A 72,089-nucleotide genomic window follows, 5' to 3' on the forward strand; every position below is an offset into this window, starting at 1 on the left:
TGTTCTTTATCTTCAAACTGCCATTTTACCTAATTAAATCTGCCCCACAATGTTCAAGATGCTGTGACCATTTTATAAAGTAAAGCCACAGTCCATTACCATAACAATAGCTCATAGTAGTAATGCTTGTTGTGAACTTGAACTAGCAGGGATTTTTCACTTTACTCTGAATTTGAGACTACTCCTAAAGGGCCGCCTTCTTTAAGCACTCTGTAGGTGCCAAATGTGACCAGTTCTTTACAGCTCTTGCCAGCTCACACTGTTTTCCCTCTTCTTACCACCCCCACCCTGATCTGAAACATTGTTTCTGCATTTGTTTTCTTCCACGTGTTTTGCTGACAACTTGTTTGGTTACAGGGTCTTGTAGTTGCTGACTGACGTGTTTTTTTTCTGGCTCAGCCAGCATTTATTGCCCATTCCTAATTGCCCAAAGGGCAGTTAAGTGCCGAGCACATTGCTATGGGTCTGGAGTCACATGTAGACCAGATCAGGTAATGATAGCGTACTTCCTTCCCTGAAGACCACTTTTTTAGAACAATTGACTGGGGTTACACGGTCACCATTAGACTGACCTTCTAATGCAGAATTTTATTCAAATTTAGCCAACTGCCATGGCGGGATTCAAATTTACATCCCCAAAACATTAGTCTTGTAATTCTGGATTACTAGACCAGTGACTCATATGCAGAAGGGATCTTACAGACAACTGAACCTTTTTTTTTAAACCATCACCCACGACGACCAGTGAGTCTTACCCCTCTGCCATCACCTGCTGCAGCTGAGCATTCTTCAAGATGGAATTTTTAATAAAATCATGAATTCACTTGTCTCCTGAATTTTTTTTCTTGGTCCACTCGATTTTTTCCACCATTGTTATCTTTTTGTGCTTAATGTATGTGTTGCAGAACCCACCAGCTAATGATGGTAGTGCTGCACTATACTGAATATAGCATCTGTTTGAATAACAGTGTTAAAGGGTGAACCAGTCATGAATCTTAACGACAGGACAAACAAATCATATTTTATTGCATGATAAAAAAGAAGTACAAGTTACATTGGCTGGTTAGATAAGATAAGTGAGATTATCACGAGGCACTGATGATACATCTATCTCCATGGAGAACTCAAGCTGGATTAATTATCTTCCCCCACTTAATACTGTATGATATCATCACATTGGGTGGATCTTAATGTAGTCTCCATCATTAATCCTTTCATAACTATTAGTTTATACAGTACCCACTGTGAACATATTATAATGGAGTAGAGTGAAAATTAGTTGGTCCCAAAGTCTCAAGATCTTTGTTGATTGAATTGATATACACCAACTGAAATATTCCAGCTGGTCACAAGCCCTGGGCTGGCGATGAAATTCAAACAATGTTATTGTGATGAATCAGTAGCCTGCAATCTTTCTAGTTCTGCATCATTTTTAATGTTCCTTCCATTAAAGGCACCACATTAATTGAGTTTGTTTTTTTTGCACACTATCTGCCTTCATTGTTAATGTGCTTCCGCCAAGTACATTCTTCCTTTTTAAGGTTCCACTATTTGAAGCACACTATGACAGTTAAGAATTGTACTAATTTGTCATATAAAACAAAAATTAATCATATAGCTATTGTTGATGCCTAAAGAATGCAGCAGTGTTTGGCAAGGTGCATCAGATGAGAAGGTTACGGCACTAAGAAGCAGGATTGTTCATCTATAGATGGGACAGATGCCTACCAGAGACATGATGCAGATACTGGTGGAGCTGATAGCCTAATGGTATTATCGCTGTGCTGTTAATCCAGAGAGCAGGGTAAGGTTCCAGAGACCTGGATTCAAATCTCAATATAGTAGAATTTGAATTCAATAGGGGGAGAAAAACCTAGATTTAAGAGTTGAAAGATGAATCCATTATCAATTGTTGGAAAAACCCATCTGGTTCACTACTGCCCTTTAGGGAAGGAAGCTACCATCCTTACCTGGTCTGGCCTACATGTGGCTGCAGACCACAGCAATGTGGTTGACTCTTAACTGCCCTTTGGGCAATAAATGCTAGCCTAGCCAGCGATGCCCTTATCCTGTAAATGAAGATAAAAAAAGTCTGCAACAGACTGAAACAATAGGTTCAGGTAGACAGTTGTTGGCAGAAATGGGGCAAACAGTATTGATTAGGTGAATAAGATAGCATTTTTTGCTATCCACATGAAAACAGCTAACTTAATTGGTATTGCATTGACTTCCTTAAAACATTTACTCCAACCAGAAGTGCCAACATGGTACACTGCAGTACCTTGCCCAAGCTTCTTTAGTAGCACTTGGCAAATCTACAACCTCCACAAAATCAAGGGCAACAGACACATAGAAATACTACTAGCTGCAAGTACTCATCAAATTTACACATCATCCTTCCTTCATCATGGCTGGATCAAACTCTTGCAACTCCTTGTCTAAGGGTTCTGTGTGTTTCTTTGCCAAATAGACTGCAATGGTTCAAGAAGGCAACTCATGATCACCTTTTCTAGAACAACTGGTACTGGGTAATAATTACTGGGTAATAATTGCTGACCTTGCCAGCAATGCCACATCCCAGGAACAAATAAAAGGATTGATTGATCCCATTGTATAGAGCCAATATCTGGATTGAATGTTAGTAGATTTTGCAATGCTTTGTGTTAATGAAGTTTGTTGTGACTTGATGGCTAATCAAAGTCAGGCAGACAGAGCCAAATCTCACCCTGGGTGTATACGTCAACATCTTGTCATGGAAACCTGGCTCCACGCCAGAGTTTTACTTGTTTACTCCCTCGAGGTTGTTATTGTCTTAGAGTTTGAATAAAACAACTTATAAGCAGTGAACATGCCAAATTTATAAATGTGCATATATGCTATACGTGGGTTTTCAATCATACTGTGTAAGACTAAGAGTCACTGGTATGGTGTCTTTTTATGTGTAAGTGTTCAATTTTTTCTTCCTACACCAGAGCTTCACAAACTTTTTCCCCACTGTGAACTCATGTCAAGGTTTGAGTATTGTTGCAAGTGCGTTGTGAGAGTGGAGCAGAGGGGCTGTGATAGGAAGGGCCTGGCAGAGTGAAAACACAGCTGTTCTTTCTTGGTCACAGCTCAGGCCCCAAAGATTCAGCTTGCAAGCCCAGTTAGGATCCAGACCCCTATTATGAAAAGCTTGATTTAATACCAGGAATTATTACAGTGCAATGACTGTTTTTCCATTATAAAACATGCACAAAGAAGTTGAACAATTCATCAACTTCATCTACACATTCCACCCTAACCTCAAGTTCACCTGGACTATCTCAGATTCCTCCCTGGACTCTCTCCATTTCCAGTGACTGACTCAACACGGAAATCCACTACAAACCCACCAACTCCCACAGCTATCCAGATTACACCTCCTCCCACCCTACCTGCTGTAAAAATGCTATCCCTTATTCCCAATTCCTCTGCCTCTGCCGCATCTGCTCCCAGGAGGATCAGTTCCACCATAGAATATCCCAGATGGCCTCCTCCTTCAAAGACCGCAGTTTCCCCTCCCACGTAGTCGACGATGCCCTTCAGCACATCTCCTCCACTTCCCACACCTCTGCTCTTGAACCCCACCCCTCCAATTGCAACAAGGACAGAACCCTCCAGGTCCTCACCTTCAACCCTTAGTCTACCACTGCAAGGAGTGCAAAACCTGTGCCCACACCTCCCCCTTCACCTCTCTTCAAGGCTGCAAAAGGATCCTTCCACATCCGGCAGATTTACCTGTACTTCCACAAACGTCATTTACTTGCATCTGTTGCACCCAATGTAGTCTCCTCTCCATCGGGGAGACAGGACGCCAACTTAGATCATTTCAGAGAACATTTCAGACACCCGCACAGTCTAACCCCATGACTCAGTGGCTGAACACTTCAACTCCCCCTCCCACTCGACCAAGGATGTGTGTGTGTGTACATGTGTGCGTGTGTGTGTACGTGCACATGTGTACATACATATGGTCATTATTGTTAGTGGATATATATACACTTATCAGAAACAATTATATTTATGTTTTTTCCCGATAATTTAAGAACTCAACAATCACATACTCTTGTGAAGTAATAAATAATATTTATTCAACAATGACTGGATGGTGCCACAAAAACTTGGAGAACATGTGGAATAACTATAAGCTTTTTTTTTAATAGATTTTACACTTTAAATAAAAAGAAACAAAAAACTTTGTATACTGGAAATAAAAAAAATACAGAAAAGGCTAAAAATATAGAACAACACTGTCACCTGTAAAAAGCCAGTCAGATTAGTCTTTTGGGTACCAACTTTCCAGCATGACATTTAGGAATCTGATAAAGACCCAAAAATCTGAACCAACCTTTTCCATTTACAGATACTGATGGAAATCTGCATCGGCAGTTTGTATTCTATTACTTTACAAATTTATTCTTTTAAAGAAACCTTCATTAATCACCAGTTATGAAAAAAAGTATTGACCACCTTGAGCTCCATGCAGCCTGTCATGGAGCTGGTAGATTTTGTATTACAGTGTGGAAAATAAACAATTTTATATCTGTTCATGTCTTGACAACCACCTCCTCTTGATTTTTTTTGTTTGTCTCCAGAATCTTGCAATATTGACATCTTGTCCTTTGCCTTTCTATGTATTAGTTGATTTTTTAAAATCAACTTTGTTTTTCAAACTAATTCTGCATCCAGTAGTCTACATCCCTGGCTTCAGGCTTTTTCTTGATCAATACATGAAATTCAGTGGCATTTTCAAGAGAAGAGTTTTGGAGTTTGCCTTGTCCCTGGAGATTTGATACACTCTGTAGAATAATTTCCTGGCCTATCAGCCACTCGGTTTGATGAAGATTGTAGGGAGGAAAGGAGTCGGAGGCAACCACTGCTCACCTCTTAAACAATGAGAGAAAGCCTTTTCCTTCGGGAATTTGATTTCTATGGAGAAAGGAGTAGCGACGTTTGGAATCCCTGTACTGGCTGTCATTTTGGGAGGAAGCATTCAAGGCCTGTTCGGTCTTCTGCTGGGTTTTGAGTTGTTGACTTATCACAAATTGCATGTCATCCTTTCAATAATACAACAGAAATTGAAACAGTAAATTATTTTGCTGATTAACTGTTCGAACATAAGAATTAGGAGCAGGAGTAGGCCATCTGGTCCTTCGAGCCCACTCCGCCATTCAATAAGATCATGCCTGATCTCTTCATGGCCTCAGCTCCACTTACACACACTCTGACCATAATCCTTAGTTACTTCATTGCTCGTTATCAGAGCTTTAAAAATATTGACTGAACTAGAGGCAACTATTTCACTGGGCAGGGAATTCCATCGGTTTACAACCCTCTGGGTGAAGAAGTTCCTTCAATTCAGTCTAAAATCTACCCCCCCCCCCTCTAATTCTGAGGCTGTGCCCTCTTGTCCTAGCTTCACCTGCCAGTGGAAACATCCTCTCGACATCTATCTCATCTATTTCCTTCATCATTTTACATGTTTCTATAAGATCTCCCCTCATTTTTCCAAATTCCAATGAATATAACCCTAGTCTCCTCAGTGTCTCCTCATAAACCAACCCCCTCAACTCTAGAATCAACCGAGTGAACCTCCTCTGCACCCCCTCTAGTGCCAGTACATCCTTTCTCAAGTAAGGAGACCAAAACTGCACATAGTGCTCCGGGTGCGGCCTCACCAGCACCCTATACATCTGCAACATAACCTCTCCACTTTTAAACACAATCCCTTTAGCAATGAAGGACAAAATTCTATTTGCCGTCCTAATTACCTGTTGCACCTGCAGATCAACCTTCCGTGATTCATGCACAAAAATACCCAGGTCCCTCTGTATAGCAGCATGCTGCAACATTTTAACCATTCAAGTAATAGTCCTTTTTACTGTTACTCCCACTAAAATGGATGACATCATATTTATTAACATTGTATTCCATCTGCCAGACCTTTGCCCAAAGTATCCCTGTTCCTCAGCAAAGTTTCACAGTCCTCTACACACTCTGCTCTGCCACTCATCTTAGTGACATCTGCAAACTTTGACACACTACAACTGGTCCCCAACTCCAAATATTTATATAAATTGTGAATAATTGTGGTCCCAACACTGATCCCTGAGACATACCACTGGCACTCACTTATCTCCACTCATTGCTTCCTGTTAGTCAACCGATCCTCTATCCATGCTAATACTTTACCCGTAGCATCATGCATCTTTATCTTATGCAGCATCCTTTCGTGCTCAGTTCAAAAGATCAGTGAAGCTATTATTAATCACCCCCATCTACCTACTTATTTCTCAATTCATCTGTCAATTGTTGCTTGATCAACTCATTCATTTAGTCACCAAATTATTTATTCAATCTATTAAAAATCGATCTTCCCATCAAGTTCCAATCCCATTTAACATTACACATTTCATTCTGCTGTTCATATATTTAATCGCAGTCCACTCAGCTCTTTAGTCATCTCCCCATTTAAGTAACACAATCAAAAATAGAGTCATCCATATACAACTACAGAAAACCTTCCTAACAATAATTAGAGCTACACTGACAGTCAACATATCTTTCCTTTTGAGTAGTAGTTTTGGAACAGGAGTGACAAAACTACATCTGTACATTGAGGTGGAGGTTGTAGCCTGATGATTTATGGAAGCTATGTAGTACAATTGGTACTGGTTACATCAAAATAGTGCCAGTTATATAACCAGTCACGTCGTTTATGTAACATGTGACTAGAACCAGATATTCTGTTTCTCCACTATCTGAATAGCTATAATTAATGGTAAACCACAAATTCTTGGTGCATTCTCTGCTAACACAATATATATTACAGATAATTGGCTGTTTATTAATTATTTAGTCATACTTTCCTTTTTTTACTGTTCTTAATGCCGAGTAATCGAGACAAAGTCAAGTGATGTTCTTTCTTCAAGGTCTGGATTGTTAGTTTGAAACTAAACCTTGGAGACTGAAATTATGGTGCAGTTACAAAAGAAAATAAAGATACCTGCATTTTACTGGCACTTAGTAGGGATTTGTCCTTGGTTGAACTTTCACTGTTGAAACCTGCTTTCCCTCTCATCTCATTTTGTTTCATTGTCACTGTCCTAAAAAGGTGCTGCCTTTGTTCTCGGTGACTGTCTTGCACGGAGTTACTTTGCTCAGTTTACATGCCTTTCATAACTCTGCCTGCAGTCCTCTCCCAACATCATACGTGTCTAAGTTTTGTTATTCCCCCTCCCATTTTCCTTGTTGCTGGCCTTAATTTACCCATCCTCTCCAACTCAGTGCACTGAAATACAGTCTCACTCTCTTATTTTCAACTCAACTCATCAGTTGCCAAAATATATCTGTTGTTATTCATACAATGTACTGCTCTATATGATTTGTATAATGTCCCCATGACATATTAAATATTTAAGATGGAATCATAACACGTTACAGCAAGAAACAGGCTATTCTTAGATTAGATTACTTACAGTGTGGAAACAGGCCCTTCGGCCCAACAAGTCCACACTGACCCGCCGAAGCGCAACCCACCCACACCCCTACATATACCCCTTACCTAACACTACGGGCAATTTAGCATGGCCAATTCACCTGACCCGCACATCTTTGGACTGTGGGAGGAAACCGGAGCACCCGGAGGAAACCCACGCAGACACGGGGAGAACGTGCAAACTCCACACAGTCAGTCGCCTGAGGCGGGAATTGAACCCAGGTCCCTGGCGCTGTGAGGCAGCAATGCTAACCACTGTGCCACCGTGCTGTCTAACAGTCTGAGTTGACATTTCTCTCCATGAGACATTGACGTCAATCGGTTGTGGGAATGTTCGCTGAGCTGGGAAGTTGATTTGTTGACGTTTCATCCCCTGTCAAGGTGACATCTTCAGTGGTTTGCAGCCTCCTGTGAAGTGCTGCTGTACTGTGTCTTCTGGAAAGTATTTGGTTCCATTCCTGCTGGTTCCAGTTGTTCATTGTAGTGGCCAGTATATTGGGTCGAGGTCAATGCGCTTGCTGATGGAGTCTGTGGCTGAGTGCCATGCTTTTAGAAATTCTCTGGCTGCTCTCTGTTTAGCTTGTCCTATGATCGTTATGTTGTCCCAGTCGTACTAGTGGTCCCTGTCATCTGTGTGTGGGGCTATTAAGGACAGCTGGTTGTGGCGTTTAGTGGCTCGATGGTGTTCATGGATGCAGATTGCTAGTTGTCTGCCTGTTTGCCCTACCACAGCTTTGATAAAGGGTCAGTTAGACTCGAAACATCAGCTCTTTTGTCTTCTTCCAGATGCTGCCAGACCTGCTGAGATTGTCCAGCATTTTCTCTTTTGGATTCAGATTCCATCCTGGGTATTGGGACGTTTGTTCTGGCGAGTTGCTGTGTGAGCGTGGATGCAGGTTTATGGGCTGTCGTGATTCAGAGTGGTTGGAGAAGTCTGGCTGTCACTTGAAACATTTTTATGGAAGGTAGCACAGCTAATGAGTTAGGTCATCGCATGCCCTCATTGTGATATTTGTCTGTTAGGCATCTGTGGATGAAGTTGTGGGGATATTCGTTCTTGGCAAATACACTAAAGGTTTTCTTCTTCTTTCCTTCATAGGTCAGGGGTGCTGCAGTGTGTTGTAGCCCTTTTCAACTGAGTCCCAATGTCAACTTCTCTGGTGTATTTTTATGTGGTTGATGTTGTAATTCAGGACCTGGTTGGCTTTCCTGAACACTTTTGTGGTGCACTCACCGTTCTGTGTTCTTTGTTACATCACATCCAGGAATAGGAGTTGCTGAGTACCATGCTTCTAGAAACACTCTGGCTGTCCTATGTTTAGCTTGTCACATGATTATTGCGTTGTCCCAGCCAAACCCGTGGTCCTTGAAATCTGTGTGTATGGCTACAAGGGATAGCTGGTCATGGCATTTAGGGGCTCATTGGCGTTCGTGGATGCGGAATGCTTGTTATCAGTCCGTTTGCCCTATATTGTGTTTTGTGCAGTCTTTGCATGGAATCCTGTAAATTACATTAATCTTGCACATGATGGGTATAGGGTTTTTGTCCTGGTGAGTTGTCTGCACAAACACATTTAGAACAAACAGGTAGACAACTATCAATCCACATCCATGAACACTAACTAGCCACTAAAAGCCACAACCAGCTGTCCCTAGTAGCCATACACAGATTTCAAGGACCACAGATTCGACTGGGACAACACAATCATCACAGCACAAGCTGACTATAGGGCAGCCAGAGATAATCTAGAAGCATGGCACTCAGCCACAGACTCCATCAACAAGACCCAATATACCGGCCACTACAACAAACATCTGGAACGAGGAACTGGAAGCAGCAGGAACAGAACCAAATAAATTCCAGAAGAGACAGTACAACAGAGCTTCACAAGAGGCTCCAAAGTGCTGAAGATATCACCTAGACAGGGGTCGAAACATCTGCAAATCAACTTCCCAGCTCAGCAAACATTCCCAAAACCACAACAAACAGCACCCAAGATACAAATCTTTACACAAACCTTGAACTTAGATTGCTCTCCTGCTGATTTGTCACAACTTTTAATGTTTTTTCTTTTCAAGCAATTATTTTTAAAAGCATTCATAAACAGTCTTACAAAGTTTGTGACATAGAATGCCACATCAAAACTGTCCTCTGTGTGGGGGGGGGAACAAAAAAGTTTTCTAAATGCCCCTTTGAATTCCCTAATTATCTGACCTTGATTCTACTCCACTAACTCCTGGAAATTAACAATCAGTAGTTGCTTCATCACAATCCTACATGTCCTTGAAGATTTCAATTAAGTCATCCATTCCATTAGCTGCAGACGTACCTGCCAAGCTTCTAATTCCTGTGACAAACCCACTTTCTGTTGAATGGTCTCCAGAAGCTGGGAGTTCAATGATTTCATATCCATTTGACAGTTCAGGAGCTCTGCTTCCACTGCATTTTTTCTGTAAAAGCGTTAGCTATTATTTACCACTTTTTCCAGATTAATTGTTACATGTGCATTCATTCTGGTGTTCAATTAAACAGGCATTTCCATCTTTTCCCTTCCTATGTCAGGTGTGGTCAGAGATCACATAACACCAGGTTATTGTACAACAGGTTGCACTCCAACTTGGTGTCGCGAGATTTTTTTTTATCTTGCCCAACCCAGTCCTACACTGACAACTCCATGTCACGTCAGATGTGGCTCAGTTGGTAGCAGTCTTAACTGACAGCAATAAGGTTTACATATTCAAGTCCCATTGGACTTGAGCAGTTAGGATAAGGTTGACATTTGAATGCATTACTGGATCAGTGCTGCTTTTATTTTAAGCGAAAGATGTTAAACCAAGGTTTCAAACACAGGTGAGTTAGTCCTGATTTCATTCGCTGATATTTATCACTCCATCAAAATGACGAAAACAGATTGAACCATTATCATGGTGCTGTTTCTCATTCCTTGCTGTGTGTAAACTATCTGTTGTGTTTCCTCTGATGTAACAATGAATACACTTCACATTTAGGTAATTAGTGTCAAGTGATCGTGAGAAGGGATATATAGATACAGTACAAGCCTTTCTTTTCATATAGGACTTGGTGCCACACCCAAACTCATTGGGTCAATATCAGCTTAATGACTTAAAAATAGCACTAACAGACAAGGAAAGCCAAATAAAATGTTAGTGCCAGAGCAGGGAAGGGCAAAGGCTGAATTAATCTCAGTTAACAACAGTAACATTTTAGGTTTGTATAGTGCTGGCTGAGCTCACTGAGCTGGAAGATTCAAGCAAATCTACATCCAGAACCGCAACCTGAGCTACATATCTTCTCAAAACTCACTGATTTATATAGTCCCTTGCAAATAGTAAAATATTCAGAGTTATTTTACTTGAGCATTACTAAATACAATTTGACACCAAGCCATATGACGTCAGGTCTCCAAAAGCTTAACTGAAGAAGTTGTAAGTGGTATCCTAGAGGAAGAAAGAGGGGAAGCAAAGTGGAAAGATTTAAAGAGGGGTTGCCAGACCATGGCCTCTTGGTAACTAAAGACATGGGGATAAACAGTAACGTGAACAAATCAGGATTTCACAGCAGGCACAGATAATTCGGACAGTGCTGGACTAGAGAATTTTACAGAGATAAGAAAGTATTTAAAAAAATACAAGAATTTTAAAATTGAGGCATTGCTCGAATATCAGCCAGTAAGTAAGCATAGAAGTGATAAGTGAATGGGAGTTGATGCACTTTAGGACACAAGCAGTCAAGTTTTCAATGATCTCAAGTTAACAGAGGGTGGAAGACCAGCCAGGAGCGTTTGGAATAGTCAAGTCCAGGAGGTTTAAAAAAAAGCATGGAAGAAGCTTTCAGCAACTAATGAGCTGAGGTGAGAAGTATTGTGCATTGGGAAGTAAGCAGTGTTAGTGGTGACACAGACGTGTGGTCAAAAGCACATCGGTGTCAAATACAACACACGTTTAAGAACCATTCCCACTAATGCCAAAGGTCATATAGCAGCTCGAGACTAAACTAGTGGGGATAAGCAAATCAAAACAGGCCAATCACTTACTTCGTTATCGCGATGTCTCTTTCACGGATTGCTTGCAGGAAATGCCGATGACCAGAGTCATTCTCCAGGCTGCTCCGCAAACTATCGTTTTCCTTCTGGAGATTCACCAGATCTGTGTTTAGCACCTCTAGCTAGAGGATTCAATCATACACACTGCTGAGTGAAAGCACAACCTGGAGTCTATCTGCATCAAGTCTCACCACATCCACCCCAAACCAAATCAAATAAGCTATGACCTGAAGTGTACACTGTGCCATCGGTTAATGCAATGTCAACGCCACTCAGCTCAGCAGAAATAGAGATTGCTATTGAATACCAAAAAAGGAACAAGCAGTTAGCTGGATGGATACGTTAAATGGCTTTGTGGATAGGTAGTTCGCCTAATACGTGTTCTAATGAAATCTCACTTAATAGAACAGCACTTAATAGAAGTAATAGAGCCTATGGGAAAAGTGCGGTTGGGCAGACCAGCAAAAAAAAAAATCACTCATGGTCACCCAAAAACCACCCAAGAGTCTAACACAAAGTATAACACTTGCCTGAAAGAAAGTTGAAATCATATTTATTCGTGAAACAAAAGTAAAAATAGGAGGATGTTAGGAGATTACAGGGTGACCTGGATAGGCTGTGTGAGTGGACAGATGCAGTTTAGTGTGGATAAATGTGTGGTTATCCACATTGGTGGCAAGAACAGGAAGGCAGATTACTACCTAAATGGAGTGCTTATGCCCGAAACATCGAATCTCCTGTTCCTTGGATGCTGCCTGACCTGCTGCGCTTTTCCAGCAACACATTTTCAGCTCCTATCTAAATGGAGTCAAGTTAGGTAAAGGGACAGTACAACGAGATCTAGGTGTCCTTGTACACCAGTCAATGAAAGCAAGCATGCAGGTACAGCAGGCAGTGAAGAAAGCTAATAGCATGCTGGCCTTCACAACAAGAGGAATTGAGTATAGAAACAAAGAGGTTCTTCTGCAGCTGTACAGGGCCCTGGTGAGACCGCACCTGGAATATTGTGTGCAGTTTTGGTCTCCAAATTTGAGCAAAGACATTCTGGCTATTGAGGGAGTGCAGCGTAGGTTCACGAGGTCAATTCCCAGAATGGCGGGACTACCTTATGTTGAAAGATTGGAGCGACTGGGCTTATATATCCTTGAGTTTAGAAAGCTGAGAGGGGATCTGATTGAGACGTACAAGATTATTAAAGGATTGGTCCCTCTGGAGGCAGGAAACATGTTTCTGCTGATGGGGGAGTCCCGAACCAGAGGACACAGTTTAAAATTAAGGGGTAGGCCATTTAGAACAGAGTTGAGGAGAAACTTCTTCACCCAGAGAGTGGTGGATGTGTGGAATGTTCTGCCCCAGAAGGCTGTGGAGGCCAAGTCTCTGGATACTTTCAAGAAAGGGTTGGATAGAGCTCTTAAGGATAGTGGAATCAAGGGTTATGGGGATAAGGCAGGAACAGGATACTGATTGAGGATGATCAGCCATGGATCAAAGGGCAGAATGGCCTACTCCTGCACCTATTGTCTATAAATTTAACACAGTGCATTTAACAATGTAAGAAAGCTGCTGTCTGTACAGCACCACTTAGTGAAAGCTGCTGTATTGGCAGCTGACATCGCACATGCACAGAATGGCACAAAGTCCACTGCGGGAACCACGCATGCACAGGACAGGGTAGAGATTTCCATGCAGCTATTGGCACATGCACTGAATGAAGTGTGCGAACCGATCCCAACTGGAATCAGCCTATTGTGAACGGAGGTAAGCGTTCTCAAAAATATCCTTCCCGAATGCTCCAGCGAAGTTATAGCCAAACCATGCTACCAAAACACGCGCTATCCCAGAACTCCCCTGTACTCTCAATCCAGCCCATGTTCAAGGCACAAAACTAACACAATAACAAAGTTAGCAATCGAACGTGGATAGATTGGTGTGGACGATGATAACTAGTGATTACGATACAAAAGTCCTTTTGTTTACCCACTCTCTGGATGTGGGCCTCTGGCTGGACCAGCATTTATTGCCCATCCCAAGTTGCCCAGAGGGCAATTAGCAATCAATCAATCAATCACATTGCTGTGGATCTGATCACATGTAGGCCAAACCAGTCAAACTGACAGATTCCCTTCCCTAAAAGACATTAATGAAGTAGGGGTTTTCCCAACAATCAACAATGGTTTTATGGTCAGCATTAGACACCTAATTCCAGATTCGTTATTGAATTCAAATTTCACCATCTACCATGGCGGGATTTGAACCCAGGTGCCCAGAACATTATTGGGGTTACTGGATTAATATCCTTCTGATGTTAAACCATACTAATGAGCAATGTGATTGGAGGATTCATCTTTGTGTAATTTAGTAAAAAATTTGGGGTTTCGGGTAAAAAAAATCAATTCTTTTACCGCAGAGTTCCAATTTCTTCAGAGGCAACCAGAGATATCCCAAGCAGTATTAGTGGAGTTCAGGTTTTCAACAGAGTAGTAAAATGAAATCAGAAAGCCTGGACGAGTTTGCTCTTCCCTTTCCCATCTAGAAGTAGCTATAAATTCTGTTAGCGTGTTAACCCCCACAATCACCTGAAGGAGTGGTGCTCTGAAAGCTAGTCCTTCCAAATAAACCTGTAGGACTATAACCTGGTGTTGTGTGATTTTCAACTTCATCCACCCCAGTCCGATACCGGCTCCTCCAAGTCATGGCTTTCCCTTCTACACTGTCCAGGCATTGACCCTTGAACTTTGCCAATTTTCAAACTACGTGAGCTGGTTCAGTTATACATTGAACAAGCAGCGAGCGTGTCTGTGATGCATGATGACCTCATGAAGCATTACCTGTCTCTGAAGCTCCTCAATCATCTGTTGCTTCTCTTCATTCATTGCCTGTTCCTGCCGGTTTAGCTGTCGTTCCCTCCTTAGTTCCTCCTCCAATTCTTTCTGACTGCTTTCTGTGAGAACCTTATGCAAAAGATTGAAAATGGTGAAAGATGCTTCTATTAGAAATAGCCCAAGGGCATCTGAGAATATTAGCCAACATGTACCCTGACATTAATTTTATATTCTTCAAGTAAAAAGTGAGGTCTGCAGATGCTGGAGATCAGAGCTGAAATGCGTTGCTGGTTAAAGCGCAGCAGGTCAGGCAGCATCCAAGGAACAGGAAATTCGACGTTTCGGGCCAGAGCCCTTCATCTACATTGCTACATTTAGAACATAGAAAAATACAGCGCAGTACAGACCCTTCGGCCCTCGATGTTGCGCCGACCGAAGCCTACCTAACCTACACTAGCCCAATAACCTCCATATGCTTATCCAATGCCCGCTTGAATGACCATAAAGAGAGAGAGTCCACCACTGCTACTGGCAGGGCATTCCATGAACTCTCAACCCACTGAGTAAAGAAGCTACCCCTAACATCTGTCCTATACCAACCTCCCCTTAATTTAAAGCTGTGTCCCCTAGTAACAACTGACTCCATACGCGGAAAAAGGTTCTCCTTGTCAACCCTATCTAAACCCCTAATCATCTTGTACACCTCTATCAAATCTCCCCAAACCTTTTTTCTCCAATGAGAACAGCCCCAAGTGCCTCAGCCTTTGCTCATACGATCTTCCTACCATATCAGGCAACATCCTGGTAAACCTCCTCTGCACCCGTTCCAGTGCCTCCACATCCTTCCTATAGTATGGCGACCAAAACTGCACACAATACTCCAGATAAAACCGCACCAGAGTCTTATACAACTGCAACATGACCTCAGGACTCCGGAACTCAATTTCTCTACCAATAAAGCCCAGTATGCCATATGCCTTCTTCACAGCACTATTTACCTGGGTTGCAACTTTCAGAGATCTGTGTACATGGACACCAAGATCCCTCTGCTCATCCACACTACCAAGTAGCCTACCATTAGCCCGGTAATCCATCTTGTTACTCCTACCAAAGTGAATGACTTCACACTTAGCTACATTGAACTCCATTTGCCACCTTTCTGCCCAGCTCTGCAACTTATCTATATCCCGCTGTAACCTGCCACATCCTTCTTTGCTGTCCACAACTCCACCGACTTTCGTATTTATGCAAGCATTAGGTTTATAATCTCTGATATGAAAACTGTTGGATTGTCAACTACAATGGCAGCGGGTAAGCAAATCATCCGTACACTAACCAATCCTATTAGATTCATTTCAGCTACTCAACTGAATGACCAGCATTTTGCTTTCTAACTCGCCGTTCTCCACACACTTAATCTTGACCTCAAGGATGCTGCTGGATGTGTGTAATTTTTAATGGTTATTTGACCTCCTTTAGCAAGTTTAGCTGTTGTTGGTTGAGCATATTCGCTGCTATTTTTGTTGCCCACGTGTCCCTAAAGAGGAAGCATGCATGGTCCACCAACATCCTTCAGGCAGGGAAAGGGAGTTGGGCACTGTAGGCCTGCAGGGTGTTATTATCCCCTCCAACTCCAGATCAATTTAGTCACCTCCCTCTTCCCCTAACTTGTTTTATTTTTAAAACCAAGGTAAGAATTGCTTAACTTGTCAAACGGATGATTTGGTGATGGATGTCAATAAAAAGAAGCTTTCCTTGGATAGTGGGGGTAGAACGAGGAATAATCCTGTCTTGAAGAAAGCATAATGTGAGAGAAAGGGGGCAGAGGGCACTTTATGATAATGAAGAGAACTCTAAATCTAAATGTATCACACGTCCCCTATCTTTCTACTAGGACATCACTGAAACCAGTATTTAGCTCTTTCACTGATACAGGCCAGTTATCATTTCACTACCCTGATGTTTCAGAAAGGGGAAAGGTGAAATGAGTGAGCAACTTACAAATCTATCTGGTAGAGCTGTGGCGGAGACAATAGGACTTGCCATTTTTAAATGTAGACACCTCCCTCACAGGCACAACTGCAGGAGGAGGAGGACGACTGGGAGGTTTTTAATGAAATAGTTTCCATTGCAGGCATCTAGTGTCATCATGAAATCCTAGATCCTATCTGGAACAATAAGGTGTGGATGTAAAGCTTACTTTTCCAATTCTCAACAATATGCCTCAAGTCTTCAGAAGAGTGACTGTGGTGTCAGCTATGACTCAGCTGGTACTGAGTCAGAACGTTGCTGTTTCAAGCCCCAGGGCAACACTGAGTAGCTTCTGGTTGAAGGAACTATCATTTTGAATGTAATGCTCAGCTGGAAGCTTGCAGTGCACAGATTGGCTGCTGTATTTCATACATTACAATAGTGACTACATTTCAAAATTACTTCATTAGCTGTAAAGTACTTTGGGACATTGAGGTTTTTAAAAAATGCTCTATTAAAGAGCAAAGAATGATGCAGCACAGGAACAGACTCTTCAGCCTTCCAAGCCTTTGCCAACACATTTTGCCCTTCATACTAAAACTATCTTCACTTACAGGATCGTATCCCTCTATTCTTTTCTCATTCATGCATTGGTCCAGGTGCTTCTTGAATGTTGCTATTGTGTCTGCTTCCACCCCCTCCTCTGGCAGCGAGTTCCAGGCACTCACCACTCTGTGAAAAACTTGCCTCACACATCTCTTAAACTTCCACCCGCCCTGCACCTTGAACCTTTGTTCCCTAGTAATTGATCCTTCCACCCTAGGAAAAAGCTTCAAACTTTCCACTCCATCCATGCCGTTCACAATATTATAAACTTCTATCAGGTTCTAGTGAAAACAAACCCAGTCTATCCAACCTTTCTTCATAGCTAAAGTCTCTCATACCAGGCAACATCCTGGTAAACCTTTTCTGTACCCTTTACAAAGCATCCACATCCTTCTGATAGTGTGATAATCAGAACTGTATGCAATATTCCAAGTGTGGCCTAACTAAAGCTTTATAAAGCTGCAGCATAATTTGTCTATTGTTATACTCATTGCCCCTTCCAAATTAGGCAAGGTAGTTAAAAAGGCCTATGACATGCTTACCTACCTGCACTGCCATCTTTAGTGATCTATGCACCTCCACACCCAGATTCCTCTGCATAGCAATACTCCTAAGGGTTCTATCAAAAATGTTTTTGCTGTAGAGAGACTGTTAATAGTTTCTTCTTCAAAAATCAAGATTTCTAAAAATTCTCTTCCATTCAGTAAACAAAGAAATCTTTCATTCCCTCACTAGCGCTTCAATTTAAAGTCCCATCCCAAAGGAAATACCAGTGCTCACTTAGTGTGAAGCCTGCCCAACTTTTCCATTGTTCCATGCAGCTCTCCAGTGAAACTGACGGCTGTATGAGTGTTAGAGTCTCCTTACCTGTGGAGCTGGGCCTTGTGTTAGGCTGTGGACCTGCTCCTTGAGATGCGAAAGGGCTGCCTGCAGACTATGAAACTGACATCCAGTCAAACTGTCAGAGCACTTCACACCACTCAAGGTGAGTAATTGCTGATGGATATTCACAATATCATTCTTTACCTAGAGCAAGTCACAGAAAAATACACCAGACAATCATTTAGAAACAGCAAGTTCAGCCAATCCCCTCCTGAGAGAAAGGGTCCTGTAAACTACAAAATTTGAAATACTACAATCTGCGAATGCAAATAGCCAATGTAGTAGTTCCCTATACCTGATCTTTCTCAGCCTCCCAAGCCTGAGCCTCAGTCTCCAGATTGTGCTCAATTTCAGAGAGAAGGGAATCGTTGTGGTTGGTGGATTCCTGCATCGTCAGCTGCTCATGCAGCTCCTGCACTTGGTTCTGCAGTTGGTGATTCAAGCCCTGGACTTGTCTGACATTCTCCTGTGCCAGGGTTAACTATTGGATGAAGAGAACAGCCACAATTAGAGAAAACTCACACTCTCAATAGTATCTCTTACTGTTGTGAACGTATCCACATAACCCATAAGATTAAAGAGAAGAGATTGGAACAAGAGGTGGTTATCTGGTTAGTTAAGGTTAAGATAACTCTTCGGCAAAGCAACCAAGATGTTCTTCTCTCCCTCATCGTCTTCCAAACAAACCACTTCCTCCCCAAGTTACTGACTCTCTCTGACATACATTGTATAGATGACATCTTAGCCAAATGGCCATTCCTTATATTGAAGGCTATTAAGTATCACCATCCATTTCACAAAGAAATAGAATATAGGAACACAATTAGGCTTTTGGCCCTTTGAGCCTGTTCTGACATTCACTATGGTAATGGCTGATCATCCAACATTCTGGCCCCGCTTTCCCCCATTCTCCTTTGATCTCTTTAGTCCCAACATCTTTACCTGCATCTTTTTTGAAAACCTTATGTTTTTACTCAACAGTCTCCTGTGGCCGTTATTTTCAGAGTCTCCAGCCCCTGAATAAATTCCTCATCATCTCTGTCCTAAAAGGCTTAGTCATTATCCTTAGACTATGACCCCTTGCTCTGAAATCCTGGGTCATTGAGATCATCTTTCTGCATTTGCCCTGTTTAATCCTGTTTGAATTTTATAGATTTCTATGAGATCCTCGCACCTCCACAATCTTTTAAACTCGAGTGAATACAGTCCTAACTGACTCATTATCTCCCTACATGTCAGTCCTTCCATCTCAGGACTCAGTCTGGCAAAGCTTTGTGGCACTCCCTTAATATCCAGACCACCCTCCCTCAGACAGGGAGACAAAATGCGTACCCAATATTCTAGACGTGGTCTTACCAATGCCCTATAGAGCTGCGGTAAGCCATCCTTTCTCCTGTACTCAAATCCTCTCAGTACAAAGTCCAACATTTGTGTTTTCCAATGTCGGCTGCACCTGTATGCTTACTTCCAGCCACTGGTGTATAATAAGGACACCCAGGTCACATAGCACCTCCCCTGCTCTCAACCTCTCTCTATTCAGATTTAAACATGTGCCTTGCTACCAAAATGGATGGCCCCACATTATAGTCTATCGGCCACGAATTTCCCCATTTACATAAGAATTAGGAACCAGAAGTAAGGCCATCTCGAGCCCACTCCACCATTCAATAGGATCATGGCTGATCTCTTTGTGGCCTCAGCTCCACTTACCCGCCCTCTCACCATAACCCTTAATTCCTTCATTGTTCAAAAAAAAAACAAAATCTATCATAGCTTTAAAAACATTGACTGAACTAGTGTCAACTACTTCACTGGGCAGGGAATTCCATGGATTTCCAACCCTCTAGGCAAAGAAGCTCCTTCTCAACTCAGTTCTAAACCTGCTCCCCTAATTCTGAGGCTATGCCCTCTTGTCCTAGTTTCACCTGCCAGAGGAAACATTCTCTCTACATCTATCTTACCTATTCCCTTCATAACGTTACGTCTTTCTATAAGATCTCCCCTCATTCTTCCAAATTCCAACGAATATAATCCCAGACCACTCAGTGTCAGCTCATAAGCCAACCCCCCCCCCCCCCTCCAATTCTGGAACCAACCTAGTGAACCTCCTCTGCACCCCCTCCAGTGCCAGTACATCCTTCCTCAAGTAAGGAGACCAAAACTGCACACAGTACTCCAGGTGCAACACTCTCTCTGTTTTTAAACTCCGTTTAGCAATGAAGGACAAAATTCCATTTGCCTTCTTAATTATCTGTTGGGAGAGTGCGAGGACTGCAGATGCTGGAGATCAGAGTTGAAAAATATGGTGCTGGAAAAGCACAGCCGGTCAGGTAGCATCCAAGGAGCAGGAGAGTTGTTTATGCTCAAACGTCCATTCATCAGGAATGAGGGGGGATTACTCATTGCACTTGCAGACCAACCTTCGTGATTCATGCACAAGGACACCCAGGTCCCTCTGCATAGCAGCATGCTGCAACTTTTTAACCATTCAAGCAATAGTCCTTTTTACTATTATTCCTACCAAAATGGATGACTTTGCATTTATTAACATTGTATTCCACTTGCCAGACCTTTGCCCACTCACTTAAATTATCTCCATTCTTCTGCAAAGTTTCACAGTCCTCTGTACACTTTGTTCTGCCACTCATCTTAGTCTCATCTGCAAACTTTGACATACTACACATGGTCTCCAACTTCAAATCATCTCTGTAAATTGTGAATAATTGCCATCCCACCAGTGCTCCCTGAGGCACACCACTAGTTAGTGATTGCCAATCACAATAGCACTCATTTATCCCCACTCTTTGCTTCCTGTTAGTCAATAATCCTTGATCCATGTTAATACTTTACCCGTAACGCCATGCATCTTCATCTTATGTAGCAGCCTCTTGTGCAGCACCATTTCAAAGGAAATCTTTTGGAAATCTAGGTATACCACATCTACTTGGTCCCTGTTGTCCACCATGTTCATAATGTCTTCAAAGCATTCCAAAAGATTAATTAAGCATGGCCTATCCTCATGAACTCATGCTGCATCTGCCCAATGGGACAATTTCTATTTAGATATTTTGCTATTTCTTCCTTGATAATAGACTTGAGCATCTTCCCCACTACAGAAGTTAAGCTAACCAGTCTGTAATTCCCCATCTTTTGTGTACCACCCTGTTTAAGCAGTGGCATCACATTTGCTGTTTCCTAATCTGGCGGGAGACATAAGTCTAAGGGTAGAAAAGTCTCCCACCATTTCTGTTACCACCCTGGGATGCATTCCATCAGGGCCAGGAGACTTTTCTAACCTTAGTTCCATTATCTTGCCCAACACGATATCTTCCATGATAATGGTTGTTTTTAGGTCCTTGCTTACCTTTGTCAATTACTGGCATGTTATTCCTGTCCTCCACTGTGAAGACCCACACAAAATTCCTATTCAATGCCTCGGCCCCTTCATCGTATCATATGAATAGATGTACATTCTCATCCTCTAAATGACACTACTTTAGCCACTTTTTTTTTTAAAACTCAACATGTCCAAGTCACACATAACTATAAATGAGATCATGCAAAGCCCAAACATTTACTCAACATCACATTTCAGTAGGCTAGACAATTACTAAGATCAGTCCAAATTAATTCTCTCTTTCTCAAGCCCAGGGGGACAAAAGTAAAGTATGGAGTTCAGTTGTCAGTACAAAGTGACACCAAACTTGGGGTTTGAGTATTACATTAGAATCTTTGCTCACAAATGAGCAAAGGTGAAGTTTATAAGTAACCTTATTGATCATGGACTCTACCCCCCACTTAATCTCTTAAAATGCTGCTCTGTACAGATATTCCCTGATACCCAAGTGACTAAGCATTTTTCAGGACAAGAACTGTTGGGCCTGTGGAGATTTTTAATATCAGTCATTTTAGCCCAATAATTTCCAGTCTAGTACTTCACTAGGAATTTACCCAGCTTTTATTTTGATTGCATTTATCAGCAGACACACACACAGACACAAATGTGCGCACACACTGACACACAAACAGAGGCTGACGTGGGCACGGGCGCACGCACACACTGACACACAGAGACAGAGGCTGACACACACAGACAGAGACAGAGGCTGACACAGTATTGCTGGCTACTACTAAATGAAAGAGAAACCATGAGAGCTGGAAATTTGACATAAACAACAGAAAATAACCATTCACCTGTCAATTAAGCAACAGCTTCATATCATCACAAATAGCTGAACTGTCTGTTTCCTCACCTTTGAGTTCTACATGGCTGACTTGTCCTGCTCACAGAAACACGATGAAAAGCTGCCTAGAATGTGAATGAAAGCACTTAGTACAACAAAACCATCCCAAGAGCGGAAACTCTTGAAAGTTCTATTTCCTCTCTTGAGAATTAGCTGGATCTTACTGACTTTCAGCACCAGTGGAAAGCTGCCTGTGTTTGTTTGTAAAGTTCTATATCTCTGCGTGTGTGTGTGTACGTACATGTGTGAGAGTACGTGTGTGTGTACATGTGTGAGAGTACGTGTGTGTGTGTGAGAGAGAGTACGTGTATGTTTGAGAGAGAGAAAATTGAGGTTTAAGTGCTGCCATGTGGCAGGTTTACACTTGCTTTTGTAAACTTGGCTACGATTGTGTGTACATTGTAAAACAAACACAGTTGATCTTAATTCATTCATTCTGAAAACTGTCTCCCAAAACATGTCTGTCATCACTGCAAACAGTTATTTCTTCATTTTTTTCATTCTTTTGCATTGTAAGACAAATCCTCAGCACAGTTTATCATAGTGTAAGATCCATCTGGGAGATTTCCTGCCACCACCCTCTTCCCCATAAGGCTCTTGTCTTAAACAAAATGTAACTTATACTCAAGGTCATAGTGTTGTACAACATGGAAACAATCCCTTCTGTCCAACTTGTCCAAGAACAATGAATCTGCACTCCAAGGTCTCTTTGTCCAGCAACACTCCCCAGGACCTTACCATTAAGTCCTACCCTGATTTGCCTTCCCAAAATGCATCACCTTACATTTATCTAGATTAAATTCCATCTGCCACTCCTCAGCCTATTGAGGCATCTGATCAAGGTTCCATTGTACTCAGAGATAACCTTTATTGGCCACTACGCCACCAACTTTGGTGTCATCTGCAAACTTAATAGCCAACCTCCTGTCTTCTGACACCTCACCTGTAGCTACTGATGACATATCTCAGTAATGGGCACTTCCTTAGCTACCCACAGAGTTCTGGGATACATATGATCAGGTCCTGAGGATTTATCCATCTATATGCTTTATCATCCAACTGTACAATTAAGGACACTTTTCAAGATATCACTATCTATTTCTCCAAGTTCTCTAGCTTTCATATCCTTCTCCACAGTAAATACTGACATGAAATACTCATTTGGTATCTCACCCACGTCATGCAGTTCCACACAGACAGCCTTGGTCGATCTTTCCCTGCTTACTCTTTTACATTTAATGTATTTGTAGAATCTCTTTGCCAAAGCTATCTCATGTGCCCTTTTTGCCCTCCTGATTTCCCTCTTGATATGCTCCGACTGCTCTTAAACTCCTCTATGGATTCACTTGATCCCAGCTTTCTATACCTGCCATATGCTTTCTACTTTTTTTTTTGGACCAGAGTTTCAATTTTTCTAATTATCCAGAATTCCTTACACCTACCAACCTTGCCCTTTACACTAACACGAACATACTGCCTCTGGACTCTCCTTATCACATTCCTTCAATCTAATTTTATTACATGATAGCAAATAGGTACAAGTTCCATTGGTGTAGCAGGTATTGAGGCACACCTCAGTGTTTGATCTTAATCCTTTGTGATTCAAAGCTGTCCCTCTGCCAGTGTCTGTCTGACATCATCATACTGTGCAATGCTTAGCTTACTCCTCAGGATTAACTCTGGCAGACTCTTACACCTTTATACAATCTTGATCATCTACACTCCAAGTGTGAAGAATTTCCTGCTATCAGATAGAACAAGGAACCTTTATCTTAAACTAACATTTAATTTGAAGAAAGAAACAGAAATTGCTGGTGAAATTCAGCAGGTCTGGCAGCATCTGTGGGAAGAAAGCAGAATTAACGTTTCGAGTCCAGTAACTCTTCATCAGGCCAGTTCAGATGAAGTCTAACATTAGATCTAACCTGCAGGAGCTGTTCAGTGTTCTTCTGTTGTAACTGTGAGAATTCTTCCTGCATGGAGTCAATGATGTTCTTTAGTGCCAAGTTCTCCTTCTGCACTGTGACGATCTGCTGCTCCAAGTTATATTTCTGCTCAGCCAAAAGCTCTAGCTATTACAAGACGAGAAATTCGTTAACACTCCAATGTGTCCATCTTAAAAACATCTCCTTAAGGAGATAAATTCTGGCCAGTATGTGTGGCAGGATCATAAAAATGGTTATGGTAATTTCCTCTGTTCTGCATCTCCAAAGTCAGAAACATCTCTCAAAATGAAAATCAGTAAAAAAAAAACAAACAGTGACCAAGGAATTGACTGCAGCTGGATTTTTGTTATCACCCCAAGTAGCCAACATTTGGAACTAGAGCTGACAGTCAAGCAAACACCAAATATTTGCAAAATCTGTACCTGCTGTTTAAAAAATGCTTTCAGCACTATATGCAAGTACAGTTTCTCAGACAGCACTCTTCAGTCCCCATATTTTAGGCAATAACCATACCCAATTCCCTGGTCCCAAAAAAAAAACCTTAATGTGAAGGGACCCAGTCAATATTACAGTAGAAGACAGTCCAGGCCCCAGTGAATACCAATTATAGGGGACAGCCCGGGCACCAGACCTCTCTCTGTCATATAAGACAGTTAGTACATGAAAGGGTTAACTAGCCCAATAAAACAAAACCACCCATCAGGATATAAAGGACTGTTTCTAGAAGGTGATTTTTTTTTAATTTGAAAAATATACTTTATTCATAAAATATGCATAGAATAATTTGATACACTGTACATTAGGTAATGCCATTCATATTTCCACATTTACATACACAGCTCCGAATTATCATTATTACATACAGATCAGTGCATTTCTCACTCATATATTGAGCTGAGGCGTCAGCAGAGCCCAAATGACTGCATGGGCCCCCTGCTTTTCTTTTGACAGGCAGATGTTAAACGGTGGTCTTTCCCCACTGCGCCTTGGCGGCAGCTGCCCCAAGCTTCAGCGCGTCCCTCAACACGTAGTCCTGGACCTTGGAATGTGCCAGTCTGCAACACTCAGTCGGGGTCAACTCCTTCAGCTGGAAGATCAACAGGTTTCGGACCGCCCAGAGAGCGTCCTTCACCGAGTTGATGATCCTCCAGGCGCAGTTGATGTTCGTCTCGGTGTGCGTCCCGGGGAACAGGCCGTAGAGCAAGGAGTCCCGCGTCACGGCGCTGCTCGGGATGAACCTCGACAAATACCACTGCATTCCTCTCCAGACTTCCTCTGCATAGGCACATTCCAGAAGGAGGTGTGTGACAGTCTCGTCCCCCCCGCAGCCGCTTCGAGGGCAGCGTGCGGTGCGGCTGAGAGTCCGGGCGTGCATAAACGATCTCACAGGTAGAGCCCTTCTCACCACCAGCCAAGCCATGTCTTGGTGCTTGTTGGAAAGTTCTGGCGATGAGGCATTCTGCCAAATTGCTTTGACAGTCTGCTCAGGGAACCACTCAACAGGATCCGCCCTCTCCTTTTCCCGAAGGGTCTCGAGGACGCTACGTGCTGACCACTTCCTGATGGACTTGTGGTCAAAGGTGTTTTTCTTCAGAAATTTCTCCACGAAGGACAGGTGGTACGGAACGGTCCAACTACTCGGAGCGTTCCGCGGCAGCGAGGCCAGGCCCATCCTTCGCAACACCGGGGACAGGTAGAACCTCAGTACGTAGTGACACTTGGTGTTTGCGTACCGGGGATCCACACACAGCTTGATGCAGCCACACACAAAGGTGGCCATCAGGGTGAGGGTGGCATTGGGTGTATTTTTTCCCCCGTTGCCCAGATCTTTGTATAGTGAGTCCCTTCGGACCCGGTCCATCTTTGAACTCCATATGAACTGGAAGATGGCCCGGGCGACTGCAGCGGCGCAGGTTCTGGGAATAGGCCAGACCTGTGCCACGTACAACAGCAATGACAGTGCCTCACACCTGATGACCAGGTTTTTTCCCGTGATGGAGAGCGACCGTAGCCTCCATCTGCCCAGTTTCTGCCTCACTTTACTGATACGCTCCTCCCAAGACTTGGCGCACGCCCCAGCCCCCCCGAACCAAATACCCAGCACCTTCAGGTGGTCGGTCCTGACGGTGAAGGGGATCTGTTTCTAGAAGGTGATAACTGGTTGTTCAGTTATCTTGAAATTGTACCAGAAAATTTCAGTGGCAGTAATGTGTGCTTACTCTGATCACATTTTTTTTTTGTAGTTTTGACTGTGGTCCAAAATGGAAAAGACTACATAGCTATCTCAGGCCTTAACTTCTCATCCATCAGGACTACAGGCCCAGTATTAATCTTTGGCGCAGATTCATATTGAAGTATCTTACCCACCTCAACATGAAGGTTCTGTGTCCTTGTTGCATTCTCATTCGCCAGAAAATCTTTGCCCATAAACCTCTCCCTTAGTGTTTTGATCTCATGGGCGAGGGCCTGCTCCATCTTTGCTGCCTGGAAAAAAGAAAACAGGTAAATCAAATACTTCAGTTTGTACATTTATCACATCCATTCCTCCCTGGCTAATTTTCCAAAAGCAACAAAATTTAATTTGCGCACACAATGTTTTGAAAAGAGACTGAGATATATGACGAATGTTGTTCATTGCCTCGGGTAGATGCTCCCAGCTCACATGTTCCACTATATATTCTTTGCTGTCTGTATTTATCAATTAATACTATTAAAAGGTAAAGGAATAGTGGCAAGGTTGGAGACTGAAGAATTGCAAAAAGCTGGGCAATTTGCTTTTTATGAAGTAGTTAACAAATGTAGTTTCACAGCTGTCAGACTGAGAAATTGCACAGGGGCTCGGAAAATGGGGTTTCACTGAGATAACAAACAAACTGTTTCATAGCTGACTTGGGAGGTCTAATATCAGGTTTCAGTGTAGCTGCAGAGGTATCCAGAGGTAGCAGTGATTGAAACAAAAATCACTGCCTGAAACTCCAGCAGAAGAGGGCAACCTTTGGTTTTACAGCCTGATCAGTTAAATGTTTGATTTTAAGACTTTTATAAATCTTTATCTGGTAACCTTTTTCTGTAAATCTATAACAGTGAATAAGGTTAGGACTTTTTAAAACTCTGTTTATGCTGGGATCTATTTCTTGGTTGACATTTAAGATTAAAGGATTGGTATTAAGTTATCCCAGAGCAGTGTTTTTGAGCTGTAAGGCTGCTAACACTGCATTGTTGAGAAAAGTAATTTCTGGATCTGCAGATTCTTAAAGGGGCAGAAATGGCTTTTAGTAGGGTCATGTGCTCTTCCTGTCAGATGTGGAGATCAGGGAGAATTTGAATGTTCCTGGACACTATGTTTGATTGAGAATCCTACTGCATTGCATGGATTGTTTGGAGTAGCAGTTGGAGGAGTTTACAAAAGCAAGGAGGTGTGATGAATGGCAGTTTCAGGAAGGTGTAGATACTGCATATACAGTTAGGTAAATGGTTGACCAATAGGAATGGTAGGCAGTTCACCAGGTAGTGCAGGACTCTCCTATATGCAGTTTTGGATACTATGGGGGTGGGGGGGGAGAAATCAGCCTCTCAGAGGTATGTAGCACTGAGAGCCAAGTTTCTGGTACTGAGACTGGCTCTAATGTAATGAGGGATATGTCAGACTCCAAGCCATCAACTGTGATAGAGGAGTCTCTAATCTGGGGCCCAGGCAGATGTTTCTGAGGCCGTCAGCGAGGCATCAGGATGATGTGTTGTCTCCCTGGTGCCAGGGTCAAGGAAATCTTGGCGAGGGCAGAGAATATTCTGAAAGAGGAGAGTGACCACCAAGAGATCTTTGTGCATGTTGGTACCAACGACATAAGAGAAAGGGATGAGGTCCTAAAAAGAAATTATAGAAAATTAGGCAAGAGGTTAAAAAGCAAATCTTCGAGGATTGTAATATCTGGATTACTCCCGCTGCCTAGTGTTAGTGAGAGTAGGTATAGGAGGATACAGCAGATGAATGTGTGGCTAAGGGACTAGTCCAAGGGGTTTGGATTCACATTTGTAGACCGTTGGGATTTCTTCAGGGATACAAATGACCTGTACACAAAAGACACCTTCCACTTGAATTGGAAGGGGACATTATCCTGTTAGGGAAATTTGCTCGTGCTACTTGGGAGCCTTTAAACTAGTAGGAGGGTGGAGGGAACCAAAGCGATAGTGAGAAAAGGCCAGGGCTGGTACTATAAATAAGGGGAACAAGTCAAATAGTCAAGGCAGGCAAGAGCTTGGCAGAGAACAAGGTAAGACTGATAAATTAAACTGCATTTACTTCAATGCAAGTGGTCTGACAGGGAAGGCAATTGAAAACATGGGACTGGGATATCATAGCTATGTCACTCAGGGATAGACAGGACTGGTCGCTTAATGTTCCAGGGTATACATGCCATTGGAAGGATAAAAGGGGAGGCAGGAGCGGAGGGGAATGGCAGTTTTGGTTAGGGACTACAGCAGGGTTGTACTTAGGGAGGATATTCCTAGGAGATTGTCCAGTGAAATTATACAGGTGGAATTGAGAAGTACGAAAGGGATGATCACGTTGTTGGGATTGAAATATAGGCCTTTCAATAGACAGTGGGAAATTGAGAAGCAAATATATAAGGAAATCTCAGATATCTTTAAGAATAATAGGGTTGTAATGATAGGGAATTTTAACTTTCAAAACATAGACTGGGTCTGCCAGGGTGTTAAGGGCTTGGATGGGGTGGAATTTGTTAAGGGTGAACAAGAAAACTCCCTGATTCAACATGCAGAGGTACCTGCGAGAGAAGAAGCAAAACTTGACCTTCTGTTGGGAAATAAGGCATGACACGTGTCAGTGAGGGAGCACTATGGGACAATTGATGATAATGCTATTAGTTTTAAAATAGTTATGGAAACACTTAGAAATGATCACAAAGTTAAGTTCTAAATTGGAGTAAGGCAAGTTTTGATTGCATAAGACAGGAACTTTCAACAGTTAATTAGGGGAGGCTATATGCAGGTAAAGGGATGATTGGGAAGTGGGAGGCCTTTAAAGGTAAAATAACGAGAGTTCAAAGACAATAGGTTCCTGTTAAAGTGCAAGGCTGATAGGTGTAGGGAATGCTGAATGACTGGAAAACTTGAGTTTCTGGTCAAGAAAAGGAAGGAGGTATATGTCAGGTATAGACAGCTGGGAACAAGTGAATCCCGAGGGGTATAAAGGCAGGTGGAGCATACTTAAGACGGAAATCAGGAGGGGAAAAACGAGACATGACTAGTTTTGACAAATAGAGTAGTTAAGGATAATCCAAAGTCATTCCAGAAGTACATTAAGGGCAAAAGAGTAACTTGGGAGAGCATAGAGCCCCTTAAAAATCAACATGGCTGTTGATGTATGAAATCACAAAAGATGGGAGAGATACTAAATAATATTTCACGTCAGTATTTACTGTGGAGAAGGACTTGGAAGCTAGAGGACTTGGGGAAATAAATAATGATGTTTTGAAAAAGAGTTTAGATTACAGGAGAGGAGTTGCTGGAAGTCTGAAAATGCATAAGGCTAGATAAATCTCCAGGACCTGATCAGGTATTTCCCAGAACTTTGTGGGTGGCTAGAAATGTGATTACTCGGTCCCTCGCTGAGATATTTATATTATTGACAGTCATGTTTGAGGTTGAAAATGTGTTGCTGGTTAAAGCACAGCAGGTCAGGCAGCACCCAAGGAATAGGAAATTCGACGTTTCGGGCATAAGCCCTTCATCAGGAATGAGGAGAGGGTGCCAGGCAGGCTAAGATAAAAGGTAGGGAGGAGGGACTTGGGGGAGGGGCGATGGAGATGTGATAGGTGAAAGGAGGTCAAGGTGAGGGTGATAGACCGGAGTGGGGTGGGGGCGGAGAGGTTAGGAAGAAGATTGCAGGTTAGGAGGGCGGTGCTGAGTTGAGGGAACTGACTGAGACAAGGTGGGGGGAGGGGAAATGAGGAACCTGGAGAAATCTGAGTTCATTCCTTGTGGTTGGAGGGTTCCCAGGCGGAAGATGAGGCGTTCTTCCTCCAACCGTCGTGTTGTTATGTTTTGCCGGTGGAGGAGTCCAAGGACCTGCATGTCCTCGGTGGAGTGGGAGGGAGAGTTAAAGTGTTGAGCCACGGGGTGGTTGGGTTGGTTGGTCCGGGCGTCCTAGAGGTGTTCTCTGAAGCGTTCCGCAAGTAAGCGGCCCGTCTCCCCAATGTAGAGGAGGCCACATCGGGTGCAGCGGATGCAATAGGTGATGTGTGTGGACGTACAGATGAACTTGTGGTGGATATGGAAGGATCCCTTGGGGCCTTGGAGGGAAGTGAGGGAGGAGGTGTGGGCGCAAGTTTTACATTTCCTGCGGTTGCAGGGGAAGGTGCCGGGAGTGGAGGTTGGGTTGGTGGGGGGTGTGGACCTGACGAGGGAGTCATGAAGGGAGTGGTCTTTGCGGAACGCTGATAGGGGAGGGGAGGGGAGGGAAATATATCCCTGGTGGTGGGGTCCGTTTGGAGGTGGCGGAAATGACGGCGGATGATACGTTGTATACGGAGGTTGGTGGGGTGGTAGGTGAGAACCAGTGGGGTTCTGTCTTGGTGGCGGTTGGAGGAGAGGGGCTCAAGGGCGGAGGAGATGCGGTGGAGGGCATCGTCGATCACGTTTGGGGGGAATCTGCGGTCCTTGAAGGAGGAGGCCATCTGGGCTGTGCGGTGTTAGAACTGGTCCTCCTGGGAGCAGATGTGGCGGAGACGAAGGAATTGGGAATATGGGATGGAGTTTTTACAGGGGGCAGGGTGGGAGGAGGTGTAGTCCAGATAGCCGTGGGAGTCAGTTGGTTTATAGTAGATGTCTGTGTTGAGTCGGTCGCCTGAGATAGAAATGGAAAGGTCTAGGAAGGGGAGGGAGGAGTCTCAGACAGTCCAGGTGAATTTGAGGTCGGGATGGAAGGTGTTAGTAAAGTTGATGAGGGGTTGGAAGACTAGAGGTTGGCCAATGTGATGCCATTATTTAAAAAAACAGCTGTAAGGAAAAGTCAGGGAAATACAGTTCACCTGACATCAGTGGTAGGTAATTTGTTGGAGAGAATCCTGAGGGACAGGATTTCCATGCATTTGGAAAGGGAAGAACTGATTATGGACGTGCAACATTAAATTTGAGTGTGGGAAATCATGTCTCACTAAATTAGAGTCAGATGTACAGCACGGAAACAGACCTCTCAGTCCAACTCATCCTTATCGATCAAATATCCTAAATTAATCTAGTCCCATTTGCCAGCATTTGGCCCATATCCCTCTAAACCTTCCTATTCATATACCCATCCAGATGCCTTTTTAATGTTGTAATTGTACTAGCCTCCACCACTTCCTCTGGCAGCTCATTCCATACACGCACCACTATGTGTGTGAAAAAAGTTGTCCCTTATGGCTCTTTGAAATCTTTACCTTTTCACCCTAAATTTATACTCTCTAGTTCTGGACTCCCCACCCCAGGGAAATTGATTGAATTTTTTGAATAGGGACAAAGAAAACTGATGAAGGCAGAATGGTAGATGTTTTCTATATGGACTTCAGCAAGGCACTCGACATGGATCTGCATGGGAGAGTGGTTAGTAAACTTAGAGCATGGGATTCAGGGGGAGCCAGCCAGTTGGATACAAAATTGGCTCAAAGGTTGGAAACAGAGTGGTGGTAGAGGATTGCTTTTCAGACTGGAGGCCTGTGACCAGTGTGTGTCACAAGGATCAGTGCTGGGTCCACTGTTTTTTGTCATTTGTATAAATGATTTGGATGTGAATATAAGAGGCATGGTTATGAAGTTTGCAGATGACACCAAGGTAGTTAGTGTTGTAGACAGTGAAAAAGATTATCTCAGAGTTCAATGGGACCTTGATCAGATGAGCCAATGGGCCAAGGAGTGGCAGATGTTGTTTAATTTAGATTTTTAAAAATTCATTGGCAGGATGAAGTCGTTGCTGGCTCGGCCAACATTTATTGGTCATCCCTAATTGGCCAAAGGGCAGTTAAGAGACAACCACATTGCTGTGCGTCTGAAGTCTCATGTAGGCCAGACAACGTAAGGATGGCAGTTTCCTTCCCGAGAGGACATTAGTGAACCAGATGGGCTTTTCTGGCAATTGACAATGGTTTCATGGTCATCATTGGATTAGACTTAATTGCAGATTTGTTTTAAAACTGAATTCAAATTCCACCATTTGCTGTAGTGGGATTTGAACTCAGGTCCTCAGAACATTACCTGGGTCTCTGAATTAATAATCCAGCAATAATACCACTAAGTGATTGCCTCTTGCATTTTGGTAAGGCAAACAAGGGCAGGACTAACATAGTTAATGTTAGGGCTCTGGGGAGTGCTGCCAAACAAAGAGACCTCGGGTTGAAAGTGGAGTCACAGGTAGACAGGGCAGTGAAGGCGGTATTTGGCACACTTGGCTCCACTGGTCAGAAATTGAGTATGGGAGATGGGAGGTCATGTTGAGGTTGTACCATTTTTGGAATACTGCATTCAATTCTGGTCACCCTGCTACAGGAAAAGTGTTGTTTAAACTTGAGAGGCTACAGAAAAGATTTACAAGGATATTGCTGGGACTGGAGGGTTTGAGCTATAGGGAGAGGCTGAATAAGCTGGGGCTGTTTTCCCTGGAGCATCAGAGGCTGAGGGATGACCTTATAGATGTTTATAAAATCATGGGGGCATGGATAGGGTAAATAAACAAAGTATTTTCCCTGGGGTGGGAGAGTCCAAAACTAGAGGGCATAGGTTTAGAGTGAGGGGAGAAAGATTTGAAGAGGACCTGAAGGGCAACTTCTTTGTCCACAGTGTCGTGCACATATGGAAAGAACTGCCACAAGTAGTGGTTGGCACAATTACACACTTAAAAGGCATCTGGATGGGGATATGAACAGGAAGGGTTGAGGGGGATTTGGGCCAAATGCTGCAAATGTGACTTGGTCAGATCGGGATGCCTGATTGACAAGGATGAGTTGGACTGAAGGATCTGTTTCCATGCTGTATGACTCTAATAGAGTTGCTTGATGACTGGGTATGTAACAGCATTGCCTTGTGTAACATTGGGACATGAAGATTGTTGATGCCATGGCCAACTTCTAACCTGCACCGAGTTAAATGATTTCAGTTGGAGCAGTAAATGAAGTACCTCAGCTAAGCTCAGTATTCCTGGGGTAGGAAATATTAAAACTCAATCAGCATATTTGCACTGCAGTACCAAGTCAATTTTTTTTTTACTGGGAATAGGGCCTTTGGTTCAGTCAGATATGGACTAGAATGGAGTGTGGTGCTGGAAAAACACAGCGGGCCATGCAGCATCCAAGAAACAACAGAATCTATATTTTGGGTAAAAGCCCTTCATCAGGAAGCCCTTCTTGATGAAGAGCTTTTGCCCAAAACATAGATTCTTCTGCTCCTTGGATGCCGTCTGAACTGCTGTGCTTTTCCAGCATCAGACTCTCGACTCTGATCTCCAGCATGTGCAGTGCTCACTTGGTTTCAGATATGGACTCGGTATACTTCAGCTGTGCATTCTGGCCTGTTGACTCTTGCAATGAAGAAACTCAAATGGATAAGGCCCTGGGGATGCATCAACAGAACCAAATCTCAGCATGAATCAGCACATTCTAGAAGATTAAAAAGACAATTGGAATAAAAAGAAGCAACCAAACAGGCATCATGTACAGTGACCAAACAGGTTATGAATGCAACAATAATTTTGAATTATACAACAATAATTGTTCCCTGGTTCACTACCTATGGCAATAACTTGACCAATCAGAGCCAACATGCCAACCAGTCATCATTTTTCATGTGGTATAAGTTGTCGCTCCCTTAGAAACATGGCATTCTTGTGACTGTCCTGATGAGACCAAGATGAATAGCTTTGACCCCATGTCTCTTTTTTTGTCAGTAGTAAAGGAATTAGACATTGTGCAAGGTGAGCACCTTTGTTTTGCATTAAATATTTGAAGAACTCTCTTACTACCCTCAACCATAACTACAATAACAAATTAACTGGAATTAATCTCATTTTCTAGTTGGAAGGTTGGCGTTGGTGAGGATGCTCACAATTCATTGTTATGCTTGGATAAGTATTTGCATTAATTTTATTGCAAATAGTACCTCTGCGATGTATTAAAACACCTTTAACCGTTTCACTACAAGATGATTCAAATTCCTTACAATAAAATCCCCAGGAAGGCACTGATCAAAAAGACTGACCTCACATTTAGAGTCATCCACCACTCTAACTGATTCAACTATTCAGGCCAGAAGTATTCAACCATGAAAGCTTTGAAAACGGAAAATCAATTCTCAGGAACAACATTGGGAACAGCCTGATGAAGTAACAATTAGCTGGTGCTCCTTCACCATCACTATCACACTCTCGTGTCATTCAGGGGTGTGCAGCTCAGGAAATGTCAGTGACTTCAATAAATATGAGGCCAGGGGTTAGCAAAAATACAGAGGCATTCAAAGGTGTGCCAACATGACTAGCAAAAAAACACTGATCAGCTACGTATAGTAGATGTAACACACTCATTAAATAGTGCACAGCATATACTGTACACACAGCATTAAGTACAGCAAACACAAGATATACTGAGTACAGCAGATATGACACATACTGGAGAGACAGCCCACACTGGGAGCAGCAGGCAAAGCATACACTAGGTATAGTATACAATGGATACAGCAGGATCAGCACACAAGTTGTGTATGGTGGGCATTGAGTATAATACACACTAGATACAGCCCTCACGAGTACAGCAGGAACAGCCCACACTGGGTACAAGGTGTGCAGCACAACAGATCTAGCTTCATCTGTTGCTTTGAATTCAATGTCTGTGTTATGTACAAGATGTATACTTGAAATCATAACACACACACACACACCCACAAATCCAGAAGGGGTTTTGCTGAGGTTTAATTTCAGGCATAAATGAAAAAGTAATTGATGAGATTATAAGGGGAAAAGTGTATGTCCCTCATATTGCAAGTCAGATTAATTTAATGGCTCATGATTAAACAGCAGTTGTGATAATTGGGTAATCTGTTGCAAACATTAATTATCTGTCCTTTAATATTCTAATAGAAGACTTCTTGGAACATGCAAAACTCCCCCAGGAACCACACCTACACTATTTCAAACTTACCATAAAAAAAGGTCAGAAAAATTGCCTGAGGAAAGTTTACATTACACCGTTGGGTGGGGGAAATGTAGTGCTAGCAGCTTTGTGAGATGACGCTCACAGAATTAATCAAGGCCAAAACGTATTCAACACGATGACGTTACTGAAGGTTTTTCCAGTACAATAACATATTGTGCAACCCACGCACAGTGGACTTGACATAATGAAAACTCATGATTAAAGCCAACATAGAAACTTGTGGGAGACTGGTTAGTCAGACAGGGCTGCCAGGAAGATGCCAGCATGAGAGCAAAATTACTCTCTTCAAAGTGTCCATTCCCTAATGGGAGTTAATGATGGAATCTCTACTGGAATGCACTTAATTAAAACTCATTTCCTATGTTTCTGTTACTCCACATGCACGATTGCACCCATTCAGACTGGTTAGGATCAAACTGTACTTTAAAGCAGGAAGAACTGTTACCCTTTTCTGCATGTGTAACCTACATTTCTCCTTTAGCTTACTAGATAAACCCGTCTATCCTTTTACAGGTGAATGAGAATTTCTGGAGCCAGCACTGAGCAACAAATTACACTGTCATCAGAACAAGTACACCTCTTCTTTCTGTGAGCAATAACAACACAATTAAAATCAAACATATTGATTAAGACTACTTTTCCAGACCTGTATACATTTAATGATATGTGGAACTGGCTCGACTGAAGAGTGAAGGGTTATTTTTACTTGCACCAGAGAAAATTGAGATTGTGCAGATATAGAAGGATTATGACATGAAGGAGAGTTAAACACAAAGATGAGAATTTTAAATTTAAATATTTAGGGACCAGGAACTAAATGTAGGCTAAGGCAAATAGCTTGTGTAAGGTAGTGGATAGTCAGCACAGTTTAAAGATAGCTGAAGTTTACAGAAGATGAAGATGGGAAGTCAAGCAGAAAACTTTGGGATAGTGAGTCCATAGGTTACAAAGACCTGAGTAACATTTGATTATTTCAGTTAGGTGGTACAACTGAGAGAAACCGGGGAATAATATTTTAAAACGTCAACTTAAAGAAGCTGCATTGTTGTTATTTAAGCTATTTCAAGTACTTGAAAATCTAAATAATAAATTTTTTAAAAAAGTGATTTGCAACTTTATTAAATGAAAGGTAATAGAAATCTCCAACAAAATGGGGTGAGCATTGGGTCAATTAAAATTTTCAGTGATGAAATGGGTACATGTTTGTTCAATAAGAATATTAGGGGTTATATTTTAAGAGGAGCTAAAGTGCTTTAAAAAGGTACAGATGAGACTTAAACAGCAGAATATCATTAACAGGCTGAATGCTCAAGCTATACCTGTTCATATACGTTAATTACTCTTTTAACTGTTCTTTAAAATAATAGTTCTTGAAAACCTATTTAACCCTGAATATCTGCATGCAGGTCGACTGTAAACTAGCTCCTCCCCTTTGACCTCAGATACAATGAGATTACCCAGTGAGTTTCACTCAGATCTTGGACATAAACATTTAATGAAAATGCAGTTCACAGAAGAATGACTAAAATTTAACTATTTTGTGCATGCCTTGAAACAAAACTAACAGTCTTTCGCTCAGAGGCTAATGGATCTCATTATTAAAAGATTAGATCTGTATTCAGTATCCTCTGTTTAGCCCAGAGGCTTATTCCATGGAATTTGACCATAGATTGCAGTCTTGATACTGCCCTGTAGCTATTTGCTACTTGCTAACATTATAACAGATGTCCACCATTTGTGATGAACTTTCCAGTCCTTCCTGATTTGTGCCCAGCAACTGTGCATGGTTTGACACAGTCATAGACACAAAGTTTATTAGTAAATTACTGCATGCTCAGGGATTGAGCAGAAAGCATGGGGTCTTCCCATGTCTGCCTTAGTACCACAGTACTAAGTAATGGAACCAAGTCATTTTAGGAGGAATTGAAAAAAATAAAGAATAACAAAGACCCCTCCTCAAGAGATTACATATAGCGCAATCAAGCGATTGATGTAATTCACTGAAAGATTGTTTGGTCAAAATTACAATAGTTAACAAGGCTCCTGTTTAATATATCCAAGTCTTACTTTGTTCAGTTGCTCCACCAGCCTCTGGTTTTGTTCACTTAGGTCACATTCCATGTCTATTTTAGCTTTCTCAACCTCTTGTAGATATTGCTGCTGTTTCTGCAGCTCTAGCTGTAACTGTTGTAGATCACTCTCTAGGTCTGCTACTTGAGCCTCCCATTCACTCCTCCTCCCCTCATGTTTCAGATGTGATGAATATTTCTCCTGTTCCAGTTCCTGAAGGGAAAAAAAAATTGAAAAATGTGGAGGTTCAAGCAAATGGCAATGTTAAATTATTATTATCATCATCATGCATATGATGCAAGAATTGATATGCAGAAGAATGGATCGTATTCATGTGTGTTACTGGGAACTACATTCACCAGAACAACTTGTGATCATGCAGCAAACTGCGAACATGAACTTACTGATAATTAATAATTATGAGATAATTAAGGACAAGAGAAGTAATTTGGCCTATCATACCCCATCATCCAGAAAACCTTTTGCTCGCCTATTTCAGCATTTAGTTATTGCATTGTTAATCACTTAAGAACGAACACCTTCATATTATACCTGGGGGTGTCTATTCTGGACGGCAATTGGTCTCTGTGTGAAAAAATTCCTTCTATTGGTCTTTAAAATTCCTTCTTGTCAATTTGAACCTTTTCCTATTCTAATTCTGGATTTACCTTTTCCATTCCTTTAATGATGTCATATTCCAGTAAGATTATCTACCAGGTGCCTCATATCCAAACTCAATGAAACAAATTGGACCACTCTGTCATCATCATACAAACATCTGACATTCCTTGAGCACTACACACACAATTCCAGTTGGTAAGTCATCGATATTTTTAAAACTCTTTGGTTTTTTTTTGCTCTATTCATTTGTGCATTTTAATTGTAAATTAATTCAGCCATTTATTGATTAAAACATCAACACCCAATCCAAACAATATGGCACATGTTAATAATGTAACAATAATTACTAGGAGAAAGTGAGGTCTGCAGATGCTGGAGATCAGAGCTGAAAATGTGTTGCTGGAAAAGCACAGCAGGTCTGGCAGCATCCAAGGAACAGGAAATTCGACGTTTCGGGCATAAGCCCTTCATAAGCCATTCCTGATGAAGGGGTTATGCCTGAAACGTCGAATTTCCTGTTCCTTGGATGCTGCCTGACCTGCTGCGCTTTTCCAGCAACACATTTTCAACAATAATTACTAGCTTAGTACGATTGGACTTATACAATTCTCGATAAATTGGTGGATTAGTCATGAGGGTCAAATTTGAAGATTATTTGTAAAATAATAAATCAGTGGCTTTGGAGAGGCAAGATTACAAATGACAAACCTCAAATTTTTTGATGAAGCTGCAATTCAAATGAACGAAGGGCAACTTATGAAATGACTCAGGAACAAGAATAAACCAAAGAACCTTCAAGTCTTTTCCACCATTCAGTGAAGTCATGGCAATTTGTATCTTAACTTGTTCCACTTACCTTAGCTCCATAACCTTTAATACTCTTGGCCAGTCAAAATGTATCATCACAGAGTTTAAACCACTATTGAGTTAGGATCTATTGCTTTTGGTGAGAGCAAATTTGATACTTTCCACAATTTATGGCAAAGTTTATTTTCTGAATGGTCTCAGTGTTTGAAGCTATTATTTTGTACTAGACTGCCCCACCAGCAGAAAGATTTCCTGCTGTCTACGCTAAACAAATCATCCCAAATTCCAGGCAATGCAATCCTTTTCTTATGTATTCGCCTCACATGATCTGAATTTTGGAACTCAGGTAACAACTCCTTTTTACGCTTCCAAATCAACTTTTATAAAACGTGATTTATTGCAATTAAGGAATTCCAGGAAAAGGTGAAGAAAATTAGCATTTTTTTGGTAAACTGATTTACATTAGTCAGATTATGAAGGGGGCCAATGAATTTAATCTAGAGAAGTGAGAAATTGTTCCTATCTCAGCAGAATAGAACAAGTTAGGAATAAGAAGCTGGAATACATTGAGGGTAAGATTTATGTAAGACATTGGAAGGGGAGTATTACAAAGTTTTTATCTGAGATGTTCTCTTGGGTACAGTATGTGTTGTGGTCTGAGCATCAATAGTGTACTCAAACTCCCCAACATCTGATTACAAAAGAATGTATTCATAGTATCACTTCATTCTATATTTATGTCTTTTGACATAACTTTTTGGAGGTGTGCCAAAGAACTATTTGATAGAAAGACGTCACATACAAAAGGCGAAGGTATTTTTGTTTCATGGTAAATGAACGTAACAGAAGCATAGTTATGATCAGATTCATTTGGCTCATTCAGAACAATTCATCATTGCATAATAATACTAAAAGAATATATGCTGCCCTTCCTGTACCAGTACGTCATCTAACCTCTCTGAACAAAAACAATTTAAAATTGAATTCTCCACTTTCCTTCTCAGCTTAGTCAAAACTTGTCCGTAGTTTTCTGTTTAAAACCTGACTGACATTACCTCATTTACATCTGTGTTCTTTTCCTCTCTCTTCACTATTGGAAAGTACCAAATGAATCTGGGTGATATTCTTATCATTTGTTACTATATTTTCCCAAGAGGGAAATACCAAAGGTTAGCTCATTAGTTACATCGCTGTCACATTTTATAAAACTTATCTGAACAATCTTGCTTTAAAATAAAGTTTCAAAGTAACTGGCTTTCTCCAAATGCTTTCTGAAATAGGAGAGCCAAATCGATGTAAAACTGATTGTTGCCCTTAAAAGAAATGAATAGGGTGATAGGATTGATAGAAATATTGTTTAAAAAAAGGGTGGGCTTTTTGGTCTTAATGCCCTTTAGACTCCAAAACATTTGTTTGTTTCAATATCTGCAGATTAGGCAACTAAAGTGTTATTTTCTCTGTTCTGAAGAAGGGTTATTGGATCTGAAACGTTAATTATTTTCTCTCCACAGATGCTGCCAGACCTGCTGAGCTTTTCTAGCAATTTCTATTTTTGTTTCAGATTTCCAGCAGTCCTTTCCAGTTTTGTCTTTTTATTTCGTGTTATTTTCTTCGATTCTTCTCGTCTGCATTGAGGCTGCTCGCAGACGCCAGTGAATTGGATCGGATTTCATTATGACTCGACATGCCAACCAGCAATAAAAAAAATGTGTGTGGGGGCTGAAGTAGGAGAATGACACCTAGGCATGATGAGCCGATGGCCGCTTTCTGCGCTGTAAGATGTCTGTGATCCTTGGGTATGGTGGCATAATCTGGGCATGTCCATCCCGGGCTATTCCCCATCCCAGGAAGAGAACCACAGTCCAACCTCACTGTACCAATGAGGAACCTGAAACCAGAACTATCGCATGTCAACCTCCTCCTAGCTCTGGCGCAGAGGTGAATAAAGTTAACTGAGCCATATCAGTACCAAAGGTGTTCCATAAAAATATGTTCACTCTAGTAGCGATATGGACATGGGCTTATCATTTATCTACTACCACTGAACATCACTCGCCCTGATTGAAATAAGTGAAGCTGCCAAAGTTTGGAAAGTCGATTGTGGATTTGCAGTATAAGCTGGGGCAGAATACTCTCTCTCAGTAGAATTACTCTTTCCCATATTTCCTGCTTCCAAGAACTGAGCAGCTTTGCTTAGTTACACCGAGACTCGCGTTTGCTATGTCTCTTTTCATTGTTGAAACATTTTGTTTTGAAAACTACAAAACATTTGTTGCAAGAGCCCGCGGAAAACTAGCCGCCAAGAGACAGACAGCGACTGGAATATTGCCTGGAATTAATTCACAGCTGCTCGTTTTTCTCCACAGATCAATACAACGAATATTGCAATCTGCACCCCCAAATTGTGTTGATAAATTACTTGCGGTATTTTTGTTGATAGCTGTGGGACATCTGGTCATTAATATAACGCAACAGGAAATTTCCAGTAGGGCTCGAGCTGACAGGGCTAACCAAGGCAAATAAGGAACATAGGTGAGTTCTGAACCATCTGCACGTCGGGCACAGTCTCACACAATGTCAGTTTTAAGTGTTTGAACCTGCACTTTTTTTAAAAAAGCGAAAGTTTAGAACTGCCTAAAAAAATTGGATTTTAAAATTACCAATATTCCGAACTCATCTATTTTTTTTGAAGTGCAGATAACTTGCTAATGCCTTTCGTCAAATCAAAACAGTGCCCAGAGCTCCCAGATCCCGTTAGAAATCCGGAACCCTCCATATAGGATAGAAAACAAGTTTTTTTTTCCCTCTATTTTCTAACCAATTTAAGTCTCAGATGGTAAAAAAAAACTGAAGATTTGAAATTAAAATGGCAAATACTGAGATCCTGACCAGGTTGATCAACTTCAGGGAGTTAATTCCTGTCTGGATGAATTGGGAATGCCTGGAGCGGTGGAATGGTTAAGTGCAGACCCAGGAATCAGGCGAGTGACGGGATGCACTCAGACAAATCCGTACACTCCAAGCAAGATCCCGACCACACTCACCGTCCCATTAGTCAGACATTGGAATGTTCACTCGCTTCAACCCTTGGTGTTAAAACGAATCAACAGAGCAGATGTTAATTTGGTTAATGAACGTTCCCCAAAAAAACTTCTAGTCAGTAGCAGGACGTTTATCTAATACTGTACAATCATTCCAAAATAACCTGAAACAATCATTGCTGGAAACAGAGGGCGGCTGGTGTAGCTCAATTCGAACATAGTTAAAAATCACACAACACCAGGTTATAGTCCGTCTGATGAAGGAGCAGCGCTCCAAAAGCTAGTGCTTCCAAATAAACCTGTTGCACTATAACCTGTGATTTTTAACTCTGTACACTCCAGTCCAACACCGGCATCTCCAAATCAATTCGGATATCTCCTTCGATTTACTTTCGCCTGCCCCAAGACGCGGTGGCCAATCTAGCCCGAGAATTTGCAGGGACTGTGGGATAGTGAGGATGGATGAAGTGGGTTTCCCCTGTCCCCCGGGGAACAGGGGGAGGTGGGGGGTGGAGATAACACTCACCTCTAGCTTTTGGCTGAAGTGCTGGTGGATTTGCTCGTTCGTCCTCCTCAGCTCCTGGTTCTCCGAGAGCAGAGCCTTGCCCAGCTCGGCCGCCAGCCGCACCTCCTTCTCCCTCTGCCTGAGCAAGGACAGCAGCTCGGCCGGGACATCTCCCAGCCGCTCCCGAGCGAACGGGAACAAATCCTCCTCCCGCGGGCTTTTCATCTCCAGGAGTCCTCCGTCAGACATACAGGAAAAAGGGAGGCGGGTGGAAGGGGGCGAGGGTCCTGAGGCCAGAAACAGCTCCTGCCTGCCCGACCTCCCTCAGCAAACACACTCCGAGCTACTGGGGGGAAAAAAAGCCTGTGCCCACCAGGATCCAATAGTGACTATTCCCCCGATAAGTTGGCAGCAGAGTGTGGGCTGTTGGTACAGACTGTTCCCCTCAGCTTCTGTTTGGGTTTATATAGAGGGGAGCCCGGTGGAAATGAGCGTCTTCCCCTGAGGAGCCAGATGGTGAAATGAGAGATAAGAGAGAATGAGAGGGGACCAGATCAATTCAGGAGCCGCATCCAATCCCCGCGCCTTTCAATGGGAGGGCCGTGTTAGGAGACAGTGACTGAAAGGTCCAATGAGGCACTCGGCGTCCCAGGCAAGCCCGCCAGTCAGTCAGTCACCTGCACTGACACCAACACATCACCGAGTGCACAGGGCACGCCCTGATAGCGTCTCAAACCAAATACCCGAGTCCCACAGCGGAGAGGCTTTCATGTCCCAAGTCAAACCAGGCGTCAAAAAGAAAAACTCATTATCAACTCCACGAGACGCATCGACATCTCGAACAAAGGAATTTGATTATTTGTCCCCCCCCCTCCAGACCAACTCACAGCTCGTCACACATTTCCAACCTCCGCCCTCCCTGCTGCTGAAACGCGCAGCTCTCTGTCCATTTGACACCGAAAGGTGTTGAAGGAGATGCAGAGATTGGTCAGAATTGTTCCGGGGTTGAGGGACCCCGCTACGAGGTTAAATTGAGGGCTTGTTTTCCTTGGAATAAAGTGGAGACCTGTCCCAAGTGCACAACAATATAAGATTTAGATGAAATTGATAAAGACAATACCTCCTCTCCACTTTCATCCGTTAAAACCACTTTTAACGCAATCTTATTGGGTTTATCTCATCCTTGGCTCTGCATCACTGCAGCAATGGCTGGGACTTTAGGCTTAAAGGTCTTGGGCTGAATTTTATTATCATTAGTGAAGCAACAGCACTGTCTGGTCACTTCAAAGAAAGCTGCCCACAAAGATCTTGTAATATCTATAGTATGAACTTTCCTTTACTAATGTCAGTTGGCGGCATGTCGAGTGGATCTCCATGTAGAAGCAGCAATATCATCAAACAAGGACAGTAAAAGACAAAGCTGGGAAAATTCATTAAGCAGACTCACTGGAACCGGAGAAGCTCCAGTTCTGAAGAAGGGTCACTGGTCCCTCAACTTAACTCTGTTTTCTCTGCACAGAAGCTGCCAGACCTGCCGAGTTTCTCCAACCATTTTTGTCTGTATTACAGATTTCCAGCATCTGCAGATCTTCATTTATTTAGTTAGTATGTCATCAAGCAGCCAATGACATTGAAGTATTCTCATAATTAGCAATCCTGTAAGTAAAAATACATTGTCCTTCACTATTAATTTAATTTTTCAGATGACAAAATAAATGACCACTTTGCTGTCTTTACCTCAATGTAACTGACAGCAACTTTGGGGATTTGGACATGAATTGAACAATTTGCAAATTCAAACCTATTAGCAATTTGGTTGATTTTATGGTTACAAATTGGACAGGCCACCTTCTGATGCTTTATTTAAGATATAGCTTATAATTTATGTAAATATAGCTCAATGATGTCCTGTTGACAATTCAATGTCATCTCACAAGACTCTAATAAATACAGTAATGTAAGCAGATAATATCAGGAGCCTGCTGCCAATTTGAAATAAAACAATTAACAGGCAGAATTTGTTAAAGAGGCATTGATTGCAAAACCCAATTCATCTTTTGGTAGTCTCACAGCATAAACATTGGGACTGACTGACATCTGGTGGAAAAGGGTGGATTAAAATGGTCTCTCAGTCGGAAATAGCTGCACGTAGCAGCTGAAGCTGCTGTTGATAGTTGCAGTGTGAGGCTGATGTGAACTGTAGTCCTTCGCTATTGTTACACCACATTCCAATTAAGGGGAGTTTGAGAAAGGAGGGGGCACCAAGACAGGGCATTTTTGGAGAGTCAGGATTCTGACAGACACCAGAGATTGCTGTTTCCATGGAGATTGTGCACTCTGGAGGAGGCTTCCCCATTGAGGAGGAAATGAGGAAGAAGAGATAGAGGAAGCCAACTGTCCAGGTACAGGGACACCATGTGAGTCAGGCAGGTGAAAGACCTCTTTCAGTATTTGCAATGCAGTCTGCTTTTTGACAGGAGTCTGTCACCAAGCATGGATTCTCCTAATATTGCCACTAACCTGAAGATAGTATGCCTTTAAATGGGTGTCCATGACTGAAGGAGAAAGTGAGGACTGCAGATGCTGGAAAAGCATAGCAGGTCAGGCAGCATCTGAGGAGCAAGAGAATTGACATTTCAGGCATAAACCCTTCAGCAGGAATTCCTGAAAATTCTATTCTCCTGCTCCTCTAATGCGGCTTGACCTGCTGTCCATGACTGAATCCCAGTTTATGACCTAAGCTGTCTCCCAACCAGACATCCCATTCCACTTGTCTGATTGGGTGTCAAGCTCTCCTTCAGCCTGCAATGCGAATTCACTGTCTTCCTGCCAGGCCAGCTGACACTTGCTTTGCAGTGGTGCAACAAAGGGGAGATCCTGGCTTCTTGTTTTGTCTCTCACCCCACCAGGAAACAAAACAATCCAACTCATGGCATCTGTCTTTTTTCAAATACTACCTTCATTGTAGAGTTTGCCACAGATGGTTAGGTCCATTGCGACAGTGAAGTAATGAGCACTTCCACTCCAATATAATAATCTCGCTATCGGTGAATCAGGGCCAGAAGGGCTAGCTGGGAAAGTAGAGTTGCAGCAGAAAATCAGCCATAAATACACAATGGCAGAAAAGGCTCAATGGGCCTCACTGAAACAAGAATAGACTATTTTTAATCCTCTTAAAAACCTTGGGGAAAGTTACATATTAATGAAGAAGGCTAGATTTTTCCACAGTATGTTAATACTATAGTTCACCCTTAACAACTTGTTGTCCTTGAAACAATAAGTTTATATTTGTGAATTGTTTTGTAGTGTTTTTTTCTTTCTTTTTAAAGTCTATTTAATTTTGCTTCTATATTTACTTTTCTATCTGAAAAGTTAAATTAGAAATGAAGGACATTTGGTGCTTTAACTTGCTGATTTGTTGTGACTATTTTGTTTTGATTGGTTACTTTGTTGAAATCACTGCTGCTGTATTGCAAGGCTCTTTGCAGCAGATTGGAACTGCCATGGAGAAAGGAGAAATTCCCATCCCAGAGACTGCTCATTCTTTGTCAGCAGTTTTCTTCCAAGGTCACTACTGAGTGCCCTTTGTACCCTTGCTGGCCATTGAATCCTGACCAATGATTGTTACCAAAGTGAGAGATATGTATGGATGGTTTATCCCTTTTCCCCCCCCACCTTTTAAATAATGACAGTAGTTTGAGAAAATGAATGCTTTAACCATTTGAGTGCTACCACTGTCACGAGCAGACACAGGATTGATCTTCCTCTAAGTTTCAAAAACAAAGAATAAAGGTTTCTTTCTCAACAGTTGGATGCAATCATGACAACATCTCACACACACACAAGAAAAGGTGATGACAAAGAAAGATCGCATGAACTTTGGTCTTTAAGAATCTAACAAGTCACAATACAACTGATATTTAAGAAAGAAATTGGTAGAGATAGGGAGGGTATTGAGGACTGAAGTCAAAGTAGACCCAATATCTCTCCTCTTAGGTCTACCGAACTTACCATCTTTAGACAGGCATGGGAAGAAACTATTTAATATTCTTGCATACTGTGCACGGAAGAATATTCTGATGAACTGGGTGTCTGAGAACCTGCCGGGCTTGCTGGGATGGCAGAAATTAATTATGGAGCACATTCCCTTGGATTTTTTTACAAACATGGAGCACCACAAAACAGACCATTTTTATAAGACATGGCAGCCCTACTTGAGTTATTTGGATATAGATTTGTCAGTTATCTTAACTAGGGCGTTTGTGTAACCAGGTTGGTTAGATTTGTCAAGCCATGGGTCCTGGAGGGGGTCTCCTGAGTTAATATGGGGTATATATACAATGCTCCCGTTCCTTTGTTTGGGAGCTTTGCAGTGAGCATAGCTGTTCTGTATTTTGTGTCTTTTTTATTTGATTTTTTTTTGCTTTTCTTTTTTTGGTGTTGCTTTGCACAGTGTTAGGGTTTATTTTGTATATAGAGTAGGTTAATAGTTGGTAGACAGTGGTTGTATTATAATTTGTTTTTTTGTTTTTATTATACTGATATTTGTTATTGATTGTATTTTTCAATAATTCTATATGTTTGTAAAGTTAAAAAAATTGCAAATAAATATATTTACTAAAAAAAGGAAATTGGAAATATTAAAGGTCTAATAGTATATTTTTTTGATGTAGAGGAGCCAGTGTTTAGACTGGGGGGGACAAAGTTAAAAACCACACTTCAACAGGTTATAGTCTAACAGGTTTATTTGGAAGCACTAGCTTTCGGAGCACTGCTCCTTCACCAGGTGGTTGTGGAGCATCAGGAGCAGCACTCCGAAAGCTAGTGCTTTCAAATAAACCTGTTGGACTATAACCAGGTGTTGTGCAGTTTTTAACTAGATTTGTTTTTTGTTCACTAAAGAAAATGGATGATGGAAGTTTCAACCAATGAACTCATCAAAGCTTGCTCCTTGAAACAGTAAGTTTCTGGCCAGCTGGAGTTGTTGAACTATACAGATAGTTGTGTAAATCTGGGTGAGCTCCATTTCTGTCCATTATTGCATTTCTATGCAGAATTCTCCCTTTGCTGGGAAATCTCTTTCTTTTGAGTCTTTTTGTCTCTCGGCCTGGCAACAGGGAGGCAACATACCCATTCTGATTTCTGACTGTCAGCCACAGAAATGTCTGTCTGTGCCTCTGACTTTAGAATCCCCTATTGCATTCAATCACTTGGAACCTGATGTACCCCTCATTACATTAGAGTCAGTCAGTACCAGAAATATGACTGTGCTACCTTCCCCTGAGAATTCATCATCTCCTACGTTATCCAAAAAAGCATACTTGTTTGAGATGGAGATGGTCACAGGAGACTCCTGCACTACCTGCCCCTCTCTCCTACCTTTCCTGGAGGTAACCTGACTATATTTGTAGTTTTTTCCTGTTCTGAGAACTGCTATCCATCACACCCCCTAACTCCTGTAAATTTCTCATTGCCTCTAACTGCCACTCCAACCAAATTACACGATCTGATAGGATTCAAAACCAAACACACGTTCTGCAGACATAATCATCAGTCCATGGAAACTCTCCCTAATCCCCCACATCTGACAGGAAGAGCACATCACTCTAATAAAGGCCATCTTTGTACCTTACCAATCTACAGATCCAGAAAATAGCACCGCCTTACTGCTCTAAAAAAAAACACTTCTCCATACTAATTTAGTACCTAAGTTTTATATTTTTAAAATTTAATCAAGAGACAGATCTCAATAAAACATATTATCAAAAAAGAACCCACTCTACTCACTATTGTAGATTTACAAGGAAAACGAACAATTACACTTAAAAACTATGTACTAGCTTCTCCTGTGCTGTGAGCTCACCCACACAGGTTCCTCCAAGGTCAGCCGTGAATTTCACTGTCTGTTCATTTTTCTTAGATGCACTCCAATGTCCAGAGATACTTGAACTCAAACAGCAAAGGCAGCAGCTATGCAGATTCACCGCTGTGTCAAACAGCAGGGTAGGTATCTTTCTTGTTTGATTCACTGATGATACCATCTCTACTTTGTCATTCTTCCTCATTTGATTAAAAAAAAAGTGTGGTTGTTTTGATCTTTTTCTCCAAAGTTCCAAAACAATGCAACAGCTTATAAAGCAGTAATTATTGCTCCTGGAATTCGAAGAAATCAGCTCCAACACCTAAAATACCTCAAAAAGGGAGTAGCTCTTACAGCCACAACTTTTTCCCAACCTTCAGAGATGGGAAAGATACTAAATGAATATTTTGCATCAGTGTTTGCTGTGGAGGGGGACATGGTAAATATATACTGTAGGGAAATAGATGGTAACATCTTGAAAAATGCACATTTATGGAGGATGTGGTGCTGAATGTCCCCAGGACAAGGTCAGGTGTAACCTAGAATTCTATAGGAAGCTCAGGAAGTGATTGTTGGACCCCTTGTTGAGATACTTGTGTCATCAATTGTTACAGGTGAGGTGCAGGAAGACCGGAGATTGGTTAACATGGTGCCACTATTTAAGAAAGGTGGCAAGGAAAAGCCAGGGAACTACAGACTGGTGAGCCTGACATCAGTCATGGGCAAGTTTTTGGAGGGGATCCTGAGGGACAGGATTTACATATATTTGGAAAGACAAGGACTGATTAGGGATGGTCATCATGGCTTTGTGCGTAGGAAATCACATCCCACTAACTTGATTGAGTTTTTTTGAAGAAGTAATGAAGAGGATTGACGAGGGCAGAGCAGTGGATGTGACCTATAAGAACTTCAATAAAGCGTTTGACAAGGTTTGTCATGGTAGACTGGTCAGCAAGGTTAGATCACATGGAATACAGGGAGAACTAGCCACCTGGATACAGAACTGACTCGAATGTAGAAGACAAAGAGTGGTGGAGGTTGCTTTTCAGACTGGAGGTCTGTGACCAGAGGTGTGCCTCAAGAATTGGTGCTGGGTCTACTGCTTTTCGTCATTTATATAAATGATTTGGATGTGAACATTGGAGGTATACTTAGTAAGTTTGCAGATGACACCAAATTTAAGGTGTCGTGGACAGCAAAGAAAGTTACCTCAAAGTACAATGGGATCTTGATCAGATGGGCCAATGACTGAGGAGTGGCAGATGGAGTTTAATTTAGAGAAATGTGAGATGCTGCGTTTTGGAAAGGCAAATCAGGGCAGGGCATATAGTTAATGGTAAAGTCCTGGGGAGTGCTGCTGAATAAAGAGACCTTGGAGTGCAGATTCAAAGTTCCTTAAAAGTGGAGTCACAGGTACATAAGATAGTGAAGATGGTATTTATTATGCTTTCTTTCATTGACTAAAGGAGTTAGGAGGTCATGTTGTGGCTGTACAGGACATTGTTTAGGTCATTTTTGGAATATTATGTGCAATTCTGGTCTCCCTCCTCTTGGAAGGATGTTGTGAAACTTGAAAGGATTCAGAAAACATTTACAAGGATGTTGGTGGGATGTAGGGTTTGAGCTACAGGGAGAGGCTGAATAGGCTGGGGCTGTTTTCACTGGAGGCTAAGAGGTGACCTTGGAGAGGTATATAAAATCAAGAGGGGCATGGATAGGATAAATAGGCAAAATAATTTTCCCCTGGGGTGTGGGAGACCAGAATCTAGAGGACATCGGTTTAAGGTGAGAGGGGAAAGATTTAAAAGGGACCTAAGGGACGATGTTTTCACACAGAGGGTGGTGCATTTATGGAACGAACTGCCAGAGGAAGTAGTGGCAGCTGGTACATTACAATATTTAAAAGGCATCTGGTTGGGTATATGAATAGGAAAGGTTTAGTGGGATATGGCCTAGGTGCTGGCAAATGGGACTAGACTCATTTTGGATATCTGGTCAGTATGGATGAGTGGGACTGAAGAGTTTGTTTTCATACTATACATCTCTATGACTGACTGACTGTCTGTGTGCTATATGTTACACGTTGGGTATTGTATTTCAAGCTGTATGTTAATACAGTTACCATAGCTGGTTTCCATAAGATGACCATGTTCCATTGTTCACACAGATGTACCCAGAGAATGATAGCACTGACACACATGAGATTTGAACTTCAGCCATTTGCACTTTCTTGTGATACAGCAATTTTTCTTCACTTTTTCTGTAGAATTTAATTCTATGAACATACAAACAAATGAACTAGGAGCAGGAGAAAATAATTTTACAGAGTAAACTTGCTTCATCATTCAATAAAATCATGACTAATCAGATTGTGGCTTCAAGTCACTCATTTCCCACAGTCACTAGGTCTTTGTGACAGTTGTACCTCAATTTCTGTAGACACTGTAGTAGCTGTGAATGCTACAGGAGAAATCTATTGCATTCTTAGGAGCATTCTAAAATGTCATTTATATTTGACTGTTTTGTCAAGACATGCAGGCTTCTTCCAGTTTTAAGCAGTTCCATGTATATTTGTAGACATGTAGGAAAGTCAACTGTTTCTCTTCCATTCAATCATGTTTCAAGATAAATTGTCTACTTTCCATTCCATTTTTAAAAGTTGTGTCCATTTTTTATATAAATTCATGGGGATAATTATGTGCGTGTAACATTGTTATGGTCAGATTTAAATAGAAGCTAAAATATCAATCTGAATAAACTTTAAAACCATTTAAAACATCTGTGAACATCTATTATAATAATATTAAGCTTGCATTCCACAAATGCAAGTTCCAGCATTAGTGAGATATTTCACAGTAATTATGACATTTGTACTACATTACAAACCAAATTACAGATCATAAACTGTAACCTTTTCATAGATTTTACTAAATAAAAATGGAAGTTTATGTTGATTCATTGATTGCTTACACCAGTGGTGCAGAAGGGGTTTGTTCCTCACTAGTGCAAGAGGAATAGGGAATCACTGGCTGTAACTTCTGTGGTTTTCTTTCTATCTCCTTGGATATTTACTCATGTGTGCTTATAAAGGGATACACTTTTCCAACCCCAATGGACTCTAAAAGCTTTTGAAGTTGAATTTCATGTAATACATAGTTTACCCCTTGCTAATTTTGAAGTATCAACATTTGATCTCTATTGCGTAAATGGGTGACTGCTTTACAAGGTGTGGTCTGGTTGTTGTGACTGCCTGATATTATCCTAAACATGTATGGAGGCTGGGAGGGAACAAGCATAGCTTCAAATTGTTACTATTGTCTCATGACTATTGAACGGTTGCGTATGTAGCTTTTGAGAATCTAGGAATCATGACTGGCTCTTTTTTTTTAAACAATCAAAACTCACTGCCCGTAGAAGTATATCCCAGTGAGGAAAGAAGGGGAGAAGAACAAGAAGAAAAACATTTGCAGAGCATATCTGAAACTATATTCTGACAATATTAGGTTTCTGTTTTGCTTTGTCCATAGTAAATAATCCTTATTTCCTGAGTTGGTTAATCCTTAAAGCTTTGTCATAGAGTCAAAGAGATGTACAGCACGGAAACAGACCCTTCGGTCCAACCCATCCATGCCGACCAGATATCCCAATCCAATCTAGTCCCACCTGCCAGCACCCGGCCCATATCCCTCCAAATCCTTCCTATTCATATACCCATCCAAATGCCTCTTAAATGTTGCAATAGTACCAGCCTCCACCACATCCTCTGGCAGCTCATTCCATACACATAGCACCCTTTGCGTGAAAAGTTTGCCCCTTAGGTTTCTTTTATATCTTTCCCCTCTCACCCTAAACCTATGCCCTCTAGTTCCGGACTTTGCTGTTGATGTTTTTTCATTCTTACTGCTGTCACCAAAATGTACCTATACAAATGTTAAAGTTAATACAGAAATCTCACCATTTCTGGCCATTGCCAATCTCCCGGTTCAAGTTGTTGGAAAATCTCAGCAGGCTTGGCTGCATCTGTGAAGAGAAATCAGAGTTAACCTTTCAGGTCCAGTGACCCTTCCTCAGAAGGGACAGTAGCTAAGAAATGTTGGTTTATATGCAGAAGATTGGGTGATGGGACTGGGGGAGGGGGGGTGGGGGTGGCACGAGGAGTAAATGATAGCTGGGGATGGAGCCCAAAGAGAGAGAAGAACAGTTGGACAGACAAAGGAGTGGATAATAACCTGGATGGAGAATAGTTATTAATGGAGACTGTTAGTGGCTTACAACAGATAGTGTGTAATGCAGAGTATGTAATAATAAGGCTTGTGTGTGGAGTAGGAGACTAGGACATGGGACAGTTCAGGCCCTGAAATTATTGAAGTTGATATTGAGACCAGAAGGCTGCAGGGTCCCCAAATGGAAAAGGAGGTGCAGTTCTTCTCGCTTGCACTGAGCTGCGCTGGAAAACTGCAGCAAACCTGAGATAGATGTTGGCCAGGGAACAGGGTAATGTACTAAAGTGATAGGCACCTGATGAAGGAGCAGTGCTCTGAAAACTAGTGTGCTTCCAAGTAAGCCTCTTGGACGATAACCTGGTGTTGTGTGATTTTTAACTCTGCTGTTACAGCTCTGCTAGGATGCAATATTGAACCCTCCATTACTAAGAGGCGACACCATCACTATTACACTTCCTTCAAATCTGGCTCAATATAATATAGATGGCCAGTCAAAATAAATCATATACATTTATTCCTGATTTGCTTTGTACTGAGTAGATTAAACAATATGCTGTGGTGCAGAAAGATTCAAGTGAACTGATAATACACTGCATGATCAACCTGATGCAATCAAGTATGTACTGCATCTTGAAAATGCTGTAGCAGTCCCTGGAAAGATTCACACGATGCAAAACTTTTGTCCCTAACCTTTGGACACAAATTAGGTCTCCAAAAATTCAATAACCTTGAAATATCACCAAGAGAATCTGAGAACAGTTAAAAGAAGAATTAAAGAATAAATCATATATTGGAAAGCGATCATAATGGACGTATTCTGTTGCCAATGTAATAAAAGCTGCATGCAATATGTCCAATAAAGTAACGTGCAAATGTTGCACTGTGCTCAACTTATCAGTCTTGTCACCCAATATGTTTATGAAGAAACCATGCACTAACTCATTAAGGTCATTCTGAGAAACTACTTTATATCAGGGTGTTGCATATGTGTCTCCTGCCATTCACATTCTATGTTTGAGTGACTGGGTATGTATGACTATGCACAGCCAGGCACAATGGCACATGCTGTCCTCTAAATCTGAAGTGTTACCCCTGACTCATCAGCACATATAAAGCAGCTCCATCTGTTTACTGTTCCTCATCATCTACATTTTACTTCTCGGCCAATTTATCATGCATCAAGGGAAATGAGAATTGTACAATAATATTCTCCATTCTTTGAAATTTAGGAAAGGTAGGGAATGGGAAACGGGTAACAGTATTAATCATAACACTGAAGAACACTCAAAAGAGATGACGGGAATTAAAAAGTCGGACACAGAATCAATTTAGTTAGGACTAAGAAGTAGTTACACTACTGAGTGTATATTGCAGCCCGCCAAATTAAGTGAAGAGAAAGAAACAAATACACTATGAAATTAAAGAAAGATACAAGAGCTCTATGCAGTCTTCCATTGTCACTGCTAACTACCTTAATAAAAACAAAATATAGCAGATGCTGGAAATCTGAAATAAAAAAAAACTCCTGGAGAAATTCAGCAGGTTTGAAGCATCTGTGGAGAGAGAAATAGAGTTAATGTTTCAAGTCCAGTACAACACTTATTTAGATTTCCAGAAGTTAGTCCATAAGTGCAACTTCTGCTCAGCTTCTGTTTCTCTCTCCATAGATGCTGCCAAACCTGCTAAAGTTTGATTACTCTAATTTGAACTGGGATAGTAACAATGCTGAGGGCAGGCTATTTGGGAGAATTGCTGAAATGTATATGAATGCTTCTTTGATCAAGTGTAGATCCAGCCCAGTGAAAATGGAAATGGTGTAGGATCTAACTCTGGGAAATGAAATGGGGCAAGTGGGAAACATAAATTTTGAGGTGGTGCGAACTGGCTACAAGGTAGACTTGAAGTGGTTAAGTCAGTAGGTATAATATGACAGATGGAATATAATGTGAATAAGTGCGAGGTAGAAATCATGGAAAAACAGGATATTTCTTAAATTGTGAGGTTTAGGTATCTAAAATCTCCTTGTTGATGAGTAACTATAAATTCAGGATTATATTTATTTCAATCAAGTTACCTCTTAATCTCCTGAACTCCAGCAGATACAAGACTAACCTGTCCAATATTTCCTCTGGAGAAAACCGGCTCATTCCAATTATCAGTTATTTCACTAAATTTCCGATTATTTGACAATTTAGCAACACAACCGCCCTTGACATGATCAGTGCAATTTTAATTTTATTTAGTATTTCTCAAGGGTAGTGTCTGAGAATTCACTGGCAAACTATTTCAAGATGTGTACTTAATGGACAATGACCTATTTCACATCGCCATCTGACTATCCATGTTCAGACTGTCCAGCAGAAAATGTGAAGTACACTATCCAATTGCTGGTGTCAAGCACCGAAACTAGATTTTTACATTAAATTGCTGCACTTTGTACAATAGCAATGGAGAAAGGATTCCCATCTCCACCACAACTTATGTTTGGAAACAAGTATTAAAGATCTTGCCCAGCAACCAATTGCATACTCATTGTTGAGACACATGACATTCATCCTCAAAGGCAGAGAATGAAAGATGCTGAATGAGTGAGCAGGAAAAGAACTATCAAAACTATACTGGGTGGAGTATAAATGGAAATACAAATTCAAATACTTGGACACCAGCAAAGGTTTCCAGAGTATGCAACTAGCCCTGACTATATGGAACCAACACTGATTATGGTTCTACAATGCAAAAGAATAGAAACCAGTTCAGACCAAAGAACAACATACCAATCATGCATTGAGACAGTGACGAAGAACACCCTGATGATGAATCTGTTGTAATATTCAGTGTGAACAATCAAAAGGAAGACAACTAAGTTTTCAAACAAGTATAGCAGTAAACAAAGTATACCTGTCCATGTGAGTACACAATCACTAGATCAGGACTGGTTATTAAACTTTGAAAGTTTTACATTGGAATTTGAAATGCTAGTCTTGCAAATTCTGCTTTAACTGTGCAAGTTTAAAAATGTTTTATTTGAAATATAAACTAGAAAATGAAAATTTGGATGCCGTTTTGCAGAGAATAAACAAGATGGGAATGTGTAATTCAAAACACAAACAAATCAGTTGTGATTTGACTAAATGATGGAGCAGGCTGAAGAGTCTGAATGGTCTCCTTCTGCTCCTATTTTATATAGGATTCCCTCAATGCCACACTCTTCAGCTTGGAAATAAAAAGCTGTTCACTTGTTAACACTGGGTCAAAATCTTGGAACTCTATCTAAAAGTACCACCATCTTATGAACTCTAACAGCTCTTCAGTATCTTTCTAAGAGAAAGGAATCTTGACTTGTCAGCAACACACATATCCCATGAATGAGTAAAGGAAAATTAGAGGAAAAAAACAAGTGGTGAGGACATTTTTTGGAACAATAATCAAGAACAAATTGGGACTTCAAAACCTCCTAATGGTTGACTCAAATGTGGCATTATGACTTGGGCAAGGCAGACTTGAATAGAGGAGAAAATCTGCAGAAGTAAAGAAGTTAGAAAAAGAGAGCCAAGAAAAGAATGATTTTTTTTTCATTAAAGGGTGGCTTAGGGGAAAAAGATACAAAAATGCTTGCATTTGACATTTGGATCCTGTAAATAATTTAAGAATAGTAGGGTGGTTATGGTAGAGGATTTTAACTTTCCAAACATAGACTGGAACTGCCAAAGCGTTAAGGGTTTAAGATGGAGAGGAATGTGTTAAGCATGAACAAGAAAATTTTCTGATTCAGTATGTGGATGTACCTACTGGAGAAGGTGCAAAATTTGACCTCCTCTTGGGAAATAAGACAGGGCAGGTGACTGGTGCTTTGGGGCCAACGGCCATAATTCTATTAGTTTTAAAATAGTGATGGAAAAGGATAGACCAGATCTAAAAGTTGGAGTCCTAAATTTGAGAAGGGCAGGCTTTGCTGGTATTTGGCAAGAATTTTCAAAAGCCGACTGAGGGCAGATGTTCGCAGGTAAAGGGACAGTTGGAAAATGGGAAACCTTCAGAAATGAGATAACGAGAGTCCAGAGACAATATATTCCTGTTAGGGTGAAAGGAAAGGCTGGTAGGTATAGGGAATGCTGGATGACTAAAGAAATTGAGGGTTTGGTTAAGAAAAAGAAGGAAGCATATGTCAGGTACAGACAGGATAGATCGAGTGAATCCTTAAAAGAGTATAAAGGCAGTAGGGGTTTCCTCAAGAGAGAAATTGGGAGGGCAAAAAGGGGATATGAGATAGTTTTGGCAAATAGAGTTAAGGAGAAAGGTGGTAAGGACAAGCCAAGGAACTATAGACCGGTGAGCCTGACGTCGGTGGTGGGCAAGTTGTTGGAGGGAATCCTGAGGGACAGGATGTACATGTATTTGGAATGGCAAGAACTGATTAGGGATAGTCAACATGGCTTTGAGCATGGGAAATCATGTCTCACAAACTTGATTGAGTTTTTTTAAGTAGTAACAAAGAGGATTGAGGAGGGCAAAGTGGTGGATGTGATCTATATGGACTTCAGTAAGACATTCAACAAGGTTCCACATGTGAGACTGGTGAGCAAGATTAGATCTAATGGAATACATGGAGAACTAACCTTTTAGATACAGAACTGGTTCAAAGGTAGAAGACAGAGACTGGAGGTGGAGCGTTGTTTTTCAGACTGGAGGTTTGTGACTAGTGGAGTGTCACTAAGATCAGTGCTGGGTCCACTACTTTTCATCATTTATATAAATGATTTGGATGTGAGCATAAGAGGTATAGTTAGTAAGTTTGCAGATGACACCAAAATTGGAGGTGTAGTTGTCAGCAAAGAAGTTTACCTCTGATTACAATGGGATCTTGATCAGATGGGCCAATGGATTGAGGATGTCAGGTGGAGTTTAATTTAAATAAATGTGAGGTACTGCATTTTGGAAAGACAAATTAGAGCAGGACTTATACACTTAATGGTAAGGTCCTGGGGAGTGTTGCTGAACAAAGAGACCTTGGAGTGCAGGTTCATAGCTCCTTGAAAATAGAGTAGCAGGTAAATAGGGCAGTGAAGGCGGCATTTGGTATGCTTTCCTTTATATGGTCAGAGTATTGAATACAGGAGTTGGGAGGTCATGTTGCGACTGTACAGGACATTGGTTAGGCCACTTTTGGAATATTGCGTGCAATTCTGGTGACTTTCTTATCGGAAGGATGTTGTGAATCTTGAAAGGACTCAGAAAAGACTTACAAGGATGTTGCCAGGGTTGGAGGATTTGAGCTGTAGGGAGAGGGTGAATAGGCCTGGGGTTGTTTTCCCTGGAGCATCGGAGATTGAGGGGTGAACTTATAGAGGATTATAAAATCATAAGGGGCATGGATAGGATAAATAGACAAAGTCTCTTCCCTGGGATTAGGGAGTCCAAAACTAGAGGGCATAGGTTTAGGGTGAGAGTGGAAAGATATACAAGGGACCTAAGGGGCAACCTTTTCACGCAGAGAGTGGTGCATGTGTGGAATGGGATGCCAGAGATAGTGGAGGAGGCTAGTACAATTGCAACATTTAAGAGGCATCTGGTTGGGTATATGAATAGGAAGGATTTGGAGGGACATGGGCTGGGTGCTGGCAGGTGGGACTAGATTAGGTTGAGATATCTGGTCGGCATGTATGAGTTCCTTGCTGTACGTCTCTATGACCATAAGTATTAGATAGGAAATGAAGGTCAGCACAGATCTGTTAAACACAAGGTGCCTTTGAGCTTTTAGATGGTGCAATGGAGAGGAATAATAACGATAGTACAGTTGAGGTTTACATTGACAAATTTGCCAAAAGCTGTTTGATAAGTGGCCCGGAAGCAAATGCAAGGCTCATGGGAAAGAAAGGACAGTGGCAGTGTGGATGTAAAGTTGACTACTAAGGAATAGAGAGGAAGAAAACAGATCAGAGATGATGAATTTTTCTTCAGACTGGGTAGTGGTTTTCTCACAATATAAAGGCCACTGCTGTTTTTGATATACTTTAATATCTGACTTTGATACATGCGGCATCATTTCAAAGTTTGAAGATGATACAAAATGCAGCAAACGGTGAAAGGGATAGTAGCAGATGTCGGAGGGGTATAACTAACTAGTGAATTGGGGAGACATATGGCAGATACAATTTAATGCAGAGAGTGTGAAGTGATATATTTCGGTAGGACGAGTGAAGAGAGGCAATATAAATGGACTTGTACAATCTTGAGATGGAGACTAGAGAGGTGGGAAGGTTAAATCAGGGGTAGGCACACTTAGTGATCCTAATAGGCTAAGGGAGTTCATGTCCACAAATCTTTGGTAGGATAAATTGAGAAGGCTGTTGAGTAAGCATCTGTGAATTCATGGCTTTAATAATAGGTGAATCACATTCAAAAGTTAGTTAGTTATATTCACCCTTCACATAATATTGCAGTATTGTGTTCAATATCCTGGGGGTTACCATTGACTAGAAATTCAACTGGACTCGCTTTTCAATACATTGGTTAAAAGAGCAGATCAGAGGCTAGGAATCCTGTAGTGAGCAAAGAACCTCCTGACTGACCAATGGCAGTCTACCATCTACAAGGTACAAGTCAGGAGTATTATGGAATACTGCCCACTTGCTTGGATGAGTGCAACACCAACAAGACTCAAAACATCTTGATGCGATCCAGGACAAAGCAGTCTGCTTAACTGTTACCACATCTACAAACATTCAGTTACCCAACCAGCAAAGCTGCGTAGCAGCATACCATCTGCAAGAACATCTCCGGAGCACTTAAAAACAGCACTTTTCAAACAAAAAATTATAATTATCTAGAAGGGCAGCAGATGCATGGGAATACCACTACCTGCAGGTTCCCCTCCAAGCCACTCACCATCCTGTCATGGAAAAATGTTGGCGTTCCTTCATTGTCACTGAGTCAAATTCCTGAAACTTTCTCCTGAATAGTATTGTAGATCCATATACACCAAATGCACTGCAGCCATTCAAAACGACCGCTCACCACCTTCTCAAGGACACCTAGATTTGGCAGTAAGTTCTGGCCCAGCCAACAGCAACCATATCCCACAAATTTAAAAAAAAAATCTCACCACCAAACTTTAGAAAGGATGTCAAATCTTAGATAGAGTCCAAACAATTTTTTAAAGGGTAGTTAAAAGAATAAAAGCTTTAACTTATATGGGAAGATGACAGAAGTTCTTTTTCTTAAAGTTCAGCAAGTTATGAGAAGATTCATGAGATTCCAAATCATGAATAGTTTTGTAGAGTAAATAAGGAGAAATTGTTTCCATTGACAGTAGGCTTGGTAACCAGAGGACACAAGTTTAAATTGATTTTAAAAAAACAGAGACAATGAGGATTGTTATCTTTAACTGAAGCAAGTTGTGATCTGAAACGCACTGACCAAAAGAATGTTGGAAGCAGAATCACTTTCCAAAAGGAATTGGACAAATATTTGAAATGAAAGAAATTATAAATCTATGTGAATTGGAATTGATGGATTATTTTCAAATAGCCTGGACAGGCTTGATGGGTCAATAGCCTCACTCTGTTCCATATCATTCTGTGGTTCTCGAAGTGGACTCAGTGTGAGAGACAGTAATTTAAAATATTGCTCAAGCAATCCACCGAAATGAGCTATTTCACCTCATTTGCATTTCATGTGATATTACTGTGTATAAACTGACTGGCATTTACTTACACAACAGGCAATTGCACGTCAAAAATAATCCATTTGCTGTAAGAGCTTCAAGAGAATATAAACATTGCAAAGAATGTCAGTTCTTTAAGCACATTGTAAGAGATTGTGGTGCAATTGCATAATCTCTCATGAAATTGAATATTTTCACTCATAGTAATCTCTTGTTTTGTAATTGTGGAAAAGGTGTCAGTTTGATTTATTTAAACCTTCCACCATGTTGTAACACTGCAAAATTAAACAGAGGTTAAGAGATTTGTAAAACATTAGAGAATGTCGTATACAGGTGAGCACTCAAATAGAATTGGAGAGCGGGAGAGGTGTGTTTATTAATTATTCTTAAAAAATACAAAATTGTAAGCTGCTTTGAGCCTGTAAACATCTAAGTGACAACTTTGTTAAACTGATTTGGCCAATCATTGATTAAAAAAATCTGTAAACAATCTGTACAGCTGTGAAAGAAACATAGAACAGAAAATATGTGCAGGAATAGGCCATTCGGCCTTTTAAGCCTGGACCACCATTTAATATGATCATGGCTGATCACATAATTTCAGTATCCCATTGCTGCTTTCTCTCCATACCCCTTGATCCGTTTCGCCAGAAGGGCCACATCCAGCTCCCTTGTGGCTATATCTAATAAACTGGCCCCAACAGCTTCCTGTGGGAGAAAGAAATTCTTCCTCATCTCAGAACTAAATGGTTTACCCCCCTATAGTGAAGCCTAGTTCTAGATTCCCCAACATCAGGAACATTCTTCCCGCATCAAGCCTGTCTAGTCCCATCAGGATTTTATATGTTTCTATGAGATCCTCCTCTCATTCTTCTGAATTCCAGCAAGTACAAGCCCAGCTGATCCAGTCTTTCCCCATATGTCAGTCCTGCCATCCCGGGAATCAGTCTGGTGAACCTTCGCTGGAATCTCTCAGTAGCAAGAATGTCCTTCCTCAGACTAGAGACCAAAACTGCACACAATAGTCAAGGTATACCCCCACCAAGGCCCTATGTAACTGCAGCAAGCCATCCTTTCTCTGAAACTCCAATCCTCTCGCTATGAAGAACAGCATGCCATTAGCTTTCCTCTGCACCTGCATGCCAACCTTCAGCAACTGGTCGACAATGACACTCAGGTCTCTTTGCACCTCGCCTTTTCCTAAACGGTCATCATTCAGATAATAATCTGCCATCCTTGTTTCCAACCTCACATTTATTCATATTATATTGTGTTTGCGAAGTATTTGCCCACTCAGCCAGTCTGTCCAGGTCACCCTGCTGTGATCTGTACCCTCTTGTGGTGCAGAGGCTGTGTCCTCACGCCTTGACAAGGAGACCTGAGTTCAAGTCCTACCTGCCTCAAACGTGTAATCACATCTCTGAACAGGTTAAATAGAAAACTAGGTTCACAAAATAAAGGGATATGATCTGTGAACTGATTGCCTCTCCCCAGTGGTTAACAACATTACAAACATTCAGTTAGAATGCACTGAAATGTTCTTGGAGTTACACTTACTCTTTATCCCTGGTTTGGCTGCTCAGTTTCTGATGGCTATAATATTGAAACAGTTTTGAAATTGCTACTCTCAGCAACTATTTGTTTTCTTAAATTGTGATTTAAAATTGTATTCATGCATTATGTAATACAATATTAAACCCGAACTCAAGAGATGAGGTGAACGTAATTCAAGTCTGCATTTGACCAAGTGTGATATCAATGAGACCAGGGCAAAAGCTCTCACTGATTGGAGTCATACCTAGCACAAAGGAAGATGGCAGTGGTTGTTGGTGGTCAAGAGATCTCTGCAGAGATTCCTCAGGTTCGATATTTTCTAATCAACCAGTTCAAATATGGCATTACACCTTCTGGAACAGGTAAGATATAGTACTTGTAATTAACCTGTTCAGACATGTTATAAGACATCTCTGAAGCGGGTAGAATGTAAATGCAGGTTTAGGGATAGTAACAACTGCACCATAACAGCACCCAGTTCTTCAGCATATTTTATTTTAAGTCAACCTGTTCAGATATAATATGACACCTCCAAAACAGATAGGACTTGAGCCCGGTGGCCCAGATTCTGAGCTAGGGACACTACCACTGTGCCTCAAGAGCACCTACAGGTACTTGGGATAGAGTCTTGGGTTTAACCATCTTCAGCCACTTCAATGATCTTCTCTGCATCATAAGGTCAGAATGGGGATGTTTGCTGATGACTGCACAACTTCTCATCTACTGAAGTAGTCCATGTCTAAATGGAGGAGGACCTGGACAATATCCAGGCTTGATCTGACAATTGGGAAGTTACATTTGTGCCACACAGGTGCTAGGCAAAGAAGAAAAGTCCAGTTCTGAAGAAGACATATCAGATTCAAAACATTAACTCTGTCTTTCTCTCCACAGATGCTGCCATGCCTGCTGAGTTTCTCTAATACTTTGTTTTTCTGTCATCTCCAATGACAGAGAGAGAGAGAGAGAGAGAGAGAGAGAGAGAGAGAGAGAGAGAGAGAGAGAATTTAACCATCATTGCTTGATTTTAAATGGCATTGACATTGCTGAGTCCCAACTACCAACATTACGCGTGCAATCATTAACTAGAAACTGAACTGGACTCACAATATAAATACTGTCATTATAATAACAGATCAGAGGCTAGGGATCCTGCAATGAGTAATTCAGCTGCTGACTCCCCAAAGCCTGTCCACCTGTACAAGACACAAATTAGGACTATGATGGAATACTCTACACTGGCCTGAGTGATTGCAGCTCCAACTACACACAATATATTTGACACCATCCAGGATAAATCATTGGCTTGATTAGCGCCACATCCACAAACATTCACTTCCTTTGTCGCTAATGCAAAGTAGCAGAGCTGTGTACCATTTCTAATCAGGTTGATTAAAAATTATCTTTAGCTACCTTTGTAATTCACTTAATGGTACTTGTTTCCGTGGTCTAGCACAGTATTGACACATTCATGTTGTCATGATGATGTTAATTCCAGATTTTTAATATTTAAATCTCATCAACTAATCTAAATGCTTTGGACTTTTGTTTGAGAGGAAACAGTTTAAAATGAACTTGGACATTTTAAAATGCTCGCCAATCACCTGACCTGAAAACAGTCAAGCTCCATAAAAATTGTTAAGGAATGTCTAAATAACAAGGGATCTAATGTTGCATGTAGATTAACATTGCCTAATATACTCTGAAAAGACTATCTCAAAAATTTTTAGCTGGACTTTAAAATCCATCATTTGGAATGTATGCCTCACAATGAGACCTTCAAATGTCTCTGGGGAGACGATCCTCCCGAAAGGCCATCTCAAAAACCCATCATGCAAATAGAAGGATTGAAACCATCTATTCATATCAAAGAATAACTGGCAAATTCTGACAATGGATCATCAAAATTCATTGTTAGATATGGATTGTCCCCATTGTGGACTAACAATCTGTATTCATACATCAAAATCCTCTTCCTGTGAGACACTGTGATGGTAGGGTTGTGATTTTGCTTCAGAAAACAGTAACATGAGCCCTGAGATGTCCTTAACTCTGACACCAGGAAGATGACACAGCCTTGCAAACTCACGTTCACAGCTACAGAGAACAGTATCTGTCCCCCAATTATATTGGCCCTTCCAATGACCAGAGTCCTAGTTCCTTATCCCCACTTGAATGGTTCCCTGTATTGCAGTGCCATGGTCAGTTTGCTCATCCTTCCTGCAGTCACCACGCTTATCCATACAGCTTGCTTAAATCTTGTAATTGCTGGATAATGATGGCTAATGTGGAATGAGGATTATTCCCCCAGTCCACATTCCTGCCTGAAATGCAATTATACCCTCCTGTTCGTGTTCAAAGACAAATTTGAATGACTTAGTCTGAGGTGTTTGATCCCTCCGAAAACAAAGTATCCAGGTAACGTTGCCCTTCCCTAACGTTGTGCAATGTCTGTAACTTGGACTCCAGCTCCTCAAGTCAGATCCAAAGTTCCTTGACCTACAAACAGTTATTACAGGGATGCTCAATCTGGACTGTCTTGATATCCAGCAGCTGCCACATACTGCAGAAACAATGTATCACCTGTCACCAAATCAAAGAATCCCTATCATATGTAAGAGACAATTCAGCCCATCTAGCGTGCATCGTCCCTCCAAAGAGCATCCCACCCAGACCCGTAACCCCAATCTACCTAACCTGCGCATCTATCAACAATGGGAGGAAAGTGGAGCACCTGGCAGAAACCCTCACAGTCCCAGGTGTGCAAGCTCCACACAGTAACCCAAGGCTGGAAGCAAACCTGGGTCCCTGGCGCTATGAGACAACAGTGTTAACCACTGAGCCACTGTGCCACTATTGTATCTTTATTTGATTAATCAATTAATTAATTACTCTAGAATCTCTGCTCTTTATACTATCACAATTATCTTTTCCTTCTGTAAAACAAAACACCAATTTTAATCTTAAGCGTGACAAACTATTTTCAAGGAAAGGCTCGTTCCTGCTGAAGGGCTTTTGCCAGCAATGTTGACTCTCCTGCACCTTGGATGCTGCCTGACCTGCTGTGCTTTTCCACCACCACACTCTCTATTCTGATCTCCAGCATCTGCAGTCCTCACTTTCTCCTATTTTCAAGGAAAGCAAACCCTAGACATCGAAACACAAATTGAAGACCATACTATTACCTTAAAGCTTATAAATATTTGCCAATTCCAGTTATTAAAAGTAAACCAGAGCAAATCAGAGCAGCACTTATACACTTAATGATAAGATCCTGGGGCATGTTGCTGAACAAAGAGACCTGCTGGAGTGCATGTTCATAGTTCCTTGAAAGTGGAGTCTTAGGTAGACAGAACGGTGAAGGCGGCTTTTAGTATGCTTTCCTTTATTGGTGAGAGCACTGAGTATAGGAGTTGGGAGGTCACGTTGTGGCTGGACAGGGCATTGGTTAGACCACTTTTGGAATGTTACATGCACTTTTGGAATGTTACATAGGTCTCCTTCCTATCAAAAGGATTCAAAAGGATGTTGTGAAACTTGAAAGGGTTCATGAAAGATTTACAAGGATGTTGTTAGGTTTGGAGAATTTGAGCTCCAGGGAGAGGCTAAATAGGCTGGGACAGTTTTCCCTGAAGCATCGGAGGCTGAGAGGTGACCTTATAGAGGTTTATAAAATCATGAGGGCACGGATAGGATATGATTTGGAGATGCCGGTGTTGAACTGGCATTTTTGCTATAAATTCTGTGTTACGATCGAGCCCTCCACAATCACCTGATGAAGGAGCGTTGCTCCGAAAGCTAGTGTGCTTCCAATTAAACCTGTTGGACTATAACCTGGTGTTGTGTGACTTTTAACTATGGATAGGATAAATAGACAAAGTCTTTTCCCTGGGTGGGTGAGTCCAGAACTAGAGGGCATAGGTTAGAGTGAGGGGAGCAAGATTTAAAAGGGACCCGAGGGGCAACTTTTTTCACACAGAGGTGGTGCGTGTATGGAATGAGCTGCCAGAGGAAGTGGTGGAGGCTCGTAGAATTGCAACATTTAAAAGGTATCTGGATGGGTATATGAATAGAAAGGGTTTGGAGGGATATGAGCCAAGTGCTGACAAATGAAACTAGGTTAGATTGGGATATCTGATCACTATGGATGAGTTTAACCGAAGGGTCTGTTTCCGTGCTGTACATCTCTATGACTCAATGATTGTGTGACAGGTGCTACATTGTTTCTGCAGTATGTGGCAGCTGCTGGACAATGAGGTAATCCGTAATCAACATGTAAACATAGTAAATGTTTGCAGATCAAAGAATTTGCTGTCCAAGTTGCAGATATCAGGGAAGGGGAAAGCAACCCAGACACTTCGTTCTAGGAGGCATCAGACACCTCAGACTAAGTAATTCAAATTTGTCTATGAACAGGAGGGTTTAATTGCATTTCAGCCAGGAATTGAGGACAGTGGGGGGGGGGGGGGGGGGGGGGGGGGGAAGAGGGCGAGAGGACCTGCAGTTACTGCCGTTGTTGTTTGAATTCATGTATTGCTGGACATCAGGGTGCATCCGGGAAAATTAACAAACGGTGAAATTCACAACTAATCTTGGAGGAACTGTTGGGTGAAGTTCACAGCACTGAATCAGATAATTTAATTGTTGTTTTAAGTTTGCCCAAGAGAAAGGCTGCAATAGTGAGTATAGTGGATTCTTTCTTGATTATATATTTTTGGAGATTAAACTTAAAATATAAGCCATAGCTATTAATTTAACCTGGGGCAGTGTTTGTACAGGAATAAGTCAGTGTTATTTTCTGGGTCTACAGATTGTGAAGGAGTAAAAATGGCCTTTGCAGTGATATGTACTTCTTGTCAGATGTGGGAGTTTAAGGGTTACTGTGGATTATATCAGCATGGACGAGTTGGATCGAAGGGTCTGTTTCCGTGCTGTAAATCTCTATGACTCTATAAATGTTGTTGGATGAGAATCTTATCAGATCAAGTGGATCGGTTGGAGAGACAGATAGAAGCGATGAGGAATGTGCAACAGCAACAGTATGCGATGGATGGCAGGTATAGGAAGGGTGGGGAAGTCTCAGATACAGTCACATAGATGAGTTAACTCCAGGAAGGGTAAGAGAGGTAGGCAGCTAGTGCAGGAGTCTTTTGTGGATATACCCATTTCAAACAGGTATGCTGTTTTGGAAAATGTAATGGGTGATGGATTCTCAAGGGAACGTAGCACAAACAGCCAAGTTTCTGGTATTGAGACTGGCTCTAATGCAACGAGGGGTACGTTGGCTTCCAAGAGATCAATTGTGTCCGGGGATTCTGTAGTCAGAGGTACAGACAGATGTTTCTGTGGCCAGCAGAGAAAAAGCAGAATGGTGTGTTGTTTCCCTGGCGCCAGAATCAAGGATGTCTCAGAGAGGGAGCAGAATGTTCTCACAGGGGAGAGGGGCCAGCAAGAGGTCATTATCCACATTAGAACCAACGACATTGGAAGGGAAAAGGTTGAGATTCTGAAGGGAGATTACAGAGAGTTACGCAGAAATTTAAAAAGGAGGTCCTCAAGCGTAGTAAAATCTGGATTACTCCCAGTGCTACGAGCTAGTGAGGGCAGGAATTGGAGGATAGAGCAGATGAATGCATGGCTGAGGAGCTGGTGTATGGGAGAAGGATGCACATTTTTGGATCATTGGAATCTCTTTTGGGATAGAAGTGACATGTACAAGAAGGACGGATTGCACCTAAATTGGAAGGGGACTAATATACTGGCAGGGAAATTTGCTAGATCTGCTTGGGAGGATTTAAACTAGTAAGGTGGGGGGGGTGGGACCCAGGGAGATAGTGAGGAAAGAGATCGATCTGAGACGGCTACAGTTGAGAACAGAAGCAAGTCAAACAGTCAGGGCAGGCAAGGACAAGATAGGACTAATACATTAAACTGCATTTATTTCAATGCAAGGGGCCTAACAGGGAAGGCAGATGAACTCAGGGCATGTTTATGAACATGGGACTGGGATATCATAGCAATTATGGAAACACGGGCTCAGGGATGGGCAGGACTGGCAGCTTAATGTTCCAGGATACAAATGCGACATGAAGGACAGAAAGGGAGGCAAGAGAGGAGGGGGAGTGGCATTTTTGATAAGGGATAACATTACAGCTGTGCTGAGGGAGGATATTCCTGGAAATACATACAGGGAAGTTATTTGGGTGGAACTGAGAAATAAGAAAGGGATGATCACCTTATTGGGATTGTATTATAGACCCCCTAATAGTCAGAGGGAAATTGAGAAACAAACTTAAAAGGAGATCTCAGCTATCTGTAAGAATAATAGGGTAGTTATGGGATGGGATTTTAACTTTCTAAACATCAACTGGGACTGCCATAGTGTTAAAGGTTTAGATAGACAGAAATTTCTTAAAGGTGTACAAGACAATTTCTGATTCAGTATGTGGATGTACCTACTAGAGAAAGTGCAAAACTTTACCTACTCTTGGGAAATCAAGCAAGGCAAATGACTGAGGTGTCAGTGGGGGAGCACTTTGGGGCCAGCGACCATAATTCTATTCATTTTAAAATCGTGATGGAAAAGGATAGACTAGATCTAAAAGTTGAAGTTCTAAATTGGAGAAAGGTCAAGTTTTGATGGTATTAGGCAAGAACTTTCGAAAGCTGATTGGAGGCAGATGTTCGCAGGTAAAGGGATGGCTGGAAAATGGGAAGCCTTCAGAAATGGGATAACAAGAATTCAGAGAAAGTATATTCCTGTCAAGGTAAAAGGGAAGGCTGGTAGGTATAGGGAATGCTGGATGACTAAAGAAATTGAGGGTTTGGTTTAGAAAAAGAAGGAAGCATATGTCAGGTACAGTCAGGATAGATTGAATGAATCCTTAGAAGAGTAGAAAGAAAGTAGGAGTATACTTAAGAGGGAAATCAGGAGGGCAAAAACGGGGACATGAGATAGCTTTGGCAAATAGAATTAAGGAGAATCCAAAGGGTTTTTACAAATACATTAAGGACAAAAGGGTAACTGGGTAGAGAATAGGGCCCCTCAAAGATCAGCAAGTGCGGCTTTTGTGTGGAGCCACAGAAAATGGGGGAGATACTAAAAGAATATTTGGCATCAGTATTTACTGTGGAAAAGGATATGGAAGATATAGACTGTAGGGAAATAGATGGTGACATCTTGCAAAATGTCCAGATTACAGAGGAGGAAGTGCTGGATGTCTTGAAACGGGTAAAGGTGGATAAATCCACAGGACCTGATCAGGTGTACCCGAGAACTCTGTGGGAAGCTAGAAAAGTGATTGTTAGGCTTCTTGCTGAGATATTTGTATCATTGATAGTCACAGGTAAGGTGCCAGAAGACTGGAGGTTGACAAACGTGGTGCCACTGTTTAAGAAGGGCAGTAAAGACAAGCCAGGGATCTATAGACCAGTGAGCCTGACCTCGGTGGTGGGCAAGTTGTTGGAGGGAATCCTGAGGGACAGGATGTACATGTTTTTGGAAAGGCAAGGACTGATTAGAGATAGTCAACATGGCTTGGTATGTGGGAAATCTTGTCTCACAAACTTGATTGAGTTTTTTGAAGAAGTAACATAGAAGATTGATGAGGACAGAACAGTAGATGTGATCTATATGGACTTCAGTAAGGTGTTTGACAAGGTTCCCCATGGGAGACTGATTAGCAAGGTTAGATCTCATGGAATACAGGGAGAATTAGCCATTTGGATACAGAACTGGCTCAAAGGTAGAAGACAGAGGGTGGTGGTGGAGGGTTGTTTTTCAGACTGGAGGCCTGTGACCAGTGGAGTGGCACAAGGATTGGTGCTGTGCTCTCTACTTTTTGTCATTTACATAAATGATTTGGATGCAAGCATAAGAGGTACAGTTAGTAAGTTTACAGATGACACCAAAATTGAAGGTGTAGTGGACAGCAAAGAGGGTTACCTTAGATTTCAACAGGATCTGGACCAGATGGGCCAATGGGCTGAGAAGTGGTAGATGGAGTTTAACTCAGATAAATGTGAGATGCTGCATTTTGGGAAAGCAAATCTTAGCAGGACTTATATACTTTATGGTAATGTCCTAGGGAGTGTCGCTGAAGAAAAAGACCTTGGAGTGCAGGTTCATAGCTCCTTGAAAGTGGAGTCGCAGGTAGATAGGATAGTGAAGAAGGCTTTTGATATGCTTTCCTTTATTGGTCAGAGTATTGAGTACAAGAGTTGGGAGGTCATGTTGCGGCTGTACAGAACATTAGTTAAGCCACTGTTGGAATATTGCGTGCAATTCTGGTCTTCTTCCTATTGGAAAAATGTTGTGAAACTTGAAAGGGTTCAGAAAAGATTTACAAGGATGTTGCCAGGGTTAGAGGATCTGAGCTACAGGGAGAGGCTGAACAGGCTGGGGCTGTTTTACCTGGAGCATCGGAGGCTGAGGGGTGACCTTATAGAGATTTACAAAATTATGAGGGGTATGGATAGGATAAATAGACAAAGTCTTTTCCCTAGGGTCAGGGAGTCCAGAACTAGAGGGCATAGGTTTAGGATGAGAGGGGAAAGATATAAAAGAGACCTACGGGGCACAGAGGATGGTATGTGTATGAAATGAGCTGCCAGAGGATGTGGTGGAGGCTGGTATAATTGCAATATTTAAGAGGCATTTGGATGGGTATATGAATAGGAAGGGTTTGGAGGGATATGGGCCAGGTGCTGGCAGGTGGGACTAGATTGGGTTGGGATATCTGGTCAGCATGGACGGGTTGGACTGAAGGGTCTGTTTCCATGCTGTACATCTCTATGACTCCAAGCATCAGCCATTATAATGCCTCAATTACAAGATTTTAAGCAAGATGTAAGGATGAGTGGTGACTTCAGGTAGGATGAGCAAACTGACCATGGCACTGCAATACAGGAAGCCACTCAGATGGGGATGAGGAACTAAGACTGTGGTAGTGGGAAGGGCCAATATAATTAGGGGGGGGATTGATATTGTTCTCTGCAGCTGTGAGTATGAGTTTGCAAGGCTGCGTTGACTGCCTGGTATCAGAGTTAAGGACATCTCCTCAGGCCTGGAGAGGAACTTGGAGGGGGAAGGCAGGATCTCAGTTGCCAGTCATATTTGCTCCAACATTGGTAGCACTAGGAAAGAGGTAGTGCAGAAAGAATCTGAATTATTAGGGAATTATCTCGAAATCAAACTCCAAGGCAATAGTTTTGGGATTGCCACTTGAGCGAAGGGCAAATAGGTATCAGGTAAACAAAGTGAAGGAGTTAACTGTGTGGTTCAAACATTGTTGTGGGTGAAATGAGTTTCAGTTCATGTGGCACTGGCACCAATACTAGGGCAGAAAGGAGCTGCTCTGGTGGATCAGGATTCACTTAAACTGTGCAAGGGCCAGTATCTTAGTGAATCAAATAACTAGGGCTATACAGAATGATTTAAACTAATTTGATGCGGGGGAAGTTTTGAATAGGGGCAACATAGCTTTATAAAGCAAAATGACAGGGCAGCAACTTTGACAACAATACCCAGGGTCGATCAGGAAGCAGAATGTACAGCAGTAGAAAAAGGGCAATAAATAAGATCAAACAGGACAAAAGGGCAAAATTAATAGTTCTTTACTGAAATTCACATAATTTTCAGGAGAAAATAAATTAATTAATGACACAAATTGAAGTCACTAGGTCTAAGCTTATAGCTGTAACAGAGATACAAGAAAATCAAATCTGAGAACTAAGTACTCAAGAGCACAGACAGAAAGCAAAAAGTGATGGGGGAGCTTTGTTAGTAAGAGATGGAATAAGTACAACAGCAAGAAATCATCTTTTCTTGGAAAATGCTGAATCCATACAGGCAGATGGAAAAAAAAACAAAGGAAGACGACATTGGGAGGAGTAGTTCATGTGCTTACTAGCACCAGCTATACTGTAAGATAGAGAACAAATCAAGAAACAATGACGTGAAAAAGGAAGTACGTTAATAATGGGTGACTTGAACATTCTGGTAGATCAGGAAAATCAAATCAGCAGAGGATACCGCGGGCAAAAGATAAAACATTTTCCTAGAACAATATGTTGTAGATTCAACCAGGGACCAGGCTATTTTGAATCTGGTTACATGCAATGAGGTAGATTTACTAAGTGATCTTTGAGTAGAAAATCCCCTAGGAAATAGTGACCGTAACATGTCAGAATTTAGTATTCCATTGAAGAGTGAGGAACATGGGTCAGAAACAACTGCGCTAAATGTAGATAAAAGAAATTACAAAGAAAAAAATCAGAATACTGGACAGAGTTTAGCTAAAAAGATTATTGAGAAACAATGGCAGCCATTTCAGAAAATAATTAATGGCTCACAAGAAAGATCGCTCCTTCACCTATAAGAGGTGAGGAAGAAAAACAATTAACACAGGACATGAAGGATGGAATGGAATTGAAAGAAAACCCAGAGGATTAGGAGAGTTTCAAAAACCAACAAGAGATAACCAAAGAAGGAGAAA

The 72,089-nt window shown here is 41.6% G+C and overlaps 1 protein-coding gene across 1 annotated transcript; it reads right to left on the reverse strand.

Moving 5' to 3' along the window:
- Positions 1-4,127: 4,127 nt before the first annotated feature.
- Positions 4,128-42,874, reverse strand: LOC132830423 (BICD family-like cargo adapter 1). The gene is made up of 10 exons (XM_060848102.1): positions 42,318-42,874; positions 37,320-37,535; positions 26,422-26,538; positions 24,034-24,180; positions 18,160-18,345; positions 17,850-18,008; positions 14,412-14,534; positions 11,575-11,705; positions 9,850-9,970; positions 4,128-5,078 (listed from the first exon to the last, which is right to left on the reverse strand). The coding sequence occupies exons 1-10, from the start codon at positions 42,543-42,545 to the stop codon at positions 4,902-4,904; spliced, it is 1,605 nt and encodes a 534-aa protein (XP_060704085.1). The 5' UTR covers positions 42,546-42,874; the 3' UTR covers positions 4,128-4,901.
- Positions 42,875-72,089: the final 29,215 nt, after the last annotated feature.

The sequence above is a fragment of the Hemiscyllium ocellatum genome, chromosome 31 (assembly GCF_020745735.1).
Source record: "Hemiscyllium ocellatum isolate sHemOce1 chromosome 31, sHemOce1.pat.X.cur, whole genome shotgun sequence".
Lineage (NCBI taxonomy): Eukaryota > Metazoa > Chordata > Chondrichthyes > Orectolobiformes > Hemiscylliidae > Hemiscyllium > Hemiscyllium ocellatum.

Bases quoted from the DNA above. Each gene is read 5' to 3' on its own strand.
- LOC132830423 (XM_060848102.1), bottom strand. From the start codon at position 42,545: ATGTCTGACGGAGGACTCCTGGAGATGAAAAGCCCGCGGGAGGAGGAT. The intron at 24,181-26,421 runs GTGGGTAAGATA...GTCTTGTAATAG, and splicing joins CACAGAACCTTCATGTTGAG to CTAGAGCTTTTGGCTGAGCA. The intron at 14,535-17,849 runs GTAAGGAGACTC...CTTTTGCATAAG, and splicing joins CACAAGGCCCAGCTCCACAG to GTTCTCACAGAAAGCAGTCA.